The following is a 72,089-nucleotide window of genomic DNA, read 5'->3' on the forward strand; positions in this document are numbered from 1 at the left end:
GGATGGTATGTTGCCTCCCTGGTGCAAGGGTCAAGGATGTCTCGGAGCGGGTGCAGGACATTCTGAAATGGGAGGGAGAACAGCCAGTTGTCATGGTGCACATTGGTACCAACGACATAGGTAAAAAAAAGGGATGAGGTCCTACGAAACGAATTTAAGGAGCTAGGAGCTAAATTAAAAAGTAGGACCTCAAAAGTAGTAATCTCGGGATTGCTACCAGTGCCACGTGCTAGTCAGAGTAGGAATCGCAGGATAGCGCAGATGAATACGTGGCTTGAGCAGTGGTGCAGCAGGGAGGGATTCAAATTCCTGGGATATTGGAACCGGTTCTGGGGGAGGTGGGACCAGTACAAACCGGACGGTCTGCACCTGGGCAGTACCGGAACCAATGTCCTAGGGGGAGTGTTTGCTAGTGCTGTTGGGGAGGAGTTAAACTAATATGGCAGGGGGATGGGAACCAATGCAGGGAGACAGAGGGAGACAAAAAGGAGGCAAAAGCAAAAGACAGAAAGGAGATGAGGAAAAGTGGAGGGCAGAGAAACCCAAGGCAAAGAACAAAAAGGGCCACTGTACAGCAACATTCTAAAAGGACAAAGAGTGTTAAAAAAACAAGCCTGAAGGCTTTGTGTCTTAATGCAAGGAGTATCCGCAATAAGGTGGATGAATTAACTGTGCAAATAGATGTTAACAAATATGATGTGATTGGGATTACGGAGATGTGGCTCCAGGGTGATCAGGGCTGGGAACTCAACATCCAGGGGTATTCAACATTCAGGAAGGATAGAATAAAAGGAAAAGGAGGTGGGGTAGCATTGCTGGTTAAAGAGGAGATTAATGCAATAGTTAGGAAAGACATTAGTTTGGATGATGTGGAATCTATATGGGTAGAGCTGCAGAACACCAAAGGACAAAAAACATTAGTGGGAGTTGTGTACAGACCTCCAAACAGTAGGAGTGATGTTGGGGAGGGCATCAAATAGGAAATTAGGGGTGCATGCAATAAAGGTGCAGCAGTTATAATGGGTGACTTTAATATGCACATAGATTGGGCTAGCCAAACTGGAAGCAATACGGTGGAGGAGGATTTCCTGGAGTGCATAAGGGATGTTTTTCTAGACCAATATGTTGAGGAACCAACTAGCGGGGAGGCCATCTTAGACTGGGTGTTGTGTAATGAGAGAGGATTAATTAGCAATCTCGTTGTGCGAGGCCCCTTGGGGAAGAGTGACCATAATATGGTGGAATTCTGCATTAGGATGGAGAATGATACAGTTAATTCAGAGACCATGGTCCAGAACTTAAAGAAGGGTAACTTTGAAGGTATGAGGCGTGAATTGGCTAGGATAGATTGGCGAATGATACTTAAGGGTTTGACTGTGGATGGACAATGGCAGACATTTAGAGACCGCATGGATGAATTACAACAATTGTACATTCCTGTCTGGCGTAAAAATAAAAAAGGGAAGGTGGCTCAACCGTGGCTATCTAGGGAAATCAGGGATAGTATTAAAGCCAAGGAAGTGGCATACAAATTGGCCAGAAATAGCAGCGAACCTGGGGACTGGGAGAAATTTAGAACTCAGCAGAGGAGGACAAAGGGTTTGATTAGGGCAGGGAAAATGGAGTACGAGAAGAAGCTTGCAGGGAACATTAAGGCGGATTGCAAAAGTTTCTATAGGTATGTAAAGAGAAAAAGGTTAGTAAAGACAAATGTAGGTCCCCTGCAGTCAGAATCAGGGGAAGTCATAACGGGGAACAAACAAATGGCAGACCAATTGAACAAGTACTTTGGTTCAGTATTCACTAAGGAGGACACAAACAACCTTCCGGATATAAAAGGGGTCAGAGGGTCTAGTAAGGAGGAGGAACTGAGGGAATTCTTTATTAGTCGGGAAATTGTGTTGGGGAAATTGATGGGATTGAAGGCCGATAAATCCCCAGGGCCTGATGGACTGCATCCCAGAGTACTTAAGAAGGTGGCCTTGGAAATAGTGGATGCATTGACAGTCATTTTCCAACATTCCATTGACTCTGGATCAGTTCCTATGGAGTGGAGGGTAGCCAATGTAACCCCACTTTTTAAAAAAGGAGGGAGAGAGAAAACAGGGAATTATAGACCGGTCAGCCTGACCTCAGTAGTGGGTAAAATGATGGAATCAATTATTAAGGATGTCATAGCAGCGCATTTGGAAAATGGTGACATGATAGGTCCAAGTCAGCATGGATTTGTGAAGGGGAAATCATGCTTGACAAATCTTCTGGAATTTTTTGAGGATGTTTCCAGTAAAGTGGACAAAGGAGAACCAGTTGATGTGGTATATTTGGACTTTCAGAAGGTTTTCGACAAGGTCCCACACAAGAGATTAATGTGCAAAGTTAAAGCACATGGGATTGGGGGTAGTGTGCTGACATGGATTGAGAACTGGTTGTCAGACAGGAAGCAAAGAGTAGGAGTAAATGGGTGCTTTTCAGAATGGCAGGCAGTGTCTAGTGGGGTACCGCAAGGTTCTGTGCTGGGGCCCCAGCTGTTTACATTGTACATTAATGATTTAGACGAGGGAATTAAATGTAGTACCTCCAAATTTGCGGATGACACTAAGTTGGGTGGCAGTGTGAGCTGCGAGGAGGATGCTATGAGGCTGCAGAGTGACTTGGATAGGTTAGGTGAGTGGGCAAATGCATGGCAGATAAAGTATAATGTGGATAAATGTGAGGTTATCCACTTTGGTGCTAAAAACAGAGAGACAGACTATTATCTGAATGGTGACAGATTAGGAAAAGGGAAGGTGCAACGAGACCTGGGTGTCATGGTACATCAGTCATTGAAGGTTGGCATGCAGGTACAGCAGGCGGTTAAGAAAGCAAATGGCATGTTGGCCTTCATAGCGAGGGGATTTGAGTACAGGGGCAGGGAGGTGTTGCTACAGTTGTACAGGGCCTTGGTGAGGCCACACCTGGAGTATTGTGTACAATTTTGGTCTCCTAACTTGAAGAAGGACATTCTTGCTATTGAGGGAGTGCAGCGAAGATTCACCAGACTTATTCCCGGGATGGTGGGACTGACCTATCAAGAAAGACTGGATCAACTGGGCTTGTATTCACTGGAGTTCAGATGAATGAGAGGGGACCTCATAGAAATGTTTAAAATTCTGACGCGTTTAGACAGATTAGATGCAGGAAGAATGTTCCCAATGTTGGGGAAGTCCAGAACCAGGGGTCACAGTCTAAGGATAAGGGGTAAGCCATTTAGGACCGAGATGAGGAGAGACTACTTCACCCAGAGAGTGGTGAACCTGTGGAATACTCTGCCACAGAAAGTGGTTGGGGCCAATTCACTAAATATATTCAAAAGGGAGTTAGATGAAGTCCTTACTACTCGGGGATCAAGGGGTATGGCGAGAAAGCAGGAAGGGGGTACTGAAGTTTCATGTTCAGCCATGAACTCATTGAATGGCGGTGCAGGCTAGAAGGGCTGAATGGCCTGCTCCTGCACCTATTTTCTATGTTTCTATGTTTCTATCTTTACTCCTAGTGGATCTCATAAAGTTTCAGTTTGCATTTAATCAACTTTTCAATTTCCAATATATCAGTGCTGGTTCAGGAAGGAAGTGGGGTGGGGCGGTATACTCATAACTAACCTTGCAGTCAGCTATCACTCAGTACCTGTATCTCTTATCAGTATCAACATTACCAAGATAAAAAAAAGTCAGATTTATGTATACGAGTGGCTGTTCAGTTGCATTGCTAACTGTAAGTCAGATGATACTCTGGTATATTGGGTTTATTTTATACATAACATTGTATGGAATGCATTTTTTTGCTGCTCTGATGAAACTGCATTCCCTCAAAGTCACAATACCTAATTGTTATTAAGTAAACATGAGGTGAGTACAGAGATTAATTGCTGTTCAGATGGCAGGTCAAATAAACAGACCCTTTTTTAAGCTTGACTGGTAACATCAGTCAGAAGTTACAGATATTCTGTCTCCTGTGTCAAATGCCTTTGTTTCATTGAATTACATCGAAATTACCACATGGAAACAGGCCGCTCAGCCCAACCAGTCTGTGTTGGTGTTTATTGCCCAACATGAGCCCTTATCCCCCATGCCCGTCCTGTGCCCATATCCCTCTATTCCATTTCCTTCAACCACCCATCTAACCTGTTCTTAAATGTTGACATGACTTCTGCTTCAATCATTAACTCTGATAGTGTATTCCACAGCCTCACAGCACTCTGCTCGCTGCCGTCTCTCTAACACGGACTGATTCCCAGGCCCATATTTGCAGCTGAGGTTCTGTCTCGGTTGAGCTACCTGTGGATATAGTTGGTGGGCCTTTCACATACGTCGATGTGTGGGGGAAATGAGACCAGTGATTTCACCGGGTATCTTTCTCTGTATATCACCTTCTCCCTACTGTTATCCATGTGACTAATGACATTTGATACACTGGGTGATATCAGGTATCATTCTCTGTATATCACCTTCTCCCTACTGTTATCCATGTGACTAATGACGTTTGATACACTGGGTGATATCAGGTATCATTCTCTGTATGTGGTATGAGTTAATGTGGAAAAAGCAGAAATAATTATGTCCTGTACATATTATGGCAAAAGGACCAGGGGAAAATGTGGAGAATTTTTTTTAATGTATTTTTATGATCTGGGATGCGCTGCATGAAAGGGTGATGGAAGTAGATTCAATCGTAACTTTCAAAAGTGAATTGGATAAATACTTGAAAAGGAAAAAGTTGCAGGCTATGGGGAAAGAGCAGGGGAGAGTGGGACAATCGGATAGCTCTTTCAAAGAGCCCACACAGCGATGGTGAGCTGAACGGCTTCCTTCTGTGTGGTAAGATTCTCTGATTATCTTACTGCAGGCTGCATTATAGAGGATGTTAATCAACATCAAAAAGTGAAGTGCAGCATTCATGTACCATTTGGTGCACCTTATGCCTAAAGAAATAAATAACTTGTATTTATATAGTGCCTTTCGTGGCTTCAGAATGTCGCAATGTGCTTTACATTCAGTGGAGTACTTTTGAAATGTAGACACTGTTATAATGCAGTAAATGTGGCAGCCAATTTGCACACAGACATGTAACGTGATATTTAGTGATGTTGATGACGGGCTAAATGTTGGCCAGGACACTCGGGAGAAATTCCATGTTCTTCTTTGAAATAGTCCCACGGGATTTTTGACTGTCCACCTGAGAGGGCAGATGGGCCCTTGGTTTAACATCTCATGTGAAAGACAGAACCTCTGACAGTGCAGTGCTCCCTCAGTACTGCACCGGAGTGTCAGCCTAGATTTTGTGCTCAAGTCTCTGGAGTGGGACTTGAATCCACAACTTTCTGACTCAGACACAAGGGTGCTACCCACTGAGCCACAGCCAGCCCTGATTACTCCTGGAGTCCCACCTCACAGTGCAGTTGGGTGGGAATTTGACCAACGTGTGGACCCCATTCCATATCCCAGGGATGGGGATCATTACCATACAAGGTTGGGGAGAGTGAGGGGGCACAGGTGCCCACACATATTTACAGGGCTCGGCCATCGACCCGACAGAGTGACATGAATTTTGGATCAACTCCGTCAGTCACTGCTGTTGAAAGGTCAACGGGTGAAAGTTCAATTTCAGCATGAGGCAGAGGGGAATGCAGGCGTCTAACTCTAACAAAATATTTTCAATAGTTAATTTTTAAAATTATATCTAACCTTAACAGAATGTGTAAAATTTAAAGAATGAATTGTTTCAAGCCCTAACCCATAACCTTAATCCCGAACCCTAACTTCTAACCACTGACCAACAGCTATCACTCTATAATCCCAAACTCTACCCACTAACCCTAACCACTATCCCTAATCCCTAAATTGGTCATGGTGCCGATGATCATTGTGACATAATCAATTATCATTATGACGTCATCAACGATCAGCGTAACATCGCTGCCACATAAACTTGAGGTGATCCAAAACTCGGCAGCTCGTGTCCTAACTCGCACCAAGTCACGTTCACCCATCACCCCTATGCTCGCTGACCTACATTGGCTCCTGGTTGAGTAATTTCAAAATTCTCATCCTTGTTTTCAAATCCCTCCATGGCCTCAACCCGAGCCCTAACTCTGTAATCTCCTCCAGCACCACAACCCCCAGAGATATCTGCACTCCTCAAATTCTGCCATCTTGTGCATCCCCAATTATAACCACTCAACCATCGGTGGCCGTGCCTTCAGCTGCCGAGGCCCTAAGCTCTGGAACTCCCTCTCCAAACTGCTCCGCGTCTCTACCTCTTTCCTCCTTTAAAACCCTCCTTAAAACCTACCTCTCTGACCAAGCTTTTGGTCACCTGCCCTAATTTCTTATGTGGCTCGGTGTCAAACTTTTGTCTTATAACACTCCCCTGAAGCACCTTGGGACGTTTTACTAGGTTAAAGACACTCTATAAATACAAGTTGTTGTTGTAGTATCAGTGTGATGTCATCAATGATCGGCATGGTGTCATCAATGATCAGTGTGATGTAATCAATGATCAGCGTGATGTCATCCATGATCAGTGTGACACCATCAGCGTGGCATCATCGGTGATCAATGTGACGTCATTGATGATGCTGATTAGCCACATTATGAATAGTTGCTCCGACTAATACCAACACTACATCTGATAACTGGAGTCTAAACGGGGCTGCTTTTCCAGCACGTAATTTATTTTAATTGAATAAAAGTGTAATTAATACATTTTGGTTGAATAAATAGTTCTAAAGTCTTTTTTTAACTTTACTTTACAGTTCTTTATAAACAGTTAAGTTGAAACATTGAAACATAGAAAATATGTGCAGGACTAGACAATTCGGCCCTTTGAGCCTGCACCACTATTCAATATGATCATGGCTGATCATGCACTTCAGTACCCCATTCCTGCTGAAACCGTCATGTCCGCACCAGTTCCCACTCCAACTCCAGCAACTGTTCCAGTTCCAGCTTCTGCTCCTGCTCCAGATCCCGCTCCATCCTATGATCCTGCTCCAGCTCTTGCTGCAGTTCCTGCTCCACCTCCAGCTCTTGCTCCAGCTCCAGCTCCAGCTCCAGCAGCTGGGCCAGCTCCAACTCCAGCTGCAGGTCCTGCTCCTGCTCCTGCTCCTGCTCCCGCTGCTGCTCCCACTCCAGTTCCAGCTCCAGCTCCAGCTCCAGCTCCCGCTCAGGCTCAGGCTAACTAATGGCGATTGTCCAACAGCGGGTGCCCAAATCCTGTCTCCACGTGACATCAATGTGCAGCCAGGAGCTGCGTCACTAATTGGCTGTGACCCACATCACAAAAGCTGCCAGGAGCTATGTCATAAAGCAGCCAAGGGTCCCTCCCACTCAAGGCATTGCACCCTCTCCACCGCCCTTTCCTCAATGGTAACCTTCCTCTAAACACACCACTTGAACCAAACTTTTAGTTACCCCTCTTAATATCTCCATTCTCACTCAATGTAATACTTATCTGATTACACTTCTGCAAAATGTCTTGGGACATTTTACAAGATTGAAGTAAACAGGGGAGACATACATCATTGTCTGTAAACAGGGCACATATACCACAGTCTGTAAACAGGGCACATACACTACGGTCTGTAAACAGGGCACATACACCATGGTCTGTAAACAGGACACATACACCACGGTCTGTAAACAGGATACATACACCACTGTCTTTAAACAGGGCACATACACCACGGTCTGTAAACAGGGCACATACACCACGGTCTGTAAACAGGATACATACACCACTGTCTGTAAACAGGGCACATACACCACGGTCTGTAAACAGGGCACATACACCATGGTCTGTAAACAGAGCACATACACCATGGTCTGTATACAGGACACATACACCACTGTCTGTAAAGAGGATACATACACCACGGTCTGTACACAGGGCACATAAACTACGGTCTGTAAACAGGACACATACACCACAGACTGTAAACAGGAGATATACATCATGGGCTGTAAACAGAGCAGATACACCGCGTGCTGTAAACAGGAAACATACACCACGGGCTATAAACAGGGCAGATACACCACGGTCTGTAAATAGAGTATGAACTCATTGGCTGAGAGCTAGTGGTCACTGATTAAAGATTTTTTTAATTTGTTCGGGGATATGGGTGTCACTGGCAAGGCCAGCATTTGTTGCCTATCCCTAATTGCCCTTGCGAAGGTGGTGGTGAGGCGCCTTCTTGAACTGCTGCAGTCCGTGTGGTGAAGGCACCAAGCTTATGGTCTAGAGGGCTGTAATGATACCCGCCCTCCTGTATGGCTCAGAGACGTGGATCATTTTACAAGATTGAAGTAAACTGGAGACAGACACCATGGTATACAGTAGACACCTCAAATCACTGGAAAAGTACCACCAATGATACCTCCGCAAGATCTTGCAAATCCCCTGGGAGGACAGACGCACCAATGTCAGTGTTCTCGATCAGACGAACATCCCCAGCACGAAGCACTGACCACACTCGACCAGCTCCGTTGGGCAGGCCATATTGTCCGCATGCCGGACACAAGACTCCCAAAGCAAGCGTTCTACTCGGAACTCCTATGTGGCAAGCGAGCCCCAGGTGGGCAGAGGAAACGTTTCAAGGACACCCTCAAAACCGCCTTGATAAAGTGCAACATCCTCACCGACAGCTGGGAGTCCCTGGCCAAAGACTGCCCTAAGTGGAGGAAGAGCATTGGCGAGAATTTCATTTACGAGAGCATGCAGAAAACAAGCGCAGGCAACGGAAAGAACGTGCGACCAACCAGACTCCCCACCCACCCTTTCCTCCAACGACTGTCTGTCCCGCCTGCGACGGAGACTGTAATTCCCGAATTGGACTGTTCAGTCACGTGAGAACTCACTTCTGGAGTGGAAGCAAGTCTTTCTCGATTTCGAGGCACTGCCTATGATGATGGTGATGGTGCTCCCACAGTGCTGTTAGGGAGGGAGTTCTAGAATTTTGACCCAGCGACAATGAAGGAACGTGATATGTTTCCAAGTCAGGATGCTGTGTGACTTGAAGGGGAACTCGGAGATGGTGATGCTCCCATGTGCCTGCTGCCCTTGGCCTTCCAGCTTATAGAGTCGGGGATTTGAGAGCTTTCCTTATTCTGGTAAATTGAATCATAGAAATTCACAGCACGGAAGGAGGCCATTCCGGCCCATTGTGTCCGCGCCGGCCAACCAAGAGTTATCCAGCCTAATCCCACTGCCCAGCTCTTGGTCCGTAGCCCTGTAGGTTAAGGTACATTCAAGTATTTTTTAAATGTGGTAAGGGTTTCTGCCTCTACCACCCTTTCAGGCAGTGTGTTCCAGACCCCCACTACACCCTGGGTGGAGAAATTTCCCCTCATATCTCCTCTAAACCTCCCCCAATTACTTTAAATCTATGTCCCCTGATTGTTGACCCCTCTGCCAAAGGAAACAAGATCTTCCTATCCAGGTTCCTCATAATTTTATACAGCTCAATCAGGTATCCTCTCAGCCTCCTCTCCTCCAAAAAAACCAGACCCAGCATCTCCAATCTTTCCTCATAGCCAAAATTCTCCAGTCCAGGCAACATTCTTGTAAATCTTCTCTGCACCAATCTTTCCTCATAGCCAAAATTCTCCAGTCCAGGCAACATTCTTGTAAATCTTCTCTGCACCCTTTCCAGTGCAATCGCATCTTTCCTGTAATGTGGTGACTAGAACTGCACACAGTACTCCAATTGCGGCCTAACCAGTGTTTCATACAGTTGAAGCATAACCTCCTTGCTCTTGTATTCCATGCCTCGGCTAATAAAGGCAAGTATTCCATATGCCTTCTTAACCACCTTATTTACCTGGCTAAATAGAGGAGAGTGAGAGTTCACCATTAGATCTGAGTCTGATCTTTAGTGAAGTCACTACAACACCATAGACCGTTCGGTGAAAGGATGATGAGAACTGAAGTGGCTGGAAATACACGGCATGTCTGCGAAAAAGGAGAAAAGATGTGTTAATCCTTCACGCCGCAGTCCTGGGGATGATTTTCTTGTCCCTAAAGTCCCCTGGGTCCCAGTTTCAGAAAGGTCAGGAAAAGGAAAAGGTGGCAAAGACCTATCATACCAGGTCTAACTGTCAGTTGCACATGAGTTCATAGAATCAAAGATTGATACAGCACAGAGCGAGACTAGTTGGCCCATCGTCCCTGTGCCGGCTCTTTGAAAGAGCTGTCCAATTCATCCCATGCCCCTCCCCTTTCCTCCTAGCCCTGCAAATTTTCCTCAAATATTATTCCAATTCCCTTTTAAAAGTTATTATTGAATCTGCTTTTTCAGGCAGTGAAAAGTGAAAAGTTCTCCTCATCGTGCCTCTCGTTAATTTGCCAATTATTTTAAATCTGTGGCCTCTGGTTGTCGATCCACTCGCCAGTGGAAACAGTTGCTCCTAGTTACTCTATCAAAACCCTTCATGATTTTGAACACTTCTATCAAAACCTTCTCTGCTCTGAGGAGAACAAACCCAGCTTCTCCAGTCTCTCCATGTAACTGAAGTCCCTCACCCCTGGTATCACTCCAGTGAATCCCCTCTGTAGTACCCTCTGCAAGGCCTTGACATCCTTTGTAAAGTGCACTGACCAGAATTGGACACAATACCCCAGCTGGGGCCTAACCAGTGTTTTATAAAGGTTGGGCCTATCTCCCTTGCTTTTGTACTCTTTGCCTCTGCTTATAAAGCTTTTTTTAACAACCTTCTTGTCCTGCTACCTTCAAAGGTGTATGTTCAAACAGGGACGGAACAGGACGGAAACATTGCACCTAAAACCAACCGTGGGATGTGGAAATGAGCTGGACATGCCCTCTGTGTCATCTTCCTCACTTGACGTTAGTGTTTCTTCAATTCTTGAGAAGCCACTTTTGTTGTTTAGAGACCACAATTGCACACTGGAACCCTCAGAGTTAAGCATGATTCAAGCAGCCTCATAAAAGAAAATAAGACTTGCATTTATATAGCGCCTTTCATGACCACCAGATGTCTCAAAGTGCTCTACAGCCAATGAAGTACTTTAAGTGTAGTCACTATTATAATGTGGGAAACGCAGCAGCCAACATGCACACAGCAAACTCCGACAAACAGCAATGTGATAATGACCAGATAATCTGTTTTGTTATGTTGATTGAGGGATAAATATTACCCAGGACACCTGGGATAACTCCTCTGCTCTTCTTCGAAATAGTGCCTTGGGATCCTTTACGTTCACCCGAGAAGGCAGATGGGGGCCTCGGTTTAAATCCTCATCCGAAAGATGGCACCTCCGACAGTGCAGTGCTCCCTCTGCACTGCACTGGAGCATCAGCCAAGATTTATGTGCTCACGTCCCTGGAGTGGAACCCACAACCTTCTGAGCCACAGCTGACCCTCAAGGGCAGATCTTAGCTGAATTGATATTCTTGGAATTGAAACCCCTCCTGGGCTCTCCCCCTACCCCGACTGCTGTGGAAAAAGCTTGAGGTAGTTGCCATGAATCCCACCCATGCTCACTGCCACACCATTAGCTGGGTGATGTATAACACAATTGACTCTCACTGAACTTTCTCACTATGTCCTTCTGTCTCTGCAACGGGCATCAACTTTTTCAGACCCTTTGAGCTGAGAGGGACGGGGGAGGGGGGAGGGGAGAGAAGCAGCATTTGGAAGGGGTGTGTAAGATTCTAAATTTGCTGGCAACAGCCCTGATTGCGATGGTCAAGAAGACTGGATTTTAAGCCTTTTTTGGGGATTGTCTCTGGCTACTTTTCTCTGGCCCCACCACAAACTCTGTATCCCTGTGACTGATTCCATGTCCCTCTCTGACCACTGTCTCAGATTGAACCAGATTGTTCGCAGCCTCTGTGTCCTAATTGACCATGAGCTGAGCTTCTCGTCCATAACCTCTCCATCACAAAGACTGCTTTCTTCCACTTCCATAACTCCATCCGCTTCCACCCCTACCTCAGCCTAACTCAGGTTGAAACACTCTTGTATGCCTTTGTCACCTCCAAATTAAACTATTCTAAAGCTCTCCTAATTGGCCTTCTATCATCCACCCTGTGTAGACTTCAGATTATCCAAACCTCTGTGGCTGTATCCCACCCTGCACCAAGTTCCACTCACTTGGCACCAATGTCCTTGCTGACCTATCATGGCTCACTTTATGGTCTCACCCCATCCTATTTCTGTGACCCTCTGCCCCCATCCTAAACCTACATTCCTCTGAATCGAGCCTCTTTGAACCACCCCTGACCCCCATAATTGGTGGACATGACTTCAGCTGCCTAGGACCCACGCGTGATAATTTCCTCTGGCGCCCTGTACCACCCCTTCAGTCAGCAGTGCACCGAGGCTGGAGTATGTACAATCTACAGGAAGCACTGCAGGGTCTAACCAAGCTTACTTTAACAGCAATATATTTGGGCGACATTTTCTGGGACAGTGTGCCACCTCCGGGGCTTCACATGCAGCGGACATCTTGTTAAGAATGGTGGGAGCACTGCCTGTGATTTTCTATCCTCTCATCTTTTAATCAATAGGAAAATGTGACCAGGTCATCCATGAGTTTTCTGATAAGCCACCTGCTGTGGGCAAGACCCCATGGTCCTGGGCTTCGGATAACTCTGCCCATAGACTCGCTGAAAGACTTTAGGTCAATACTTTAGGATTTCCTTCAGTTCTTCCTTCTCGCTAGACCCTCTGTCCCCTGGTATTTCTGGAAGTTTATTTGTGTCTTCCTTAGTGAAGACAGAATCAAAGTATTTGTTCAATTGGTCTGCCATTTCTTTGTTCCCCATTAATAAATTCACCTGATTCTGACTGCAAGGGACCTACATTTGTCTTCACTAATCTTTTTCTCTTCACATATCTATCGAAGCTGTTGCAGTCAGTTTTTATGTTCCCTGCAAGCTTACTCTCATACTCTATTTTCCCCCTCCTAATTAAATGCTTTGTCCTCCTCTGCTGAATTCTAAATTTCTCCCAGTCCTCAGGTTTGCTGCTTTTTCTGGCCAATTTATATGCCTCTTCCTTGAATTTAATACTATCCCTAATTTCCCTTGTTAGCCACGGTTGAGCCACCTTCCCCATTTTATTTTTACGCCAGACAGGGATGTACAATTGTTGAAGTTCATACATGTGATCTTTAAGTGTCTGCCATTGCCTATCCACCGTCAACCCTTTAAGTATCATTCGCTAGGCTATCCTAGCCAATTCATGTCTCATACTATCAAAGTTACCTTTCTTTAAGTTCAGGATCCTAGTCTCTGAATTAACTGTGTCACTCTCCATCTTAATGAAGAATTCTACCATATTCTGGTCACTCTTCCCCAAGGGGCCTCGCACAACAAGATTGCTAATTAATCCTCTCTTATTTCACAACACCCAGTCTAGGATGGCCAGCTCTCTATTTGGTTCCTCGACATAGTGATCTAAAAAACCATCTCTTATACACTCCAGGAAATCCTGCTCCGCCGTATTGCTACCAGTTTGGTTAGCCCAATCTATATGTAGATTAAAGTCATCCATGATAACTGCTATACCTTTATTGCACGCATCCCTAATTTCCTGTTTGATGCCATCCCCAACCTCACTACGACTGTGTTGTGGTCTGTACACTACTCCCACTAGCGTTTTCTGCCCTTTGGTGTTCCGCAGCTCGACCCATATAGATTCCACATCATCCAAGCTAATGTCCTTCCTTACTATTGCGTTAATCTCCTCTTTAACCAGCGACACTACCCCACCTCCTTTTCCTTTCTGTCTATCCTTCCTGAATGTTGAATACCCCTGGATGTTGAGTTCCCAGCTGTGGTCACCTAGGAGCCATATCTCCGTAATCCCAATTACATCATATCCATTAAAACTATTTGCGCAGTTAATTCATCCACCTTATTACAAATGCTCCTCACATTGAGACACAGAGCCGTTAGGCTTGTTTTATTAACACTCTTTGTCCTTTTAGAATTATGTTGTAATGTGGCCCTTTTTGATTTTTGCCTTTGATTTCTCTGCCCTCCACTTTTCCTTATCCTTTCTACCTTTTGCTTCTGCCCCCATTTTACTTCCCTCTGTCTCCCTGCATAGATTCCCATCCCCCTGCCATATTAGTTTAAACCCTTCCCAACAACACCATGTCTGGGTTCAAAGATTCAAGTAGTCTTTATTCGCACTGGTGGGGAGACCGCCTGCTCTTTGTCTATAGCCAGGCTTCTCCGATGATACAAAGTTCCAAGCAATCTTTTATACACTTAATGATGCATGCCACCCTTCTGCACAATCCCCCATGCCGTTTAATTGGCCCAAAGCCCACATGTACAATTGCTGATTAACTAATTCCCTTTCACGTTACACAATCATTCAGCTATGTCTCATACCAGCTGGAGTTTCTCCAACGTGTTACTTCTGACCCCTTGCCCTGTTTAACTGCCTCTCTGGCCCTCTTGTGGTTCAACAGTTTGGCTATTTGTAATTGTCCTCTAGTTACACAGCTTGCAACAGTTAATCATTCTGACATGTTATTGTTAGTGTTAACTCTTCTGCCCATTAAGCAACTTGGAAAGCTGACCAATGCAAAAGTCTATTTAGCTCTTTTTAGTCCCGAGACCCATTCTTAACCCTTTAATTATTAGTAGGAGTCGAAAGCCCCACTTCACTCTTGTCCAACAGGTTCGAGGCTCTTACTCCCTGCGTGGAGGAGAGCAGGGACGATGAGCAAACTGACCAGAGCAAACCGGCCTGCTTATATACTGTACTCCCAAGGGATGCTGGGATCCCTTGGGACTCCCAAAAGGTAGGCCCTCTAGTGGACAGGTGTGATTCAGGTTACAAGGTTACAAGGGGTTAAATACATAACATCACTCCGCCGTGAAGTCAACATACACTGATTTACAAAGTGAGACAATCTGGGGCTTTGCGCTCCCTTGTCGATCGTCTCGGTACAAATATTGGTGTGGTTGGGTTGGTCAGTTCTTCATTGGGCTGTTGGGCTGCTGGCCTTGCCAGGCTGCTGGGGATGATGAGTTCTGTTTCGTGGTCAACTGTGATGTCAGTTGCCACTTGTGTGTGTGTTGGAAGGTCAAAGTTGATGGTGTCCTCTTCAGGTTCTGCGTAGCTGTTGGTGAACCACAGTTTAATTTGGTCCAAGTGTTTTCTGTGCGTTTGTCCATTGGTCAGTTTGACCTGAAACACCCTACTCCCCTCTTTGGCTGTGACCGTGCCAGCGAGCCATTTGGGACCATGTCCATAACTGAGCACAAACACATTGATTTCAATATCGCGTGACAAGTTTGCGAGGTCATGGTACACACTTTGTTGATGCCGCTTGTCCTCCACATGATCATGTAGATCAGGGCAGATCAGAGAGAGCCTTGTTTTAAGTGCCCTTTTCATGAGCAGTTCGGCTGGTGGGGGTGGAATCCCTGTGAGTGAGTGGGGTCTGGTGCGGTAGCTGAGCAGTACCTGGGATAACCGGGTCTGTAGGGAGCCTTTCGACATGCGTTTGCAGCTTTACTTGATGGCCTGGACTGCCTGTTCTGCCTGGCCGTTGGATGTGGGCTTGAACAGTGCAGATGTGACATGTTTGATCTCGTTGCAGGTCATGAACTCTTTGAATTCAGCACTTGTGAAACATGGCCCATTGTCGCTGACTAGGACATCAGGCAGGCCGTGCGTGGCAAACATATCTCTTAGACTTTCAATAGTGGCCATGGACATGATTCCAGCCATTATTGCACATTCAATCCACTTTGAGTAAGCATCCATGACAACCAAAAACATTTTGCCGAGGAATGGGCCCGCATAGACTACATGGATCCTCGATCACGGTTTGGATGGCCAGGACCATAGACTTAGTGGTGCCACTCTGGGTGCATTGCTTAACTGAGAGCAAGCTTTGCATTGGCCTACACATGACTCTAAATCTGAGTCGATGCCTGGCCACCACACGTGGGATCTGGCTATGGCTTTCATCATCACGATGCCTGGATGGGTGCTGTGTAGTTCCCCAATAAATGTTTCTCTGCCTTTCTTGGGCAAGACCACAGGATTGCCCCACAAGATAGTCCGCCTGCAGGGACAGCTCATCTTTGTGTCTGTGCAATGGCTTAATCGCTTCCTGCATCTCCACTAGGATATTGGACCAGCTCCCATGGAGGACACAGTTTTTTTTACCAGGGACAGGGTAAAGGATCCTGGCTGGTCCAGGTCCTGATCTGGCGGGCCGTAACGGGGGATTTCTCATTCTCAAATGCCTCCATGACCATAAGCAAGTCCGCTGGCTGTGCCATTTCCATCCCTGTGGTGGATAATGGTAGCCGACTGAGAGCATCTGCGCAGTTCTCTGAGCCTGGTCTGTGGCGAATTACATAGTTGTATGCCGACAGCATGAGTGCCCATCTTTGGATGCAGGCAGAGGCATTGGTATTGATCCCTTTGCTCTACGAGAATAGCGATATGAGTGGCTTGTGGTCTGTTTCAAGCTCGAACTTGGGGCCAAACAAGTACTGGTGCATTTTTTTTACCCCGTAAATGCACGCCAGAGCCTCTTTTTCAATCATGCTGTAGGCTCTTTCGGCCTTGGACAAACTCTTGAACGCATACGTAACTGGTTTCAAAATTCCCGATTTATTAGCCTGTTGTAATACATACCCGACCCCATATGACGACGTATTGCAAGCTAACACTAGTCGTTTACATGGGTTATACAGGACAAGCAGTTTATTAGAACACAGTAAATTTCTGACTTTCTTAAAGGCAGCCTCTTGTGAATTCCCCCATACCCAGTCGTCTCCCTTGCACAGTAGCGCATGCAGGGGTTCTGGCAGGGTGCTTAACCCAGGTAGGAAATTACCTAAGTAGTTAAGGAGTCCCAGAAACGACCACAGCTCCGTCACGTTCCGTGGTCGCGGCGCGTTCTTGGTGGTCTCCATCTTGGCGTCGGTGGGTCTGATGCCATCTGCTGCGATCCTCCTTCTTAAGAAGTCGACATCCTGTGCCAGCAAAGCACACTTCGAGCGTTTCAACCTGAGCCCCACACAATCCAACCGACTAAGAACCTCCTCCAGGTTCTTCAAGTGCTCCATGGTGTCCCGACCTGTAACCAATATGTCGTCCTGGAAGACCACTGTGCAAGGAACTGAATTTAGCAGGCTTTCCATGTTTCGCTGGAACTTCGCTGCAGCCGACCGAATCCCGAACGGGCACCGATTGTAGATAAACAGACCTTTGTGAGTGTTGATGCAGGTGAGGACTTTCGAAGACTCCTCCAGCTCCTGCGTCATGTAGGCCGAGGTCAGGTCCAGCTTGGTGAACATCTTCCCTCCAGCCAGGGTCGCAAATAGGTCATCTGCCTTGGGTAGCGGGTACTGATCCTGCAGCGAAAACCGGTTAATTGGTACTTTATAGTCACCGCAAATTCTATCTGTACCGTCCTCCTTGAGTACCGGAATAATTGGACTGGCCCAGTCTTTGAATTCCACTGGCACGATGATGCCCTTGCATTGCAGCCTGTCCAGCTCGATTTCTACTTTTACACGCATCATGTACGATACCGCCCGAGCCTTGTGGTGGATGGGTCGCGTACTAGGAACCAAATGGATGTGCACTTTCTCCCCCGAGAAACTTCCAATGCCTGGGCTTGAATAACGATGGGAACTTGCTTAGAACCTGGGTAAAAGCGGTGTCGTCAACTGAGCAAAGCGCTCGGACATCGTCCCAGTTCCAGCAGATTTTCCCGAGCCAGCTTCTGCCAAATAACATGGGGCCATCTCCTGGCACAATCCACAGTGAGAGTTCGTGTACTGCTCCATCATAGGAGACTTTGACTTCAGCACTGCCAATTACAGAGATTAGTTCCTTTGTATAAGTCTTTAGCTTCATGGGAATGGGGCTAGCTTGGGCCTGTGTGATTTCTTCCCCCACAGCCTATTGAAGGCCGTTTTACTCATTATGGACTGACTTGCCCCCGTGTCCAGCTCCCTAGACACTGGAATACCGTTCAGTTCAACTTTCAACTTTATTGGTGGGCATTTTGTTGTGTACCCCGTACACCTCTGCCTCCTCCGTATGAGTTTCCAATTCCGTCTGATCCACTGTGGATCGATCTTCCTCTGCAACGTGGTGGTTTGCAGGGTTTGCAGCTCGCCTGCACATTCGTTGGAGGTGTCCCATTGTTCTGCAACCATTGCACGCATGATGCTTAAAGCGGCATTGATGAGGCCGATGATCACCCCCGCAGCGCCAACAGGGTGTTAACTGCCTCGCATTAACAGATGATCATTTGAGGTCGGGCCGCAGCAGCCGGTGTGTACATTCTGCCCTGTACATTTCTGCTCAAAAGCGACGTTACCTTATGCACATTACTGGCCGAAACTCCTTTGTTCTGCGAAATCTGCTTGGTGTTGTCGCTGGTGGACATAAATGCCTGGGCTATCGTTATGGCTTTACTCAGATTCGGGGTTTCTACAGTCAACAGTTTGCGAAGGATTGTCTCATGTCTGATGCCCAGTCCAAAAAAGTCTCTGAGCATTTGTTCTAGGAATCCATCAAACTCACAATGCCCTGCAAGGCGCCTTAGTTCGGCGACATAGCTCGCCACTTCCTGGCCCTCCGATCGTTGACATGTGTAGAACTGATATCTCGCCATCAAAACAGTTTCCTTAGGATTTCGGTGCTCCCGGACCAACGTACACAGTTCTCCGTAGAATTTCTCTGCTGGTTTAGCCGGGACCAGGAGATTCTTCATGAGGCCACAGGTAGTGGCCGCACAGACAGTTAGGAGGATCGCCCTTCGTTTGGTCGCGTTCTTGTCCCCTTACAGCTCGTTGGCTACGAAGTATTGGTCGAGTCTCTCCACGAAGGCCTCCGAATCGACCCCTCTGAGAACTTCTTCAGGATGTTGACTGTTCTTTGCACTTTTGCGCGGTTCGTTACCTCATCGCCAATTGTTATACTCATAATAACTGGTCAGACCGAGTACTGTGTGTAATGAGCAAGTGTGACCTTAGCTCCTTTATTGTAGATCCAGAGTGCCGGTACCTCGTGTGTGGCCTGCTTATACACTATACTCCCAAGGGATGCTGGGTCCCTTGGGACTCCAACAAGTAGGCCCTCTGGTGGACAGATGTGATGCAGGTTACATGGTTCCAGGGGGTTAAATACATAACACTTTCACTTTCCATTATGAAGCTATGTTCAGTTCCAAATTAGGACAAAGGAAGGAGAGAGAGAAACTTGCACTCTCGACGTTTCCACTTTGAACAACTTCGGGCACTCCCTAAGTAGACTTTAGCAGAACGCATAAGCTCCTCAATGACTGATGATCAACCTTTAGTTATTGTGGGTGCTCGAGTGAGTAGTTTGTGGTTCTGATTCCTGGTACAATGGCAATGGAGAAGGACATACTCAGTAAACTCAAAGACAGCTTGCCTGACATCAAGTCGGGCGCATTGAAAGTCTTTGGGAATGTTGTACTGTCTCTAATCCTTTACGGATTTGAAGAGCTAATGGAAAAGGAGATCCAATGTCCGTGTGCTCTGAAATCGAATGGCAAGTACATCTCATTCACCTTCATTATCCCTGCAATTTTATTGTTTTTAATCAGTCTACTGGCGCTAAAAGATTCCCAGATATGGTGCAAATTGTGTCAGTGCTATAAGCAGGAGGACAAGTACAAACGTTTACTCCTGTGTTTATTTATCCTGATGACGATGGTCAAAGCTTCAACTCCGGCAATGATATGGGTCGTCCTACTCTTCTTGGATGGTGATTACTACGCCTGTTCAAATTTAATGGGAAAAAATGAGACTGCCAGCGTGGAAGCGTGTGTGTCGACGTGCAACAAGAATTTCAGTGAAATTCCAGTTACTCTACAAAAGCTCTGCTTTACATCACAAGTAAGATGTCCCTTTTGATGTTCATTCTAATGTGTAATTGTAGGAACGTAAGAACAGGAGGAGACCGTTCAGCTCCTCGAGCCTGTTCCCCCATTCCATGAGATCATGGCTGATCTGCGACCTAACTCCGCCTTTTCCCACATATCGCTTAATACCTTTGGTTAACAAAACTCTATCAATCTCAAGATTTAAAATGAACAATTGATCTAGCATCAATTGCCATTTGTGGAAGAGAGTTCCAAACTTCTACCACACTTTGGGCCTGAATTTGGTCCCGGCTACAGCCGACCATTGTTCGGTGGCACCCAGGTGGGAGGTCCGTTTTTGTCACCCGCTACCGCCAGGTCCCATTGGGAGCCATTTTCGGCTCCGTTGTGTGGGCGGCAACGGGAGCGGCAGTCAGTGGGCGGGAGCAGGAATCGGCAGCCGACTTCACTATTGTGTATCAGTTGGAGGCCTCTCCATTTGGGGATCTTCAGAGGGCCTCCACTGCGCATGCGCGAGATTTTGGGTTTTGTTTTTTTTGCAGTTTTCTTGATCCGACGTGTAGTCCTTTCGTGGCCCTTGGAGGCTGATTGGGGAACTACACATGCGCACAAAAGGAGAGCACTTTATTCCACCTGTGAGTGTGAGAGGGGAGAGGAGAGAGTTAGGGGTTAGAGAGCAGAGAGGTGGCATTACAGAGGACAGAGTTGGAGGTTAGAGAGCAAAGAGGTGGCACTGGAGAGGGGGCAGTCTCAGTTGCAGAGGTGGCAGTGTGTGAAATTTAAACCCATAAACTCTTCAGCAGCCATTCCTCTCATCATTGAGGATGAGTGGCCAGAAATCTTCAATGAAGACTGCCAAAACCAGGCCCAGAGCTGTGTGGTTCAATGAACAGGAATTGGAGGAGCTAGTGATGGAGGTGGAGTGCAGGTACAACGAATTCACCCGGGATGATCGTGGCAAGCCTTCACCAGCCCAATACCGACGTCTTTGGATAGACATCGGTGAGATGGTGACTGCGATGGGCAACGTTGAGCGGGATGGGGACCGATGCCACAAACGGAACGATTTGCTGGCGTCAGCTAGAGTGAGTACAAACTTATTCGCCCCCTTCTCTCCAAGGCTAAAAAGGAGGAGCGTGCGTTGGCATTGATGGGTGACTGCCACCATGCAACCACAGACATTGATGCAGGTCCGGTGCTACCGCGTGGTAAGATTATATTCATCTCTGGTGTCAGCGGCGCTCATGGCATGAAAGTACATGCAACGTTAAGGCACTTGCGGTTGAACTCACACTTTGTCGAACATTATTGGTGTGGACATGGACAGATGGAATGCCTTGCTGGTATAATGTGAGATGGAACGGCTCACCTCTCAGCTTGACCACCACCGCCCCCGCCCCCCTCCCCCCCTCCCTCCGCCACAGACTGAAATGTTGTCCTCTACTTGCAGATGATGTGTCAGGCAGCACGGATCTGGAGAGACCATCGACCTTTGCCCTTCACAGAAGCCGTCAGACTCCAGCATCTTCCACCCCGATGTTCTCCACACCCGAAGACACGGGATCCTTCCTGCACTCGCTCCCCCCCCCGACCTCCCCCGCTCCCAGATCACCTATTTCTACCGCTGCCATCTTCGCCACCCACAGCCAGGAAGAACAGGAGAGAGACGAGGGAGAAGGGCCCATCTTTCTGCCCTTTGACCTGGAGGAGCAGGAAGCGGCTGACATCAGCCTCCTGCCATGTGAGCCAAGTGTCCGCAGAATCTCGGCGTCGGGCTCCGATTTCCTGGGCTTTCCAATGGACTCCACAGACGCAAGCTCAACCAAGCGCAGAGGCCATGGCTCGAAGGGAAGCAAGGGGCCTGAACCCAGCAGCAGCAAGCAACCATCTGCGGATGCATCATGGCTCTCTGTACTCAACCAGATGGTGCAGCTATCAAGCACCGGCGTGGAGATAGGTTGTGACATGCTGCAGACCATGGCTGGGAGAGCTGGCAGCATCGCCTCCTTCACCCAGCAGTATGATCAGAGGATGGACAGGCTCATTACAGTCTTGGAGCGCACCACGGAAAGCGTTGAGGCCATGAGGCAAGAGATTGCTTCTGCACGTGTGGTGCAAGCCCCCGACTCCACACCCTCAAGGCAGACAGATCCGGAGGAGCAGGAGATCCCTGCGCCTTCGGTCCCGCTCCCTACCTTTTCACCAAGACTCACACGGCTACAGGCATCCCACTGCCTTCTTGCGCAACCTCCTCAACCAGAGGCAGTGACGGGCAGGGGAGTGCCACACCATCCGTGTAGACGTGGGAAGAAAGAGGACATCGGGCATCGCTGCAAGTGGGGGCGTGGGAGAGGGGGGAGAAAGAGGTGCCGGGTAGAGGGGTGGGTGATGTTCTTGTAAATTTATGTAAATGTAATCATCTTATGTAACCTTTGTTATTGTGCACTTGTAAATACACTCACATTACTGACCCTCAGTTGGTGTGTGTGTCAGTTTAACGTCACGTGTGGTGCGTTGTGAGAAACACACATCTGTCCCTCAGGTCATTTGCTTCATCAGGAATATCTTCCCATCTACATCTGACTGCAGTGTATAATGGGTCCTGTCATCAGGCCATCGCAAGACGACAAGGAAGGGTCACCAATGCAGGAAGCCTGCCATTCAGTGCTCTCAGTTTACCTACTTGCAGGGCAGACCTTAAGACTTGCACTTCAACCCTATTTTTTTGAGACCAAACATGGAGGATTGCCACTCCTGAGCTGACATGGTCATCAGTTACATTGCAGTACATTGTGTGACACGATTAATGAATCAGCTTGGGTGTACAAAATGTGACATGCTGAACACTTTTCAGTTATTCATAATAATTTTCCCTTCGCCATTGGGCTTCCCAATGAAGGACTTTCAGCAAGGTCCAACAAAAAAAGCCTCCATCAGCTTAGATACATTTCAGTCGCTTTTATGACAACCAATTTGAACATCACCATCAGCAATAAAATAATGCAACATGCACCTAACTTTTCTCCAACAGTCCCAATCGTATGGTGCAGCATCCGCCCAACTGTCGTGATGTGATGGTCTCCAGCACTCCCTCCTACCCATTCTCCATGCTGCCTGACTGCCATCAGATTACCAGCCTCCCGTGCTACCCGACTGCCGACCACCCCTCCCTCCCTCTCACCGGATCTCACTGCTGGCTGAATGCCAATCTCCTCTCCCTCCCTTTCACGCAATCTCACTGCTGGCTGAATGCCAATCTCCTCTCCCTCCCTCTCACGCGATCTCACTGCTGGACAAATGCCATCCACCTCTCCCTCCCTCCCTCCCGATCTCACTGCTAGCCGAATGCAGTCCAGATCAGTTCGGTCGTTCTGGCAGACGGCAGGTCGACCGGAGGCAAGTATAACTGATCCAACATCCGGCATGGGCGGGCGGCACGATCTGATGTCGGTGGAACCCTTCCTCACCAATCTTCCACCAGGTGGAACATTGATGGCAGATGGGCGGTTCCGGAGGAATCGTCCAGAAAACTGACATTTGCAGCTGCACCTTGGCTGATGGGGGCGGATCATCGACCAATTTCAGCCCCTTTGTGTGTAGACGTTATTCCTAATTTAACTCCTGAAAGGCGTGGCTCTAATTTGTAGACTATGCCCCCTAGTCCTCGATTCCACAACCAGTGGAAATAGTTTTTCTCTATTTACCTTATCAGTTCCCCTTAATATCTTGAAACTTGCATCAAATCACAACTTAATCTTCTAAATTCTAGGGAATACAACCCTAGGTTGTGTAATCTCTCCTCATAATTTAACTTTTCGAGTCCAGATATCATTCTACTAAATCTACGCTGCACTCCCTCCAAGGCCAGAAACTGCAAAGTAGCTTGCAATAATGCGGCACCTTAAATGCAGCAAATCACCTAATACGCTTCACAATTGAAGATCAGCCTCGAGTTGGAATAGAAGGGAGACAGCTGAAAGTACTACCCAGGAAGTATGTCTAAAGAGGTTCTTTTGTAAGTGGGGAGACATATAGTAATATTGAGGGGTTTAGCATGGAGGCGAGATGGCTGAAAGCCCATCACTGATGGTAGAGCAGAGGGAATGAAAGGCACAGTGTACCACCTGAGTTGGAAGAGCAGAGAATGCAGGAGGGACATTGGGCTCAAAGAGATTAAAGAGATGAGGCGTGCAGGGATTTGAAAACAAGGACAAGGATTTCAAAATTTGTGTCACCCATCACAAAACGGACCTGTAAACCTCTAGAATGGAACAGTTCTGTTGAAGGTTAATTCTGGGCACCAAACTTTAGGAAGGAAGTCAAGGCAATGGTGAGGGTGCAGAGGAAATTTACCAGAATGGTACCAGGGATGAGGGACCAGTTATGTGGAGAGAGGAGAGAAGCTGGGATTGTTCTCCTTAGAGCAGGGAAGGTTAAGGGGAGATGTGACAGAGGTGTTAAAAGTCATGAATTGAGTAACTAAGGAGAAACTGTTTCCAGTGACAGAAGAGTCAGTAATCAGAGGACACAGATTTAAGATAATTGGCAAAAGAACCAGGAAAAATTTAATTTACACAGCTTGTTGCTTTGATCTGGAATGTGCTGCCTGAAAGGTGGTGGGAGCAGATTCAATAATAACTTTCAATAGCAATTTGGATAAATACTTAGAGGAGAAATGTGTAGGGCTATGGGGAAAGTGCAGGGTTGCGACGAACTGGATTTCTCTTTCAAAGTGCCAGCACAGGCATGATGGGCTGAATGGCCTCCTTCTGTGGTGTTTCATTCTAGGATTCTATAGATTATTGTTTAATTCAATTTCTTATCTCTCCACCCACAACTCAACAGCTCATCGGTGGCATTTTACTGGTCGGAATGCTGGCTGTGTTACTATTAATCTACTTTCTTCGTCAATATGCTCATGGCTGCGCAATGAAATCTTATGATGAGTTTGAACATGATTGCCTGCGTATTGAAGAGGAAGTAATGCTGATTAGGACAGCATTGAAAAACAGAGCGGTTAAAAAGGCGAAAGAAGGCTGTGCGACTAAGATATCAGAAATATTCCCCAGTAATAAGCAATCTCAAACTGGGACTCAATCCGGACCGGGCAATGAGGACATAGAATTGGATCCACTGGTAAGTGTTATGCAAGGGCAGACCCACCAAAGCTATCGGAGCTAATATGACAAGCTGTGTGCAGAGAAAATGTGTAAGGAGCACAGCTAAATTCAACCTGCAGAGTATTTAAACATATGGCGGCAGAAATTAATCTTGGCCGCCTGTTATATGTATCGCCCCATATTCAGCCCTGTAGCCAAGTACCTTTTCAATGTGATGAGTGTTTCTGCCTCTATCACCCTTTCTGGCAGTGAGTTCCAGACTTCCACCAAGCTCTGGGTGAAGGAATGTGTACCCATCTCCCCTCTAATCCTTCTAACAACTACTTTAAATCTACTCCCTGGTTATTGACCCCTCTGCACAATAGATGACAGCTGTAGCTCAGTGGGTAGCCCACATGCCTCTGGGTCAGAAGGTTGTGGGTTCAAGTCCTACTTCTGGGACTTGAGCACATAAATCTAGGCTGATTCTCCAGTGCAATACTCAGGGAATGCTGCACTGCCTGAGGACCGTCTTTTAGATGAGAGGTTAAACTGAGGCCGGTCTGCCCTCTCAGGTGGTCATAAAAGAACCCATGGCACTATTTTGAAGAAGAGCAAGGGAATTATCCCCTCGGTTTCCCAGCTCGGGATTGTTACAGCTCACGTTTCCCGATGTGTCTATGTTTTTCCCAACAGGGATCCCACTCAGGTCTTTTGGCTGATGAACAGATGGGAGAACCCGCAACACGGGTCAACCAACAGGCAGGATCTTAACACAAGGAACGTCAGGTCACAAGTGTGTCACAGGAGGTGGAGACAAAAGGAACGTGCGTCGCTTACACAGAACGTTGTTGAAAATTCAGCGCATGCTTTGAGCTTTGATGAATTACCGGCGGATATTTGTTTTTAATGCACTGTATTGTATCATCAGGAACAGACAAATAAAATTAAAAGGTCAATTTTCCCCTTCTGCCCTTTCTGGACTGGATGTGTGCAGTTTCACAATAGACACAAATGGGCTGGATTTTAACACCGATAAACAGGTGGGTTGGGGTTGGGTGAGAGGTAAAAAAAAAAATTTAAATCTCAAACCCGCAGCCAATCCGCCCACTCCCAAGTTTAATGGGGGAGTGTTGTAGGAAGTAGGCACCTGCAGAATATATCAAAACACTAGGCATTAGGCACCTGCTAAATATATCTGAACTCATATAATTTTAAAGTGGCCACACATAAAATGGCTGCCCAGGCATGATGGGAAATCAGGTAGTCCAGCTGTGAACTATTGACTGAGCAATAACCCTGTGAGGCCCACTACCAGGAATGCCTTGGATGCAGGTTAAGAATAATAAACCAATTAATTCCCCAGGAAGAAAGAGATAAGGAGAGAACCCATCTCCTGTAAACAAGGTCATAAACCAATTATTTCCCCAAGACGAAAGAGATAGGGAAAGAACCTATCTCCTGTAACAAGGTCATCAATCAGCCTGAGCTGACAATAACCGAACATGTAGTTCCTGAGGCACCAGGGGAATTCTACTGGGTTAAAAGAACCTATATGTAATCTATAATCGTTATGATTGGCTTGTGTCCAGCTGTGATGGGCTGTGTAACTGTAGTAAACTGTTGTAACCGTTGTAAAACATATAAAAGTCCATGTAACCCTTTGTTCTGTGGAGAGAAGCCTGGATACAGTCCTGAGACTTCCTCCCCGCTAAGCGTTAATAAAGGCTGCATCGGCATTGGAACTGACTCTGAGTGTTGAGTGATTCTTCTGAGAAAGCACTAACGCTAACAGTGGCGTAGTCGACGGGATCTCCCGGAGTCGCTGGACGCCCTTGGAAAAACCCGGGTGAGTATAAAAAAAAACGATTTTTAAGTATAAAGGGTGCGGAAGGTGGAAGCTGGTTGATCGACACAAGGAGACGGTCTAATATCTCAAATGCCTAGCCTGAGCCTGAATTAAGAGGACTTTTGTCCCACGTGACAACCAGGAACCAAGTAGGCGTAGGGAACACACTTAGACCGTGGGATCATGATACCGAGAGAAATCTTCCGGACCCAGTAGTGTAATTTGAAATACCCCGGGGTAGAACCAAGCGGTGTACAGCGGCTAACGGAATCCAAACCTGTGAACAGGGTCGGACCAACGGGCCGAGCGGTGGTAGGTAGTCGTTAAGGAGGCATAGAGCACTGCGGGAAATTGCTTAAACGGGTTTTAAGAATTGTATAAGTCTGTGTAAAGGCAGAACTTGTGACCTGACAGTAGCTAGGAGACAGTTTACTACAAGTTGTGCTAGGAAGGAAGCGGACCTCTGAGAGTAGATTCCTAACGGTACTAGTCCTACCCAGGAATGGCCATGAAAGCAAGTAACCTCGAGTGGGGATCAGAAGGGTCCATTACCCGCCATCTGGCGGAAAAACAAAAGAAGCTAATCGAAAAAATGATTAGCTCAGGGTGGAATCCTCAGGAACTACCAGCAAAGCAAAGGGAATGGTGGGTGAAGGAACGGAAAAACCAATGCCGGTAGTCCACTACAAAAGTTATGTGAGGAATTATTTAGATAAAACTACGAATTCCCTGAAAGGTCATGGATCCAAAAATAGAGCCAACCAAAACAAGAAGAGAGATTGTTGTAAATGTCTGATCGTTGAGTGAGAAGTGCCTGTGTGATTTTTGACTGCGGAATGAATTTTTTTATGTTTTCATGTTCCGAAATCCTGTTTGGAAGAGGAATGCAAGTGTCTGTTTATTTTAGAAACAGAGTGAAAGTCTTTTTAACCCTTTGTAGTGTTGTCCTGTATGTGGGAAGTTTTAAGACATTTTAAGTTAGAAACGCAGGTGTGGATTTATTCGGATGATAAGTTACAGAGCTAGGAAAGTAAACAAATGTATAAAGGATAGGTTTGTTGAGCAAAAGATTTATTTGACACGCTCACTTACTTGCTGAAAGAAATCATGCAATGATTGATTGGGTTGAAAGACATAAATTTAGTCTCGGAATGAGATAAAGAATGCTTTAAAAAAAAAAGAGCTTCTAGCAAAAAAAAAAAAGTTTTAAATAAAGATTGAAATTACAAAGTTTGAATTGGGATTTTGAGATTCAGAGAAGGCACAGAAAATACTGAGGTGGATTCAAAAAAAAAAAAATTATTAAATTAAATCTGATCAGGTCAAACTTCTGGGCGAGTGGCGAGCTATCTGCGAAGGTGTAAAAGGGACTTTTGGAAAATGTTAAAAACTGCAAGCTTTAGTAACGACTTTGAAACTGGAGCATTTTGAGATAACGAAAGGCAGCCCTCAAACTCTCAAAGCTGGACTCCATTCCAGTTATGGAGAAAAAGAAAAAGATAAAGACGCCACTTTGAAAGTAAACAAATGATTTTAAATTAACAACTTTATGGAGTTACGAACCCTCCGTGTAAAATACAAAACCTAATTTGAAGAAAGAAAAAAAAAATGTGTTTGTGATGGAAAAAGACATAACTTACTAAATACTAGTTGATGTTTGCTGTGAAAAAGATATTGGTTTAATTAGAAGGAAAAAAAAAATTGGAAGAGGTAAAAAACACTCTACATGGATTCGAATTTTAAATTATGAGAAAGTTTCAATGCAGTTTGAAAAGATTTCCAAAATGGACAGTGTTTATCAAGAAAAGTCCTGAACAGTCTAAACAAGCAGGAGGGTTTTGAAGATAACGAGGAGAAAGAGAGAAATTTAAAAAAAAAATTATTTGGCAAGTACTTGAATTAGAAGTTAAGAAAACATTGGAGTTTACTCTATTGATTTATGCTGTTTAACGGATTCCTAATTTCTAAGCAAGTTTTGAAGGCACAAAGACTTTTTTTTCAGATGATTACGTGAAGTCACGTAATGACATCAGGTCTTCTTACAAACCTGGAAAGGAGTTAACCCTTTCCATTGACAGCCGTTTAAGATACTGGACATTATTAGTTTGGATTTCTTAATAGAAAAAAAAGACTCACCTAACAGAGGAAACAAAAATAGAGCCAATGTACCCCACGGTGGGTAGGTGTAGTCCACAAACCCAACCTAACGGTAAAGCAGACAACGATGTTCGGAGGAATAGCTTTGGCCTTGGTCATTATAGGAGTTTGGGTAATATTTAAGTGGGTAAAGACACGGGCGCACGCCCTACAGATTCAACTCGAAATGGTTCGATTATAACCTTGTGCTTCTGATTTTTCAGGGTGACAGGGATATCCGTAGAGCAAAACCTAACCCCTGGTGACGACCAGGCCTTCTGTTTAAAATTACAGATAATACTTACCGGAATGGGAATACGAATGGCGCTACTTGTAATATGGATAGCCCTGCGACATGCACATACCCTGGGCAACACCGACGGACAGCAGAGCATGCTGGGAATAAACAACTACATGAACTATGGAGTCTTGTTTAATTTAACGGATGGAATGTGCATCCCAGCAGCCAAGGACTGGAGCAAGGACAGGACTTATTTTAATGCATGGTTACAAGTGAATCCTAATAAGAATCCTAATAAGAATAAGAGTATGCGTGCAGTGCTCCACGGGTATAAGGAGCAGTTGCATTAAACGGAGGGATGTCAAAGGGCCCGATGAATGCACTTTCGGCATAATTTGCGCGCCTCCGGGACAGTCCCAGCAATCAGTCATCCGCAAGAAGGGAATGGGACTGTGTGGGTATTACGAGGAGGTGGGGGCGGCTGCAATATCATTGTATGTATGTTTCTCACCCCCTCCGACACCGCGTCCCATAAGAACCACTACATTGCCCGAGGAACTGCCTTGTCCCATAACTACTAAGGGACCAGAAAATGGGATTGTAATGTACAACGAAAGGGAATTATTGTATGATAATGTTAAACATGAAATTGTGCCTGTCCTGATCAATATTTCAGGCATCCAGATGCCGGAATACTTATGGAACATTCAAGGAAAATGTACAATGTATTAAGTAAAGTTGTAATGCAGCAGGCTGGCAATGCAATGGGTGCCAGTAGATTCCGGGGACAGGGACAGGATGAAGAGGGATATAGTTAATGATGTTGCTACCGTTTTCAATACAGGGACCTCCGTAGTGAACTCGATAGACATACAAGGATTAAATGAGAGGGTGGAACAGCTTAGAGGGGTGATGAAGGGGTTATTGAAGAGGGTGGAGCAAAACCAGGAAGACCAAGCCAACCTAGGAAAGGAGGGTGCCGAAATCCAGTTGGATGGCATCTCAGTCCTGAAAGCTCACGCCAAAACCATCAATCACCTCATTGATAGAGAAAGAGAAGATACAGGAAAGCAAAGACAGAGGCAACTCTGTCACGCTTATGGTCTGTGGATGGTGGGACAGATCCGCCACAATCTTGACCAGATCCAACGCGGGGAAGTACCCGATTGGATAGACAGTTCACATCTGGCTCAGTTGGCTAACCAGAGGGGGACACTGGATAATTGTACTCTGAAGGGACTGACCCGAGTATACCCAGCAATTCCAGATTGTCAGATGGGTAGGACTACCGGGATAGGGATAGTCCTGATGATCCCCATAGCCACGCCGGACTCAGGGCCGTTCCCCCTATACCAACTAGAGAATATCGGAGTAATACGGGAAAATCCGTTACTATCTGACCACCACCTCTGCTGTTCGTCGAAACAACATACTTACCGGGATTTCCCTAGCAGATTGCAAGCAAAAGGGGGAAATCACAGTATGCCCTCACCCGGTGGGCCGAGGTGAGCTAGACGAGTGCGGGTTTAACCGAACCGACGGGTGTGTACTAGAAATAGTGCCTGCACACATGCACTTCGCAAGGGCAGGCTACGGAGGGAAGGGAAGATACTGCGTCTCTACCACAGAGCGTTCATACCAGTATAATGACCTGCAGTGCCCTATACCACAGCCGAACTTTTGCTTTACGCCACTACGACCTGTCACGATCGGGCAAGCGCATATCACCCAGGTTAGGCGCCGGAAGTCCGAAGTTATTGAGGTAACCGATCAGCTCCATGATCATTTACAGGATTATGACGAGCCAGATCAGGTCCCTATCCCACATCTAACTGAAGTATTACGAGAGTTGAGGCTCAGAGTGGGTCAATCCATAAAGCTCTATCACAACTGCAAACTAAAATCAAAGTACTGGAAGAAGATATCGATGTAGACTTACAAAGTCAGAGTTGGTGGAGAAAGGTCTGGGACTGGGGAATAAATGTGAACATCCATCCTTGGATTCGAATAATTTCACACATACTGGTCGGGATACAATTGATCTTAGCGATAACATGGGGCATAATGGCCTGCCAGGCATGCAGACACCACGCACAGTGAAGAGGGACAAATAACCGTTCCCCGGATACTAAACAAACCTGTTTGATAAGGGGGCAGGAGGATTTGGCCTTTGTCAATTTAATTTAAGCAACCGGGACTCCTGAAACCACGTGACTGGCCAGCACATTGAGGCAGGGAGTACCGGGCCGTGCACAAAAATCTAGTAAAGGTAGAATGGTCGGTTAAAAGGGGACTAGGACTAGTCCCTTTACCGAAAGGGGGAGTTGTTGTAGGAAGTAGGCACCTGCAGAATATATCAAAACACTAGGCATTAGGCACCTGCTAAATATATCTAAACTCATATAAGTTTAAAGTGGCCACACATAAAATGGCTGCCCAGGCATGATGGGAAATCAGATAGTCAAGCTGTGAACTATTGACTGAGCAATAACCCTGTGAGGCCCACTACCAGGAATGCCTTGGATGCAGGATAAGAATAATAAACCAATTAATTCCCCAGGAAGAAAGAGATAAGGAGAGAACCCATCTCCTGTAAACAAGGTCACAAACCAATTATTTCCCCAAGAAGAAAGAGATAGGGAAAGAACCTATCTCCTGTAACAAGGTCATCAATCAGCCCGAGCTGACAATAACCGAACATGTAGTTCCTGAGGCACCAGGGGAATTCTATTGGGTTAAAAGAACCTATATGTAATCTATAATCGTTATGATTGGCTTGTGTCCAGCCGTGATGGGCTGTGTAACTGTAGTAAACTGTTGTAACTGTTGTAAAACATATAAAAGTCCATGTAACCCTTTGTTCTGTGGAGAGAAGCCTGGATACAGTCCTGAGACTTCTTCCCCGCTAAGAGTTAATAAAGGCCGCATCGGCATTGGAACCGACTCTGAGTGTTGAGTGATTCTTCTGAGAAAACACTAACGCTAACAGGAAGGGACAAGGGGTGGGCAGTCAACCTGCTCCCAGGAGGCAGGTTGGCAATTTAAACATTTTAATGAGGCAGGCATCCTCTGACTTTACCTGTTTTGCAGCATTAACTGTGGCTGGCATTGGGAAACCTGGCAGCTGAAGGGAGGCTTCGGTTAGAAGGTAAGTGCCTTTGCAGCACTGCTTGCGGGCCAGGAAGAGCAGGATTGCATCCTCCCGGGCTCCAAGCTCTCCCCCCTCCCAAAGGCCCCTGGGGTTGGGGATCGGACTACCCACTGGGATCAGTCACTCCGCCCAGGGGTCGGGGTTCGAAACCCCTCTGGTATCGGACACACTCTCCCCGGAGTTGGGATCGGAATTCGCCCGGGGTGGTAAATCGGACCTACGTGGTCTTGAGGCCTGCTCTGGAGTTCTCCCTGCCCGAATCAGGCTGATTTGTGGTCAAGGAGAAGAGAACACACACTGTGGAGTTCAAAGAACCTACACAGGCCGAATGGCCTCCTTCTGTGCGGTAAGGTTCTATGAGCTAGAAATTGGGTCACGTGGCACTGCGCAACCTCCCAAGTCCCCAAAGTGATGGGTAGAAAGTGCATGCACACTTCCAACAAGTGTTCAGCAAAGTTAAAGAACATCATCAGCCTAGAGAATGGCAGATAAATTAATGCCATCCACGTAACTAATGATAGGCTATAAATACTGCCTTACTGATAATGACCACTTCCCAAGAATACAAACAAACAAATAGTGCTGGTGACATTCCTCTTCCTGATATTTTGTCACACCTGTAACACAAAATATTATTTGCAAAGATGCTGATAGAAGGTCCACACACACTGTCATTCATTTGTTTGCACTATGGCTGCGCGTCCTGGATTGCCCAGTATCAGTAAATACAGGGAGTTTGGTCGGGCTCCCTCACAGTCGTGTCTATTGTGTTCCTAACACAAATGAGACTGCACACAGGGAGGTTAAAGTAACAGTGACCTCAGTCTTTATTAAAACACTTCAGAGTGAGGAAGAAGTCTTAGGGGCCGGCTTATATACAGTGCTCCCAAGAGATGCTGGGATCCCTTGAGACTTCAGGGGATGCGCTCCCTGGTGGCGGAACATGGGAGTGCATGCTTTACAGATACACAACATCACTCCCCCGCAAAGTCAAAGTGAAAACTATTTACAAGGTGAGGCGGTCGGGAGCCTTTCTTTCCCTGGTGGACCGCCTCGGTACAAATGTCTGATCTGGTGTGTTGGCTGTGACCTCGCTGGACTGGCATCTTGTTGGCCCTGCAGGGCTGCTGGGTGAGCCTGGCCTTGCTGGGCTGTTGGGTGTGATGGGTTTGATTTCCTGGTCCGTGGTAGTGTCGTTGATCCTTTGGGTGTGTGTTGTGGGCTCGAAAAAAGTGGTGTCTGCTGTGGGTTGTTCAGGGCAGTCTGTGAACCGCAGCCTCGTTTGGTCCAGGTGCTTTCTGCAAATTTGTCCATTGTCTAGTTTGACTACAAACACCCTATTCCCTTCTTTAGCTATCACCGTGCCCGTGATCCACTTGGGACCATGTCCATAGTTTAGTTGGTTTAAACGGGGCCGAGGTGACATGTTTGATCCCATTGTGGGTCATGAATTCTTTAAATTCGGCACTGGTGAAACATGGCCCGTTGTCACTGACCAGTATGTCAGGCAGGCCATGGGTGGCAAACATGGCCCTCAGGCTTTCAGGCTTCCCGACATTATTTCACATTCAATCCATTTTGAAAAAGCATCCACCACCACCAGGAACATTTTACCGAGAAACGGGCCTGCATAGTGAATACTCGACCATGGTCTGGAGGGCCAGGACCACAACTTAGTGGTGACTCTCTGGGCGCGTTGCTCAACTGAACACACACGCTGCATTGCTGTACACAGGACTCTAAGTGAGAGTCGATACCGGGTCACCACACGTGGGATCTGGCTATCGCTTTCATCATTACTATACCTGGGTGTGTGCTGTGGAGATCCGAGATGAATGTCTCCCTGCCCTTTTTGGGTAGCACTACACGATTACTCCACAACAGGCAGTCTGCCTGAATGGACAGCTCATCCTTTCACCACTGGAATGGCTTGATTAGCTCTTGCATTTCAACAGAGATGCTGACCCAGCTCCCATGCAGTACACAGTTTTTTACTGGGGACAGCAGTGGATCTTGGCTGGTCCAAGTCCTAATCTGACAGGCCGTGACAGGTGATTTATCATTTTCAAACGCTTCCATGACCATCAACAAGTCTGCGGGCTGCGCCACCATGAACAAGTTTGCATGCTGCGCCATTTCCACCCCCGTGGTGGGCAATGGTAGCCGACTGAGAGCATCCGCACAGTTCTCGATTCCTGGTCTGTGGCGCATGGTATAGTTATACACTGATAACGTGAGTGCCCACCTTTGTATAGGGGCTGAGGCATTCGTAATTATCCTCTTGTTTTGAGCGAACAGGGATATGAGGGGCTTGTGATCGGTTTCCAGCTCAAAATTGAGGCCAAACATATACTGATGCATTTTCTTTACCCTGAACACACATGCTAATGCCTCTTTCTCAATCATGCTGAAGGCCCTCTCGGCCTTAGACAAGCTCCTCGAGGCATAGGCGACAGGTTGCAACTTTCTCGCAACGTTGGCTTGTTGTAATACACACCCGATTCCATATGACGATGCATCACATGCTAGCACACGTCTTTTACACGGGTTATACAATACAAGCAGCTTGTTGGAGCATAAAATGTTCCTGGCTTTCTCAAAAGCAATTACTTGTTTTTTTCCCCATATCCAGTTCTCACCTTTATGCAATAACACATGTAGGGGCTCTAAGAGGGTGCTTAATCCCGGTAGGAAGTTACCAAAATAGTCGAGGAGTCCCAGGAACGACCGCAGCTCCGTGACATTCTGTGGCCTGGGGGCATTCCTGATAGCCTCTGTCTTGGTGTCTGTGGGCCAAATGCCGTCTGTGGTGATCTTTCTCCCAAAAAACTCCTCTTCTGTTGCCACGAAGACGCATTTCGACCTCTTCAGCCGCAGCCCTACGCGATCCAGTCGCTGGAGGACCTCCTCCAGGTTTTGTAGGTTCTCGACGGTGTCCCAACCCGTGACCAGCATGTCATCCTGAAAAACCACCGTGCGTGGTACCGACTTGAGTCGGCTTTCCATGTTTCTTTGGAAGATCGCTGCAGCCAACCGAATTCCAAACGGGCATCTGTTGTAGATGAACAGTCCCTTGTGCGTGTTGATGCAGCTGAGGCCCTTCGAAAAGTCCTCAAGCTCCTGCGTCATGTAGGTCGAAATCAGGTCTAGCTTGGTGAACGTCTTGCCTCTTGCCAGCGTCGCAAATAGGTCGTCTGCCTTAGGTGGCGGGTATTGGTCCTGTAGAGAGAAACAATTAATAGTTACTTCATAATTGCCGCAAATCCTGACCGTGCCATCACTTTTGAGTACTGGAACAATCGGGCTGGCCCAATCACTGAATTCCACTGGGGAGTTGATGCCCTCACATTGCAGCCTGTCCAGCTCAATTTCTACTCTCTCCCTCATCATGTGAAATACCACTCGCGCCTTATGGTGAATGGGTCATGCCTCTGGGACCAAGTGGATCCACACCTTCGCCCCTGAAAAATTTCTAATGCCTGGCTCAAAAAGGATATTTGTTAAGAAGCTGGGTACATGAGGCCTCATCGACATGTGATAGCGCTCGGATGTCATCCCAGTTCCAGCGGATTTTGCCCAGCCAGCACTTTCCAAGCAGTGTGGGGCCATCGCCCGGGACAATCCACAGTGGCAGTTCATGCACCATGCCCTCGTAGGTGACCTTGACCATGGCGCTGCCCAGGACAGTGATAAGCTCTTTGGTGTACGTTCTCAGTTTCGTGTGAATGGGGCTCAGGGCTGGTCTGAATGCTTTGTTGCACCACAGTCTCTCAAACATCTTTTTACTAGCATCAGTGTCCAGTTCCATGGCTATGGGTAAGCCATTCAATTTTACATTTCGCATTATAGGTGGACATTTCGTCGAAAATGTGTGACCCCATGAACTTCAGCATCTGCCTCCTCTCTCTGAGGCTCAAAATTGCTTTGATCCACCATGGACCGATCTTCCTCTGCCACGTGGTGGTTAGCAGGTTTTACAGAGCTTGCAGCTTAGGTGCCCCATTGTTCCACAGCTCTTGCAAACATACCCTTTGAAGCAGCATGAATAGGCTGAATGAAAGCCTCCACAACGCCAACAAGGCGTGAATTGCCTTGCATTCATCCTTTGTCACTGAATCTGAGTCATCTGGGTCACCTGAGGCCTGCTGGCAGTTGCAGACTCGTGCTTTCTGCCCTGTACCTTTCTGTTCGCAAACACAGTTCCAGTTAATTTATGAACATTGCTAGCATTTGTATGCTGAGAGATTTGTTTGGTGTTATCATTGGTGGACATAAATGCCTGTGCTATCGCAATGGCCTTTCTGAGGGTCGGTGTCTCTACAGTCAAAAGTTTTCATAGGATCATCTCGTGGCCAATGCCCAGTATAAAAAAGTCTCTGAGTATTTGCTCCAGGTAGCCATCAAACTCACATTATCCTGCAAGTCATCTTAGCTCGGCGATGTAGCTCACTACTTCCTGACCTTCAGATCGCTGCCACGTGTAGAACCAATAGCTCGCCATCAGCACGTTCTCCCTCGGGTTAAGATGCTCCTGAACCATTGTACACAGCTCCTTATACGAGTTATCTGTGGGTTTCACTGGAGCCAGAAGATTCTTCATGAGGCTGTAGGTCGGCACCCCACAGACCGTGAGGAGGACCGCTCACCTTTTTGCAGCGCTTCCTTCTCCATCCAGCTCGTTGGCTACAAAGTATTGGTCTAGCCATTCAACATAGGCTTCCCAGTCCTCACCCTCCGAGAACTTCTCCAGGATTCCCACAATTTGCTGCATCTTTGCATTGGATTCGCATACTCATCGCCAGTTATTATGTTCCTAACACAGATGAGACTGCACACAGGGAGATTAAAGTAACAGTGACTTCAGTCTTTATTAAGACACTCCAGAATGAGGAACAGGCCTGAGGGGCCGGCTTATATACAGTGCTCCGAAGGGATGCTGGGGTCCCTTGGGGCTTCAGAGGATGCGCTCCCTGGTGGCAGAACAACAGTGCCCACCTCCCCATCTAAATTACTCTTATTGCAGGATGATCCACACCACTAAAATAACAAAGAGCCACCCTTCTCTGCAAGACCATGGACAGCAGGACATCCCAAGGCTGAGGCTAATTGATGCAGTTCTCACATAGCATATCTACCTCTAGACCACTGACCCCCACGGGAATGAGACAGAGAGACACGGGAGCGGGGGAGAGAGGGAGACACGGGGAGGGGAGAGAGACACTGGGGGGAGAGAGAGACATGGGGAGAGAGGGACACGAGGCGGGGAGAGAGAGAGACACGGGGAGGGGAGAGAGACACTGAAGGGAGAGAGAGACATGGGGAAAGAGAGTCGCGAGGTGGGGAGAGAGAGAGACATGGGAGGGGGGAGAGAGAGACCTGGGGGAGAGAGAGAGATACGGGGCAGGGGAGAGAGAGACACGGTTGGGGGAGAGAGAGACACAGGGGCGGAAGGGGGAGAGAGAGACACACACGGGGTGGGAGGGAGAGAGAGAGCCACGGGTGATGGGAGAGAGAGACAAGGGGTGGGGGGAAGAGAGAGACACGGGGGGGCAGAGAGAGACACGGGGGGGGCAGAGAGAGAGACACGGGGGGAGAGAGAGAGACACGGGTGGGGAGAGAGATGGGGGGGAGAGAGAGACAAGGGGGAGCAGAGACATGGGGGAAGAGAGACACAGGGGGAGAGAGAGACACTGGGGGGAGAGAGACACGAGGGGAGGGGAAGAGAGAGTGTCACAGGGAAGGGGCAGAGAGAGAGACATGGGGGAGGTGGAGAGAGAGAGACATGGGAAAGGGGGAGAGAGAGAGACACGTGGAGGAGAGAGAGAGACACGGCGGGGGGGAAGAGAGGGACATGGCGGGGGGAGAGAGAGAGAGAGACGGTGTGGCGGGGGTGAGAGATAGAGACAAGAGGGAAGGGGGAGAGAGAAAGACACTGGGGGGGAAGGGAGAGAGAGACATGGGGGGGAGAGAGACATGGGGGTGAGAGAGACACGGGGGGATAGAGAGACATGGGGGAGAGAGAGACATGGAGGGGGGAGGGAGACACGGAGGGAGAGAGAGACACGGGGGGAGAGAGAGACATGGAGGGGGGAGAGACACGGGGGAGAGAGAGACACGGTGGGGGGGAGGGGAGAGAGACATGGGTTGGGAGTGAGACAAGGAGGGGAGGGAGAAACACGGCGGGGGGGGGTGAGAGAGAGAGACATGGGGGGGTCGGAGAGAGAGTGACACGGGGGGGGGGAGAGAGATCCAGAGGGGGGAGAGAGAGACACGGGGCTGGGAGGGGGAGAGAGAGAGACAAGAGGGGAAGGGGAGAGAGAAAGACACTGGGGGGAGGGGAGAGAGAGACATGGAGGGGGGAGAGAGAGACGGGGGGTGCGGGTGTGAGAGAGAGAGAGACAAGAGGGGAAGGGGAGAGAGAAAGACACTGGGGGGAGGGGAAAGAGAGACATTGGGGGGAGAGAGACACGGGGGAGAGAGAGACATGAGGGGAGAGAGAGACACGGGGGGAGAGAGAGAGACACGGGGGGGGAGAAGAGAGAGACACAGGGGGAAGAGAGACACGGGGGAGAGAGAGAGACATGAGGGGAGAGAGAGACACGGGGGGAGAGAGAGACACAGGGGTGAGAGACACACGGGAGTGGGGAGAGAGAGACACGGGGGGAAGAGAGAGACACGGGGGTGAGAGAGACACGGGAATGGGGAGAGAGAGACACGGGGGGAGAGAGAGACACGGGGGGGCGGGGGGAGAGAGAGACACGGGGGGGAGGGAGGGAAAGACACGGGGCGGAGGGAGGGGGAGAGAGAGAGACACGGGTGAGGGGAGAGAGAGACAATGGGTGGGGGGAAGAGAGAGACACGGGGGGCAGAGAGAGACATGGGGGGAGAGAAGGGAGAGACATGGGGGGGGAGAGAGAGAATCATGGAGGGGGAGAGAGGGAAACACGGGGTGGGGAGAGAGAGACATGTGGGGAGAGAGAGACACAGGGGGAAAGAAAGAGACATGGGGGGAGAGAGAGAGACATGGGGGGGAGAAGAGAGAGACACGGGGGCAGAGAGAAACATGGGGGGGAGAAGAGAGAGACAAGGGGGGGAGAGGGAGACATGGGGAGCAGAGACATGGGGGGGAGAGAGACACGGGGGAGGGGAAGAGAGAGTGTCACAGGGAAGGGGGATAGAGAGAGACATGGGAGAGGGGGAGAGAGAGAGACATGGGGAGGAGAGGGAGAGACACGGCAGGGGGTGGGGGGGAAGCGAGAGACACATGTGGGGGGGGGAGAGAGACCGTGGGGGGGGGGGGGTAGAGCGAGGGGGGTGGAGAGAGAGAGACACGGGGGGAGAGAGAGACACGGGGGAGAGAGAGAGAGACACGATGGGGAGAGAGAGACACAGGGGTGAGAGAGACACGGGGGTGGGGGGAGGTGAAAGAGAGACACGGGAGGGGGGGAGAGAGACACAGAGGGGGGAGAGAGAGACACAGGGCCGGGAGGGGGAGAGAGAGAGACAAGAGGACCATTGTACAGCAAAATTCTAAAAGGACAGAGGGTGTTAAAAAAACAAGCCTAAAGGCTTTGTGTCTTAATGTAAGGAGTATCCGCAATAAGGTGGATGAATTAACTGTGCAAATAGATGTTAACAAATATGATGTGATTGGGATTACGGAGACGTGGCTCCAGGATGATCAGGGCTGGGAACTCAACATCCAGGGGTATTCAACATTCAAGAAGGATAGAATAAAAGGAAAAGGAGGTGGGGTAGCATTGCTGGTTAAGGAGAAGATTAAGGCAATAGTTAGGAAGGAAATTAGCTTGGATGATGTGGAATCTATATGGGTAGAGCTGCAGAACACCAAAGGGCAAAAAATGTTAGTGGGAGTTGTGTACAGACCTCCAAACAGTAGTAGTGATGTTGGGGAGGGCATCAAACAGGAAATTAGGGGTGCATGCAATAAAGGTGCAGCAGTTATAATGGGTGACTTTAATATGCACATAGATTGGGCGAACCAAACTGGAAGCAATACGGTGGAGGAGGATTTCCTGGAGTGCATAAGGGATGGTTTTTTAGACCAATATGTTGAGGAACCAACTAGGGGGGAGGCCATCTTAGACTGGGTGTTATGTAATGAGAGAGGATTAATTAGCAATCTCGTTGTGCGAGGCCCCTTGGGGAAGAGTGACCATAATATGGTGGAATTCTGCATTAGGATGGAGAATGAAACAGTTAATTCAGAGACCATGGTCCAGAACTTAAAGAAGGCTAACTTTGAAGGTATGAGGCGTGAATTGGCTGGGATGGATTGGTGAATGATTCTTAGGGGGTTGACTGTGGATGCGCAATGGCAGACATTTAGAGACCGCATGGATGAAGTACAACAATTGTACATTCCTGTCTGGCATAAAAATAAAAAAGGGAAGGTGGCTCAACCGTGGCTATCAAGGGAAATCAGGGATAGTATTAAAGCCAAGGAAGTGGCATACAAATTGGCCAGAAATAGCAGCGAACCTGGGGACTGGGAGAAATTTAGAACTCAGCAGAGGAGGACAAAGGGTTTGATTAGGGCAGGGAAAATGGAGTATGAGAAGAAGCTTGCAGGGAACATTAAGATGGATTGCAAAACTTTCTATAGATATGTAAAGAGAAAAAGGTTAGTAAAGACAAACGTAGGTCCCCTGCAGTCAGAATCAGGGGAAGTCATAACGGGGAACAAAGAAATGGCGGACCAATTGAACAAGTACTTTGGTTCGGTATTCACGAAGGAGGACACAAACAACCTTCCGGTTATAAAAGGGGTCGGGGGTTCTAGTAAGGAGGAGGAACTGAGGGAAATCCTTATTAGCCGGGATATTGTGTTGGGGAAATTGATGGGATTGAAGGCCGATAAATCCCCAGGGCCTGATGGACTACATTCCAGAGTACTTAAGGAGGTGGCCTTGGAAATAGTGGATGCATTGACAGTCATTTTCCAACATTCCATTGACTCTGGATCAGTTCCTATAGAGTGGAGGGTAGCCAATGTAACCCCACTTTTTAAAAAAGGAGGGAGAGAGAAAACAGGGAATTATAGACCGGTCAGCCTGACATCGGTAGTGGGTAAAATGATGGAATCAATTATTAAGGATGTCATAGCAGTGCATTTGGAAAGAGGTGACATGATAGGTCCAAGTCAGCATGGATTTGTGAAAGGGAAATCATGCTTGACAAATCTTCTGGAATTTTTTGAGGATGTTTCCAGTAGAGTGGACAAGGGAGAACCAGTTGATGTGGTATATTTGGACTTTCAGAAGGCGTTCGACAAGGTCCCACACAAGAGATTGATGTGCAAAGTTAGAGCACATGGGATTGGGGGTAGTGTGCTGACATGGATTGAGAACTGGTTGTCAGACAGGAAGCAAAGAGTAGGAGTAAATGGGTACTTTTCAGAATGGCAGGCAGTGACTAGTGGGGTACCGCAAGGTTCTGTGCTGGGGCCCCAGCTGTTTACACTGTACATTAATGATTTAGATGAGGGGATTAAATGTAGTATCTCCAAATTTGCGGATGACACTAAGTTGGGTGGCAGTGTGAGCTGCTAGGAGGATGTTGTGAGGCTGCAGAGCGACTTGGATAGGTTAGGTGAGTGGGCAAATGCATGGCAGATGAAGTATAATGTGGATAAATGTGAGGTTATCCACTTTGGTGGTAAAAACAGAGAGACAGACTATTATCTGAATGGTGACAGATTAGGAAAAGGGGAGGTGCAAAGAGACCTGGGTGTCATGGTACATCAGTCATTGAAGGTTGGCATGCAGGTGCAGCAGGCGGTTAAGAAAGCAAATGGCATTTTGTCCTTCATAGCAAGGGGATTTGAGTACAGGGGCAGGGAGGTGTTGCTACAGTTGTACAGGGCATTGGTGAGGCCACACCTGGAGTATTGTGTACAGTTTTGGTCTCCTAACCTGAGGAAGGACATTCTTGCTATTGAGGGAGTGCAGCGAAGGTTCACCAGACTGATTCCCGGGATGGCGGGACTGACCTATCAAGAAAGACTGGATCAACTGGGCTTGTATTCACTGGAGTTCAGAAGAATGAGAGGTGACCTCATAGAAACATTTAAAATTCTGACGGGGTTAGACAGGTTAGATGCAGGAAGAATGTTCCCAATGTTGGGGAAGTCCAGAACCAGAGGTCACAGTCTAAGGATAAGGGGTAAGCCATTTAGGACCGAGATGCGGAGGAACTTCTTCACCCAGAGAGTGGTGAACCTGTGGAATTCTCTACCACAGAAAGTTGTTGAGACCAATTCACTAAATATATTCAAAAAGGAGTTAGATCAGTTCCTATGGAGTGGAGGGTAGCCAATGTAACCCCACTTTTTAAAAAAGGAGGGAGAGAGAAAACAGGGAATTATAGACCGGTCAGCCTGACCTCAGTAGTGAGTAAAATGATGGAATCAATTATTAAGGATGTCATAGCAGTGCATCTGGAAAATGGTGACATGATAGGTCCAAGTCAGCATGGATTTGTGAAAGGGAAATCATGCTTGACAAATCTTCTGGAATTTTTTGAGGATGTTTCCAGTAAAGTGGACAAAGGAGAACCAGTTGATGTGGTATATTTGGACTTTCAGAAGGCTTTCGACAAGGTCCCACACAAGAGATTAATGTGCAAAGTTAAAGCACATGGGATTGGGGGTAGTGTGCTGACGTGGATTGAGAACTGGTTGTCAGACAGGAAGAAAAGAGTAGGAGTAAACGGGTACTTTTCAGAATGGCAGGCAGTGACTAGTGGAGTGCCGCAAGGTTCTGTGCTGGGGCCCCAGCTGTTTACATTGTACATTAATGATTTAGACGAGGGGATTAAATGCAGTATCTCCAAATTTGCGGATGATACTAAGTTGGGTGGCAGTGTGAGCTGCGAGGAGGATGCTATTAGGCTGCAGAGTGACTTGGATAGGTTAGGTGAGTGGACAAATGCATGGCAGATGAAGTATAATGTGGATAAATGTGAGGTTATCCACTTTGGTGGTAAAAACAGAGAGACAGACTATTATCTGAATGGTGACAGATTAGGAAAAGGGAAGGTGCAACGAGACCTGGGTGTCATGGTACATCAGTCATTGAAGGTTGGCATGCAGGTACAGCAGGCGGTTAAGAAAGCAAATGGCATGTTGGCCTTCATAGCGAGGGGATTTGAATACAGGGGCAGGGAGGTGTTGCTACAGTTGTACAGGGCCTTGGTGAGGCCACACCTGGAGTATTGTGTACAGTTTTGGTCTCCTAACTTGAGGAAGGACATTCTTGCTATTGAGGGAGTGCAGCGAAGGTTCACCAGACTGATTCCCGGGATGGCGGGACTGACCTATCAAGAAAGATTGGATCAATTGGGCTTGTATTCACTGGAGTTCAGAAGAATGAGAGGGGACCTCATAGAAACGTTTAAAATTCTGACGGGTTTAGACAGGTTAGATGCAGAAAGAATGTTCCCAATGTTGGGGAAGTCCAGAACCAGGGGTCACAGTCTGAGGATAAGGGGTAAGCCATTTAGGACCGAGATGAGGAGAAACTTCTTCACCCAGAGAGTGGTGAACCTGTGGAATTCTCTACCACAGAAAGTAGTTGAGGCCAATTCACTAAATATATTCAAAAGGGAGTTAGATGAAGTCCTTACTACTCGAGGGATCAAGGGTTATGGCGAGAAAGCAGGAAGGGGGTACTGAAGTTTCATGTTCAGCCATGAACTCATTGAATGGCGGTGCAGGCTAGAAGGGCTGAATGGCCTGCTCCTGCACCTATTTTCTATGTTTCTATGTTTCTATGTTTCTATGTTTCTATGTTTCTATGAGGTCCTTACTACTAGGGGGATCAAGGGGTATGGCGAGAAAGCAGGAATGGGGTACTGAAGTTGAATGTTCAGCCATGAACTCATTGAATGGCGGTGCAGGCTAGAAGGGCCGAATGGCCTACTCCTGCACCTATTTTCTATGTTTCTATGTTTCTAGGGTAAGGGGAGAGAGAAAGACACTGGGGGGAGGGGAGAGAGAGACATGGAGCAGGGGGAGCAGAGAAAGAGATATGTGGATGAGAGAGAGAGAGACATGTGGTGGGGGGGGGGTGCAGAGAGAGACATTGGGGGACAGGGAGAGAGAGACATGGGGGGTGGGGGTGGGTGGGGAGAGAGACATGGAGGGATGGGGAGAGAGAGACATGGGGATGGTGGGAGAGAGAGGGATACAGGGGTTCGAGAGAAACATGAGAGGAGGAGGAGAGAGACATGGAGGGAGGGTGAGAGAGACACAGTGGGGAAGAGAGAAACATGGGATGGGGGAGGGAGACATGGGTCAGGAATGAGAGAGACATGGGGTGTGGGGAGAGAGACATGGGTGGGAGAGAGAGACACAGAGAGGGGGAAAGAGAGACACATAGGGAGAGAGAGATACACAAAGGGAGGGGAGAGAGAGACATGGGGAAGGGGTAAAGAGATACAAGGGGAAGAGTGAGATGGGGGAGTGGGAGAGGGAGACACGTGGGCGGGGGGGGGGGGGGTGTGTGCGAGAGAGAGAGACACGGAGTGTGGAGAGAAAAAAAAACGTGGAGGAGGGGGAGAGAGAGACACACACAGAGAGGGGGGGCAGAGAGAGAGACACGGTGGGGCAGAGAGACACAGAGGAGGTGGGAGAGAGAGAGACACAAGGGAGGGGAGAGAGAGGGAGATGGGGAGGTGGGGGAGAGAGAGATAGAGACGGGGGCGGGGAGAGAGACATGGAGGTGGAGCGAGACACAGGGAAGGGGAGAGAGAGACATGGGGGGAGTGGAAGAGGGAGAGATACGGGAGACTGGGGGAGAGAGAGAGAGAGACGGAGGGGTGAGAGAGAGAGATACAGGTGGGGGGTGGAGAGAGAGACACAGGGGTGGAGAGAGACACATGGAGGTGGGAGAGAGAGATACGGGGAGGGAGAAGTGAGACATGGGGGGAGTGGGAGAGAGAGAGACATGGGGGAGTGGGAGGGAGACAAGGGGGTGAGAGAGACATGGGAGTGGTTGAGAGAAAGACACGTGGGGGATGTTATGTCTTTAGATGCTCTGATAATGACTCCACGAGCCAATGTATTGTACTGTAGTGATCTTAGTCCATTTTATTTAACTCCAGAGTGAGTATCACACATGGTGGCCTGCCTTTTATACTAGGCCTGGCACACCTGTACAGGTAACCTACAAGTCTCCCATTGCAGTGCCCTCTGGTGGCACACCTTAGTGACCATACAGCTGGTGTACAAGTTTCCCATAGTTGTGCCTTCTGGTGGCACATTATGTGTCATAGTACAAGCAGTAAACATGTTTGGATACATGACATCACTCTCCCCCAAGTCCTTAGTGCAAATTGTCTTCATGCATTGACTGTGCTCTGGGCTTAGCTCTATCTGGTTGACCCTTGATGGGTTGTTTCAACCTTGGGTGAGTTGGTGATGTTTCGTTGGCAGTAGAGGTGCTGGTGGTTTCTGATTGTGCGTCCATGACCACTCCATTCTCTCCCCCCCACATATAGATTATCCCGGTGGCTCATTACATTCATATACATTCAAGTCCAGAAAAAAAAATTGCACTTACATCATTACATTTGTGGTACAGTTGTGAGGCAAGTACATTTGACTGGTGAGGTACACACTTGATACATACTTGGAATCAATACTGGTGCCAGCACCGGTGCATGAGGACAAACTAGTGCCAGAACTGCTGGATGGTGTCCAGGTAGTCTGGTGGCAGCGCAGTGCCCAGTGCTGGCAGTGGGAACCCGGTTTGCTCAAGTTGCCTGCTCTCGGGGCCTTTGCCGGTGCTCCTAGCATCGGGCAGGTTCACAGATGCCTGTGAACTCCCTGTCTTTTCCTTGCACCCTGGGTTGCTGCTGCTCCCTGAGGAGCAGTCGTCTAGCAGTGCGCAGGGAACTGCTGACTCGCTTGGGTGTTATTTGGTTTGGGATTGTGGCTCGTCCCGGTCTCATTTGGGAGAACCGTTGTGGGTGACCCTTCGTTCCCGGGTGTAGGCTTGGTGGCGATAGGGTCTGGGGGCTGCGCCTTCGGCTCATGGCGGTTGGTGCCATCGGGTGCCCGAGAGGTCAGGGGCAGGGTATCGATACCGATGCTGCTGCCCTCCTGAGATCGCTCGCTCTGCAGCTTTTCTATTTTAGCTGCTTGTGGCCACACTCCGTGGTGCATCACTCTGGTCCCAGGGATGCAGAGGCTACAGCATTGGGTAGCTCGCTTGACCTGTGTGCTCCCGATGGGAGTTTGCACGCTACATTAACTGAATGCAGTTGAAATCCTACATCACACAATGTCTCATTACTCATTGTGGATAAACTGTAGCTCTGATCGCAATCGCATGACTTTTCTTAGCTTATTACATGTATGAAACTCAATTACAAGCTTTACATTTAACTCACAGTTGCTATTACATTGATTGAGAATGTAGATCTGTCCCTTTAAGTGTGGTGGGTTCCTGGCCTCCTTTAAGAGAGCCTTTCTATCTTTACTCCAATCCTCTTCTTCGCTTGGTGCCACGTGTTGCTCCATCAGCGCTGCACCTCGTGGTCTGGCCACCGCCATCTTTTTCTTCAGCGCTTCACCTCGTGGTTTGGGCGCCATCTTTCTTCCATCCACGATGTCAACTGCGGTGATCCTCTTCTCCCCGTGTTCTGCCACCGAGGCTGGGAAGTCGCCTGTGGATCCGATTTTCTTCCTCCATAGTCCTGCCACTGGAGCCCGGAAGGTGTGTTTGGGTCGTCTCAGCTGAATCATCTCCACGCAGTCGTGCTGAGCGATCTGTGTCTCGGGTGCTGTGCTGGTCTGCTCTCTGGTGCCGGATCCAACCTCAGGTGAGGGCTTGCTTTGCCTCTGAGCGCAGGGGACGTCGATCGCTGGAGGGATGAAATCTTCCCAGCTCCAATGGATCTTCTCCATCCACCTTCTTCCGAGTAGCGTTGGTCCATCACCTGCAACAATCCACAGGGGTAACTTGTGCACCGCACCATCATGGAGTACCTTGACTGGGATAAGTTCATCGGTGTAGGTGTGCAGCTTTGCCTGAACCGGGACCAACTTGGGTCATTCAGCTTGATTGTCCCATAGCCTCTCAAAGGCTTCTTGATTCATTACTGACTGGCTCGCCCCCGTGATAATTTCCATGAAGACCGGAACGCCATTTATCTCAACTTCCATCCTCAGCGGGGAACACTCGGTGGTGCAGGTAAACATGCCATACACCTCATCGTGGGGCTGAGCTGCCTCTCTGACTATCGCTTCATAATCCACGCTGGATTCATGGCCATCTGCAGACTCTTCATCGACACAGTGAGTCATATTTCTCTTACACATTCACTGGAGGTGGCCCTTTGTGCTGCAGTCCTTGCATACATAGTCTTTAAAACGGCACTGGTGAGCACTGTGATTCCCTCCACAGCGCCAGCATGGAGCTACTCGATTAGCCCCCTTCGGCGGACTCTGAGTTAAGCCTGTTCCCTCTTCCCTGAGGAGATTCACATTCTACACTCCAGCCTTTAAAAGGCGCCATTCTGTGGACAGTCCTTGTCAGGTTTGAGTCCTGAGGATGAATCATCCGCCTAGAGCCGCAGGTCGAGGTCATGAATGCCTAGTTCATGGTGATGGCCTTCTGCAGTTTAACTGTGGTATCTGCAGATAGTAGCCTGTATTGAAGGCCCTCGTGGCCGATTCCAATGACAAAGATATTTCGCAGTGCTTCGGTGAGGTGGTCGACGAAATCACACGGTGCCGTCAGCCTCCTGAGGTCTGCAGCATATTTTGCGATTTCCTGGCCTTCGGGCCGTCGGTGGGTATAAAACCTATGTCTGGCTGTGAGGATGCTCTCTTTGGGCTTGAGTTGTTCTTGGACCAGACTTACAAGCCCCACGTACATCTTGGTCATTGTCTTTGCTGGTGCCAGCAAGTCCCTGACAAGACCATAGATGGCGGGCCCACAACTGGTTAGCAGGATAGCTCTGTGCTTATCAGCCAGTGTGGCCGAATTATCGCCTGCCAGGTCGTTTGCTGTGAAGAAATGTTCGAGCCTCTCCAAAAAGGCATCCCAATCATCACCATCGGTGAACTGCTGCATGGTGAATCATTTTCACGTGAAAGTCCGTAATCTCGTCACCAATTGTTATGTCTTTAGATGCTCTGATAATGATGCCATGAGGCAATGTTTTGTACTTGAACTGTAGTGACCTTAGTCCATTTAATGTAACTCCAGAGTGAATATCACACATGGTGGCCTGCCTTTTATACTAGACCTGTACACCTGCACACCTGTACAGGTAACCTACAAGTCTTCCACTGCAGTGCCTTCTGTTGGCACACCTTAGTGACCATACAGCTGGTGTACAAGTTTCCCAAAGTAGTGCCCTCGGATGGCACATCATGTGTAATAGTACAAGCAGTAAACATGGAGAGAGGCGGGAGTCCAGAGAGGCAGCGGCCTATAAAAGGCTCAGCAGTCCGGGGAGCGTCGAGAGAGGCGGGAGTCCAGAGAGGCGTAGCGGTGCAGCTCCAGCTGGGAGAGAAGGCAAAAAAGAAGTAGAAGGAAATCAAAAGGTGACGTCACAGCCAACGTGGTAAGTGATTGGCTGCTGATTGGTGAGTAGTTTTTCTTTTTCTTTATTAGTCAGTAACTTTTAACATGGTTGTCGGCAATTTAAGTGTATCTAAGGGTTAAGTCATGGCAGGACAGCTCGGTCACGTGATATGCTCCTCCTGTACCATGTGGGAACACGGGGACAACACCAGTGTCCCTGACGACTACATGTGCGGGAAGTGTGTCCACCTCCGGCTACTGACGGTCCGCGTTGCGGAGTTGGAGCTGAAGGTGGATTCACTCTGGAGCATCCACGATGCTGAGAATGACGTGAGTATCACGTGTAGCGAGTTGGTCTTACTGCAGGAGAAGGGTCCACAGCCAGCGAGGGAATGGAAGACCAGCAGGAAGAGTAGTGCAAGGAAGGTAGTGCAGGGGTCCCCTGTGGTCATCCCCCTGCAAAACAGATACACCGCTTTGAGTACTGTTGAGGGGGATGACTCATCAGGGGAGGGCAGCAGCAGCCAAGTTCATGGCACCGTGGCTGGCTCTGTTGCACAGGAGGGCAGGAAAAAGAGTGGAAGAGCGATAGTGATAGGGGATTCAATTGTAAGGGGAATAGATAGGCGTTTCTGCGGCCGCAACCGAGACTCCAGGATGGTATGTTGCCTCCCTGGTGCAAGGGTCAAGGATGTCTCGGAGCGGGTGGAGGACATTCTAAAAAGGGAGGGAGAACAGCCAGTTGTCGTGGTGCACGTTGGTACCAATGACATAGGTAAAAAAAGGGATGAGTTCGTACGAAATGAATTTAAGGAGCTAGGAGCTAAATTAAAAAGTAGGACCTCAAAAGTAGTAATCTCGGGATTGCTACCAGTGCCACGTGCTAGTCAGAGTAGGAATCGCAGGATAGCTCAGATGAATACGTGGCTTGAGCAATGGTGCAGCAGGGAGGGATTCAAATTCCTGGGGCATTGGAACCGGTTCTGGGGGAGGTGGGACCAGTACAATCCGGACGGTCTGCACCTGGGCAGAATCGGAACCAATGTCCTCTGGGGAGTGTTTGCTAGTGCTGTTGGGGAGGAGTTAAACTAATATGGCAGGGGGATGGGAACCAATGCAGGGAGATAGAGGGAAACAAAAAGGAGGCAAAAACAAAAGACAGAAAGGAGATGAGGAAAAGTGGAGGGCAGAGAAACCCAAGGCAAAGAACAAAAAGGGCCATTGTACAGCAAAATTCTAAAAGGACAGAGGGTGTTAAAAAAACAAGCCTAAAGGCTTTGTGTCTTAATGCAAGGAGTATCCGCAATAAGGTGGATGAATTAACTGTGCAAATAGATGTTAACAAATATGATGTGATTGGGATTACGGAGACGTGGCTCCAGGATGAGCAGGGCTGGGAACTCAACATCCAGGGGTATTCAACATTCAGGAAGGATAGAATAAAAGGAAAAGGAGGTGGGGTAGCATTGCTGGTTAAGGAGGAGATTAAGGCAATAGTTAGGAAGGACATTAGCTTGGATGATGTGGAATCTATATGGGTAGAGCTGCAGAACACCAAAGGGCAAAAAACGTTAGTGGGAGTTGTGTACAGACCTCCAAACAGTAGTAGTGATGTTGGGGAGGGCATCAAACAGGAAATTAGGGGTGCGTGCAATAAAGGTGCAGCAGTTATAATGGGTGACTTTAATATGCACATAGATTGGGCTAACCAAACTGGAAGCAATACGGTGGAGGAGGATTTTCTGGAGTGCATAAGGGATGGTTTTTTAGACCAATATGTCGAGGAACCAACTAGGGGGGAGGCCATCTTAGACTGGGTGTTATGTAATGAGAAAGGATTAATTAGCAATCTCGTTGTGCGAGGCCCCTTGGGGAAGAGTGACCATAATATGGTGGAATTCTGCATTAGGATGGAGAATGAAACAGTTAATTCAGAGACCATGGTCCAGAACTTAAAGAAGGGTAACTTTGAAGGTATGAGGCGTGAATTGGCTGAGATGGATTGGCGAATGATACTTAAGGGGTTGACTGTGGATGGGCAATGGCAGACATTTAGAGACCGCATGGATGAACTACAACAATTGTACATTCCTGTCTGGCATAGAAATAAAAAAGGGAAGGTGGCTCAACCGTGGCTATCAAGGGAAATCAGGGATAGTATTAAAGCCAAGGAAGTGGCATACAAATTGGCCAGAAATAGCAGCGAACCTGGGGACTGGGAGAAATTTAGAACTCAGCAGAGGAGGACAAAGGGTTTGATTAGGGCAGGGAAAATGGAGTATGAGAAGAAGCTTGCAGGGAACATTAAGACGGATTGCAAAAGTTTCTATAGATATGTAAAGAGAAAAAGGTTAGTAAAGACAAATGTAGGTCCCCTGCAGTCAGAATCAGGGGAAGTCATAACGGGGAACAAAGAAATGGCGGACCAATTGAACAAGTACTTTGGTTCGGTATTCACAAAGGAGGACACGAACAACCTTCCGGTTATAAAAGGGGCCGGGGGGTCTAGTAAGGAGGAGGAACTGAGGGAAATCCTTATTAGCCGGGAAATTGTGTTGGGGAAATTGATGGGATTGAAGGCCGATAAATCCCCAGGGCCTGATGGACTGCATCCCAGAGTACTTAAGGAGGTGGCCTTGGAAATAGTGGATGCGTTGACAGTCATTTTCCAACATTCCATTGACTCTGGATCAGTTCCTATGGAGTGGAGGGTAGCCAATGTAACCCCACTTTTTAAAAAAGGAGGGAGAGAGAAAACAGGGAATTATAGACCGGTCAGCCTGACATCGGTAGTGGGTAAAATGATGGAATCAATTATTAAGGATGTCATAGCAGTGCATTTGGAAAGAGGTGACATGATAGGTCCAAGTCAGCATGGATTTGTGAAAGGGAAATCATGCTTGACAAATCTTCTGGAATTTTTTGAGGATGTTTCCAGTAGAGTGGATAAGGGAGAACCAGTTGATGTGGTATATTTGGACTTTCAGAAGGCGTTCGACAAGGTCCCACACAAGAGATTGATGTGCAAAGTTAGAGCACATGGGATTGGAGGTAGTGTACTGACATGGATTGAGAACTGGTTGTCAGACAGGAAGCAAAGAGTAGGAGTAAATGGGTACTTTTCAGAATGGCAGGCAGTGACTAGTGGGGTACCGCAAGGTTCTGTGCTGGGGCCCCAGCTGTTTACACTGTACATTAATGATTTAGATGAGGGGATTAAATGTAGTATCTCCAAATTTGCGGATGACACTAAGTTGGGTGGCAGTGTGAGCTGCGAGGAGGATGCTGTGAGGCTGCAGAGCGACTTGGATAGGTTAGGTGAGTGGGCAAATGCATGGCAGATGAAGTATAATGTGGATAAATGTGAGGTTATCCACTTTGGTGGTAAAAACAGAGAGACAGACTATTATCTGAATGGTGACAGATTAGGAAAAGGGGAGGTGCAAAGAGACCTGGGTGTCATGGTACATCAGTCATTGAAGGTTGGCATGCAGGTGCAGCAGGCGGTTAAGAAAGCAAATGGCATGTTGGCCTTCATAGCAAGGGGATTTGAGTACAGGGGCAGGGAGGTGTTGCTACAGTTGTACAGGGCATTGGTGAGGCCACACCTGGAGTATTGTGTACAGTTTTGGTCTCCTAACCTGAGGAAGGACATTCTTGCTATTGAGGGAGTGCAGCGAAGGTTCACCAGACTGATTCCCGGGATGGCGGGACTGACCTATCAAGAAAGACTGGATCAACTGGGCTTGTATTCACTGGAGTTCAGAAGAATGAGAGGGGACCTCATAGAAACATATAAAATTCTGACGGGGTTAGACAGGTTAGATGCAGGAAGAATGTTCCCAATGTTGGGGAAGTCCAGAACCAGGGGTCACAGTCTAAGGATAAGGGGTAAGCCATTTAGGACCGAGATGCGGAGGAACTTCTTCACCCAGAGAGTGGTGAACCTGTGGAATTCTCTACCACAGAAAGTTGTTGAGGCCAATTCACTAAATATATTCAAAAAGGAGTTAGATGAGGTCCTTACTGCTAGGGGGATCAAGGGGTATGGCGAGAAAGCAGGAATGGGGTACTGAAGTTGAATGTTCAGCCATGAACTCATTGAATGGCGGTGCAGGCTAGAAGGGCCGAATGGCCTACTCCTGCACCTATTTTCTATGTTTCTATGTTTCTATGTCTATGTTTGGATACATGACAGGGGGTGGGGAGGGGGGGTTGGGGACAGAGACAAGGGGGAGAGAGAGACATGGGGGCAGGAGTGAGAGAGAGACACGGGGGCAGGAGTGAGAGAGAGACATGGGGGACGGGGAGAGAGAGAGAGAGACAGTGGGGGGGGGGAGAGAGAAGCGGGTGGGGGGAGAGTGACATGGGGGGCAGAGAGAGAGACACAGAGGAAAGAGAGAGAGACACGGGGACAGAGAGAGACACTGGGGGGGAGAGAAAGACACGGAGGAGAGAAAGACATGGGGGACAGAGAGACACGGGGGGCGGAGACATGGGGTGGGAGAGAGAGACACGACGGGGGCGGGGGGCGGGGAAGAGAGAGACACGGGAGGGATGGAGAGACAGAGACACGTGGAGGGAGAATGAGACACAGGGAGGGGAGGGAGAGAGTGAGAGACGGGTTGAGGGGGGAGAGAGAGAAACGGGGGGTGGGCGAGAGTGAAACGGCTGGGAGAGAGCGACATGGAGGGGGAGAGAGACACGAGGGGAAGAGAGAAACATGGGGTAGGGGAGAGAGACACGGGGGGAGGGGGTGGAGAGAGACACGGGTGGGAAGAGAGAGACACGGATGACGAGAGAGAGACATGGGTGGAGAGAGAGAGAAATAAGGGGGTTGGGGAGAGAGAGACACGGGTGGGGAGAGAGAGTCACAGGGAAGGGGGGAGAGAGACACAGGAAGGGGGAGAGAGACACGGGGGAGGGGGGAGAGAGAGACACGAGGGTGGGTAGGGAGAGAGAGACAGTGGGTGGGATGTGGGGGAGAGAGAGTCACGGAGGTGAGAAAGAGAGACACGGGTGAAGGGAGGAGACATGGGGGCAGGTGGAGAGAGAGAGAGACACGAGGGAGGGGAGGGAGAGAGACATGGGGGAGGCAGGGAGAGAGACATGGCAGGGTGGGGGGGGAATGAGAGAGAGACACGGGGGAAGGGGTAGAGAGATACAAGGGGGCGAGTGAGATGGGGGAGTGGGAGAGAGAGAGACAGGGGGGGAAGAAAGGCAAGGGGGAGGTGGAGAGAGAGACACGGGGGAAGGGGTAGAGAGATACAAAGGGGAGAGTGAGACCGGGGAGTGGTAGAGAGAGACACGTTGCGGGGGGAGGGGGAGAGAAAAGGGGGAGCGAGAGACACAGTGGGAGGGGAGAGAGAGAAAGACACGTTGGGGGGAGAGAGAAGACATGGGGGGGGGAGGGAGAGAGAGAAAGAGAGACATGGAGGGGGGAGAAAGGGACACGGCGGGGCATAGAGACACGGAGGAGAGGGGAGAGAGAGAGATACGAGTGAGGGGAGAGAGACATGGGGGGGAGTGGGATCAAGAGAGACACAGGGGAGTGGGAGAGAGAGACAAGTAGGGGTGGGGAGAGAGACACGGGGGAGAGAGAGACATGGGGGAGGTGAGAGAGAGAGACTCGGGGAGGGGAGAGTGAGGCAAGGGGGAGTGGGAGAGAGAGAGAGAAACAGTGGGAGGAGGGGTAGAGAGAGAGAGAGACATGGAGGAAAGAGAGAGAGACACGGGGGCAGACAGAGACATTGGGGAGGAGGGAGAGAAAGACACGGCGGGAGAGAGAGACATAGGGAGGGCAGAGAGACACAGTGCTGTGAGAGAGACCCGGGGGGGTGGGGGGGGGAGAGAGATACACAGGGGAGAGAGAGCGACACGGGGTGTGTAAGATATAAATTGTAGCAGGTAAAAGAGCAGACAGATAGATCGGTCAGAACACAATGCTGAAGGTGGTGAACAAATCAGCATTAGGTCTGAGGAATTACCTATGTATGTAACACTTGCTTATGTAGGTATAGCACACTTATAACGCATTAAAACTGTATCCTTAACCTTACTAACACATAACAAGTCAGTAGTTACAATTTTGATTAGAAGACTCTGAGGAAGAGATAAGGAAGCCAGTAATTTTAAAACAGTTACTTTTGGTGACATACAGACTGTGGCAAAGTGCAAATGATGCAACAACACAATGATGGGAGATGAACAATTGCATGTACCACTCAGAGCCAGTCTGATAAGAGTCGATAAATCAATGTAACTTCGCTGATAGCAATAGACCTATCGATGATTTTGTAGGAGGGTAGCACCTCTCCAAAACTCGAAACCTCTTGTATTTTGAAGGTTCCACGATTGAACCTTCCCTTCCATTGCTCGAAATAAAGCTGGTTGAATCTAAGGTTTCATTTTTTTACTTTCATGGTCGTTATACGGAGGGCAACGGGCGAGGTATCAATTACCTATATCAGGTAGTCCGCCCCGTGGAAGAGAAGCCTTCCTTTTATCCCAACAATTGGCGTCATGAACAGGACCTTTTCAAAATGGATGGTGCTTATCAAGGAAAAATCCTGAACAGTCTAAACAAGCAGGGGGTTTTGAAAATGATGAGATGAAAACATCTAAGCTATGCAAACTCAGAAGAGGCGAAAAAAAACTGGGAATTAGAAAATGTTGCAAAAAATAAAACACAAAATTTGCTCAGTGAATGGGACCTTAAAAAACGGTCCTATTCACTGAGCATTGCGTGTGCGAAAATGTAAAAAGTGTGGCAGTTTCCCTGATCGTTTTGACTGATTTACAGAGCTAAGAAAAATAAGCCACAGTTGCCAGCACTATTCTAAATTGGATTTCAGTAAAGAAAATAGCTATTAAAAATGTGTGGTCTTGTTTTAAATCAATTAAAAAAATCTTTCGCAAGTATTTGAATTGGAAGTTTAGAAACAATTGGAGTTTAATCTAAAATGCTGTATTTCCAGATGAGAATGGTTTAGTTAAAGCTAATTATGACAGCTTTACTAATGATTTCTGCTGTTTTAATGGATTCCTAATTTCTAAGCAAGTTTTGAAGGCACAAAGACTTGGGAAAAAAATGTTGATATCGGGAAATGATTAAAAAATTACGCGAAGTCATGTAATGATGTCAGGCCATCTTACAAACTTGCAAAGGAGTTAACCCTTTCCATTGACAGCTGTTTTATACTGGACATTATTAATTTGGGTTTCTTAATAAAGAAATGAAAAAGCAAGGATGGCAGCCAGAAAACTCACCTGACAGACAGACATGGTGGGATAGTCAAACTAAAGATAAAACAGCTCGCCTGCTACAGAGGACAGATAAAATAAATAGATACTCAAACAAAACAAATTCAAGAGTTAGAAACTAAGATAAATAAACTGGAAGGGATAAAAGATGGGACCAGACGGATAGTGCAGTGCGCAGCCATAGCACCATCATCGATGGCAATAGAGCCGATGTACCCCACGGCGTATAAGTTTAGTCCACAAACCCAACCTAACAGTAAACCAGACTGTGTTAATGAGTGCGGAATAGAGTGGCCCTCAGCACTTGATAATGGCTAGCTATCAGCGGCACCGATACGCACTACGACAATTCCCACGGACATAGAACAGCTCACATTACCATACAGGAGGTAACCCTCAGCCCACAGGAGAGATAAATTCTATTGAATGAGTTACCAACCCCTAAAGCAAATAGTAGGAATACAGAATTCTGGCAAAATGTGGAAGAAATGCTAGACGCCCATAACCTAACCTTAGCAGACAATTACAATCTGGTAAAAGCCAAAACGGGTCCGATAAATTGGCACAAAGTGACACCAGAGGTACAAAATGGGGAATGGCAGAATAAGGGAAGAGCAGATCTAGCAAAAATGCAAAAGATTGGAATTCCTCAAGCACGGGATGTTTAAAAGACGAGCTAGGAGAAGCCCACCAAAAGATAATTAAGTTGGGATTTAAAGTGGGACATGATTACGATGAAACTTTGCCGTGGGCAGAACACATAGAGGAGTTAAAGTCAGGACAATGGGAGAAGATAGCAGCAGAGACGAAGGGGGAGGAGACACCCCCCCGTGCAGCTCCCCTGATATGTTTTAGCTGCAATAAGGGAGGAGGCGCAGGAAGGCGAGGCCCCCAACTGGAATTCTTTGAGGCTATAATGAGCATGGTGGATAGAGGTGTACCGATGGATGCGGTGTATTTAGATTTCCAAAAGGCATTCGATAAGATGTCACACAAAAGGTTACTGCAGAAGATAAATGTACGTGGATTCAGAGGAAATGTATTAGCATGGATAGAGAATTGGCTGGCTAACAGAAAGCAGAGAGTCGGGATAAATGGGTCCTTTTCGGGTTGGAAATCGGTGGTTAGTGGTGTGCCACAGGGATCGGTGCTGGGACCACAACTGTTTACAATATACATAGATGACCTGGAAGAGGGGACAGAGTGTAGTGTAACAAAATTTGCAGATGACACAAAGATTAGTGGGAAAGCGGGTTGTGTAAAGAAAACAGAGAGGCTGCAAAGAGATTTAGATAGGTTAAGCGAATGGGCTAAGGTTTGGCAGATGGAATACAATGTCGGAAAATGTGAGGTCATCCACCTTGAAAAAAAAAACAGTAAAAGGGAATATTATTTGAATGGGGAGAAATTACAACATGCTGCGGTGCAGAGGGACCTGGAGGTCCTTGTGCACGAATCCTAAAATGTTAGCTTGCAGGTGCAGCAGGTAATCAGGAAGGCGAATGGAATGTTGGCCTTCATTGCGAGAGGGATGGAGTACAAAATCAGGGAGGTCCTGCTTCAACTGTATAAGGTATCGGTGAGGCCGCACCTGGAGTACTGCATGCAGTTTTGGTCACCTTACTTAAGGAAGGATATACTAGCTTTAGAGGGGGTGCAGAGATGATTCACTAGGCTGATTCCGGAGATGAGAGGGTTACCTTATAATGATAGATTGACTAGATTGGGTCTTTACTCGTTGGAGTTCAGAAGGATGAGGGGTGATCTTATAGAAACATTTAAAATAATGAAAGGGATAGACAAGATAGAGGCAGAGAGGTTGTTTCCACTGGTCGGGGAGACTAGAACTAGGGGGCACAGCCTCAAAATACGGGGGAGCCAATTTAAAACTGAGTTGAGAAGGAATTTCTTCTCCCAGAGGGTTGTGAATCTGTGGAATTCTCTGCCCAAGGAAGCAGTTGAGGCTAGCTCATTAAATGTATTCAAATCACAGATAGATAGCCCACTCGCGTGCGGTACCATGACAATCCAGAAATGTAACTGAAGAGAACAACAGTACTAAGAGTGTCAGCATAGATAATTGTTATAAAAGTAACCAAGTTGCTTTATGTCGAGATCCATTATGAATGATCAAAGATATGACCAAGTGGACGGGTGCACCTAGCACAAAAAAATTATCGCTATTCCACGAGGAAATGGAGATTGATGTGTGAGCACCACGTGAACTGAAATGAAGAAAGGAACACCTCATGCACCATTATGGATACAGACTTCTGGTTTACTCCGCTTGACGTGACAGATCCAAAATTGGCTCAGTGGCAGGAAGAAAAGGGTAGTGGTTCATGGAAGCGTTTGTGACTGGATGGTGGTTTCCAGTGAGGTTCCACAGGACTCAGTACTCTGTCCCTTACTTTTTGTAGTATATATTAATGAGTTAGACTTAAATGTAAGGGGCATGATAAAGAAATTCGCAGATGATACAAAAATTGGCCGTGCGGTTGACAGTGAGGAGGAAAGCTCCAGGCTGCAGGAAGATACCAATGAACTGGTCAGTTGGGCAAAAAAGTGGCAAATGGAATTCAATCCGGAAAAGTGTGAAGTAATGCTTTTTTGGACCAGCAGCAAGGCATCGGAATACACAATATGACAAGCCCTTACTATACAGTATAAATGCACATGAGGCCCATGCTCGGGAGAAGGTCACTCTGTGACCAGTAACCTTTATTCCAGCACTCAAGTAATGAAGGTGGGTGGAGCTTCCCCTTTTATACCTGAAAGACCAGGTTAGGAGTGTCTCCTACAAGTTCACCAACTAGTGGTCAATGTTCTCACAGTGTACAACTAGTCAGTTTATACATGGGTTACAATGACAGTTAAATACATGACATCACCTCCCCCCCAAAGTCTTATTGGGATCACAGGTTGAGTCTCTCTGGTGGTTTACGCTCCCTTGTAGAGCACCTGAGTTGGGGCCCCGGTTGTTGGGCGCTGGCCTGAGTGTCTGCGGTGCCTCAGGCCTGTCCGGACTGCCCACAGTGACTGGGCTCTCCTCCACTTGGTTCCGGTGTTTGGTCACCTGTGGTGGAATGAACTCTACATCGTGTTCTTCCTCTGCTTCTTCTATGGGGTTGCTGAACCTCCTTTTTGTTTGATCCACGTGTTTGCGGCAGATTTGTCCATTGGTAAGTTTAACTACCAGAATCCTATTCCCCTCTTTGGCAATCACAGTGCCTGCGAGCCATTTGGGCCCTGCAGCGTAGTTGAGGACAAAGACAGGGTCATTGACATCGATACCTCGCGCCCTCGCATTCCTGTCATGGTTGACATTGTGACTGACGCCTGCTCTCGACAATTTCTTTCATGGTGGGATGTATAAGGGATAACTTGGTTTTGAGCATCCTTTTCATTAGCAGCTCTGCGGGTAGAACCCCTTTGAGCGAGTGTGGTCGGGATCTATTGGCCAACAGGAGGCATGATAAGCGGCTTTGTAGGGAACCCCCTTGGATTCTAAGCATCCCCTGTTTGATTATCTGCACTGCTCGTTCTGCCTGGCTGTTTGAGGCTGGCTTGAACGGTGCCGTTCTGACATGGTTAATTCCATTGCCTGCCTTGAAGTCCTGGAATTCAGTGCTTGTGAAGCATGGGCCATTGTCACTGACCAAAACATCTGGTAGACCATGGGCGGCGGACATTGCCTGTAGATTTTCTACCATGGCAGAGGATGTGCTTGAATTTAAAATGTCACACTCGATCTATTTGGAGTAGGCGTCTACTACAACCAAAAACATTTTTCCCATGAAAGGACCTGCGTAGTCCACATGGATGCGTGACCATGGCTTGGCGGGCCAGGACCAGGGGCTAAGGGGGGCTTCCCTGGGCGCATTGTCCAGCTGGGCACATGTGTTGCACCTGCGAACACAAAGTTCCAGGTCTGCATCTATCCCTGGCCACCAAACGTGTGACCTGGCAATTGCCTTCATCATGACAATGCCCGGGTGCTCATTGTGGAGTTCTCTTATGAGCACCTCTCTGCCCACCTGGGTCATGACTACACAGTTTCCCCACAGTAGGCAATCGACCTGAATCGAGAGTTCATCCCTGCACCTGTGAAATGGTTTAAATTCCTCAGGACCCGTACGTGGCTGCCCAGTCCCCATTCAGGACACATTTCTTGACTAAAGACAGTAGCGGGTCTCTATTTGTCCAGACTTTAATCTGACGGGCTGTCACGGGTGAGCCTTTGCTTTCAAAAGCTTCAACAGCTATGACCATCTCAGCAGCCTGCTCAGTAGCCCCCTCAATGGTGGCTAGTGGGAGCCTGCTGAGTGCATCGGCGCAGTTTTCGGTGCCCGGTCTGTGCCGAATTGTATAGTCATAGACGGCTAACGTGAGTGCCCACCTCTGTATGCGGGCCGATGCGTTTACATTTATGGCCTTGTTGTCAGCCAAAAGGGACGTTAGGAGTTTGTGATCTGTCTCCAGCTCAAATTTCCTGCCAAACAGGTGCTGAGTGCATTTTCTTTACTGCATAAACACATGCAAGCGCCTCCTTTTCTTCCATCCCGTAGCCCCTTTCTACCTGGGACAGACTTCTGGAGGCATAAGCTACCGGCTGTAACTGACCCTTGGTATTAACATGCTGCAACACACACCCGACACCATAGGACGATGCATCACATGTTAACACAAGTTTCTTACATGGGTCATATAGCGTTAACAGAGCATAACAAATTGCGTGCTCTATCAAAGGCCCTTTCCTGGCTCTCCCCCCAGACCCATTCATGACCTTTGCGTAGGAGCACGTGTAGCGGCTCTAGCAGCATGCTCAATTTGGGAAGAAAGTTACCAAAATAGTTCAGGAGCCCCAGGAACGAACGCAGCTCTGTCGTGTTATGGGGTCTGGGTGCTCTCTGGATCGCTTCCGTCTTGGACGCAGTAGGTCTGATCCCGTCTGCTGCTACCCTCATCCCCAGGAATTCTACCTCTGGAGCTAGGAAGACGTGCTTCGCATTTTTCAGTCGCAGACCTACCCGGTCCAGTCTGCGTAGCACCTCCTCCAGGTTGCGGAGGTGTTCTTCAGTATCGCGACCCGTGATGAGGTTGTCGTCTTTAAAAACCACCACCCCTGGAATCGACTTGAGGAGGCTTTCCATATTTCATTGAAAGGTCGCGGCGGCCGAACGAATTCTGAACGGACATCTGTTGTACTCAAACAACCCCTTGTGTGTCGTGATGGTGGTCAGCTTCTTCGACTCACTCGCCAGTTCCTGGGTCATGTAAGCTGAGGTAGGTCCAATTTTGAAATACGTTTGCCACCGGATAGCGTCGCAAAGAGGTCCTCCGCTCTCGGTAGCGGGTACTGGTCTTGGAGTGACACCCGATTGATGGTGGCCATTAATCGTCCACATATCCTGACCGACCCATCCGCCTTGAGCACCGACACAATCGGGCTCACCCAGTCACTGAATTCGACAGGCGAGATGATGCCTTCCATCAGCAGGCATTCCAATTCGCCTTCTCTCTTTTCCCGTATCACGTATGGCAGTGCTCTGGCCTTGTGGTGTACTGGCCTGGCGTCTGCGTTTCGGTGAATCACTACCTTGGTCCCCATGAAAGTGCCAATGCCGGGTTGAAATAGTGAGTCAAATTTGTCCAAGATCTGTGAGCATGATATTCACTCCACAGAAGAAATTGCATTGACATCGCCTCATTTCCAGTTCATGACAGCAAGTCAACTCCTCCCCAGTAGTGCGGTACCGTCCCCCGAGACAATGCAGAGTGGCATCCTGTTCTCCGAATCTTTGTGGGTCACGACTACCGTGGCTCTGCCTAACACTGGAATGATCTCCTTTGTGTATGTCTGTAGCTGTGCGTCAATCGCCGATAATTTTGGCCTCCTGGCCTTGGACACCTACAGCTTTTCGAACTGTTTGATACTCATTAGGGACTGGCTGGTCCCCGTGTCTAGCTCCATTGATACTGGGATGCCATTGAGGAGCACTTTCATCCTGGTGTATGAACTGTATATGTGCTCCACATGAACTCGCTGAACTTCAACTTCCAACGATTTCCCCCAGTGTTCATTTGGCCTCGTAGAGCTTACATTGGGCCTGTCCTCCTCATACATCAGCCTGGCTGCAGGCTTCCAGCATATACACGCCAAGTGACCGCTGACGTTGCAATTTCTGCAGGTATATTGCTGATACCTGCAAACTCTGGCTGGGTGTGTGCCTCCACACCTCCAACATGAGCCATTGTTGGAAACAAAAGGTCCATTACCAGTTGATCTCCTCTGACTGTCTCTGTGACTGCCCTTAAGTGCACCATTAACAGGTATTGATGGCCCAATTACTGGCCACATTGTCCCTTGTGATGGCATGAATCGCCGTTCAGCTAGCCATTGTCTCTGTTGAATTCCCCCTCTGGGTTCGACTACATGTTGGGGCATGTCTGCCTGGAGAACTGTGTGCCGCTTTAACAATGTTGACTCCCTGTCCATTTGCTGCATTTGAGCCCAGATTTTTGTTAAACATGATTCTGGTCTCTTCCTCCCCTGAGATAAAAGTCTGGGCCATCAAGGCTGCCGTTTCCAGGGTCAAGTCTTTGGTTTCAATCAGTTTCCTGAAAACCCCAGCATGCCCGATGCCCTCAGTAAAAAAAGTCTCGCAGCATCTCCGCTCTACATGCATCTGGGAACTTACATAGGCTCGCCAGGCGGCAGAGATCTGCCGCGAAGTCTGGAACGCTTTGCCCTTCTCGCCGCCAGTGCATATAAAATCGGTGTCTCGCTATGTGCATGCTGCTCGCCAGTTTAAGGTGTTCCCCGATTAACTGACTGAACTCTTCAAACGTCTTGTCCGCCGGCTTCTCTGGCGCTAGAAGATCCTTCATCAGGGAGTACGTCCTGGATCCACAAACCGTCAGGAGATGAGCCCTGCATTTGTCGGCTGACTTCTGTCCCAACCATTCCTTAGTGACAAAACTTTGCTGTAGTCTCTCAATAAAATCGTCCCAATCATCCCCAACACAGTACCTCTCGTCTGTACTGCTAGTGGCCATGCTCGCGTGGTTTAAATCCCAGTTTCTTGTCGCCAATGATAAATCCTTACTATACAGTATAAATGTACACGAGGCCCATGCTTTAGAGAAGGTCACTCTGTGACCAGTAACCTTTATTCGCTGGCACTCAAGTGATGAAAATGGGTGGAGCTTCCACTGTTATACCTGAAAGACCAGGTTAGTAGTGTCTCCCTCAAGTTCACCACCTAGTGGTCAATGTTCTCACAGTGTACAACAAGTCAGTTTATAAATGGGTTACAATGACAGTTAAATACATAACACAATAAATAGGAGGAGACTGAGAGGTGTGGAGGAACAGAGGGACCTTGGGATTATATGTCCACAGATCCTTAAAGGTAGCGGGACAGGTTGATAAGGTAGTTAAAAAGGCATACGGAATGCTTTCCTTTATTAGCCCAGGCATAGAATACAAGATCAAGTTATGTTAGAACTGTATACAACATGAGTTAGGCCACAGCTTGAGTACTGCGTGCATTTCTGGTCACTACATTACAGGAAGAATATGATTGCACTTGAAAGGGCGCAGAGGAGATTTACGAGCATGTTGCCAGGATTGAATACTTTAGCTATGAGGAAAGATTGGATAGGCTGGGGTTGTTTTCCTTGCACCAGAGGAGGCTGAAGGGAGATTTAATTGAGGTGTATAACACTATGACAGGCCTAGATAGAGTGGATAGGAAGAACCTATTTTCCTTAGCAGAGGGGTCAATAACCACAGGGCATAGATTTTTAAAGTAATTGGTAGAAGGACTAGAGGGCAGATGAGCAAACATTTCTTTACCCAGATGGTGATGGGAGTCTGGAACTCATGCCTGAAAGAGTGATACAGGCAGAAACACTCATCACATTTAAAAGGTACTTGGATGTGCACTAAAGGAGCCATAAACCTACAGGGCTACGGACCTGGAAGGAGAAATTAGACTCGATAGCTCTTTTTCGACCGGCTCAAACACGATGGCCTGAATGGCCTCCTGTGTCGTAATTTTCTACGACTCTGTGATTGTAAGACATGGAGAGTTCTCCCAGTGTCCTGGCCAATATTGATCCCTCAACCTACATCACCAAAACAGATAATCTGCTCAGTGCTCAAATTGACTGCTGCGTTTCCTACATTAAACATAGAAACATAGAAACATAGAAAATAGGTGCAGGAGTAGGCCATTCGGCCCTTCTAACCTGCACTGCCATTCAATGAGTTCATGGCTGAACATGCAACTTCAGTACCCCATTCCTGCTTTCTCACCATACCCCTTGATCCCCCTAGTAGTAAGGACTTCATCTAACTCCTTTTTGAATATATTTAGTGAATTGGCCTCAACACTTTCTGGGGTAGAGAATTCCACAGGTTCACCACTCTCTGGGTGAAGAGGTTTCTCCTCATCTTGGTCCTAAATGGCTTACCCCTTATCCTTAGACTGTGACCCCTGGTTCTGGACTTCCCCAACATTGGGAACATTCTTCCTGCATCTAACCTGTCTAAACCCATCAGAATTTTAAACGTTTCTATGAGGTCCCCTCTCATTCTTCTGAACTCCAGTGAATACAAGCCCAGTTGATCCAATCTTTCTTGATAGGTCAGTCCCGCCATCTCGGGAATCAGTCTGGTGAACCTTCGCTGCACTCCCTCAATAGCAAGAATGTCCTTCCTCAGGTTAGGAGACCAAAACTGTACACAATGCTCCAGGTGTGGCCTCACCAAGGCCCTGTAGAACTGTAGCAACACCTCCCTGCCGCTGTACTCAAATCCCCTCGCTATGAAGGCCAACATGCCATTTGCTTTCTTAACTGCCTGCTGTACCTGCATGCCAACCTTCAATGACTGATGTACCATGACACCCAGGTCTCGTTGCACCTCCCCTTTTCCTAATCTGTCATCATTCAGATAATAGTCTGTCTCTCTGTTTTTACCACCAAAGTGGATAACCTCACATTTATCCACGACTACACTTCGGTATAGGGTATTGGTAAGGCCGCACCTGGAGCACTGCGTGCAGATTTGGTCACCTTACTTAAGGAAGGATATACTAGCTTTGCAGGGGGTACAGAGATGATTCACTAGGCTGATTCCGGAGATGAGGGAGTTACCTTATGATGATAGATTGAGTAGACTGGGTCTTTATTCGTTGGAGTTCAGAAGGATGAGGGGTGATCTTATAGAAACATTTAAAATAATGAAAGGGATAGACAAGATAGAGGCGGAGAGGTTGTTTCCACTGGTCAGAGAGACTAGAACTAGGGGGCACGGCCTCAAAATATAGGGGAGCAAATTTAAAACCGAGTTGAGAAGGAATTTCTTCTCCCGGAGGGTTGTGAATCTGTGGAATTCTCTGCCCAAGGAAGCAGTTGAGGCTAGCCCATTGAATGTATTCAAGTCACAGCTAGATAGATTTTTAACCAATAAGGGAATTAAGGGTTACGGGGAGCGGGCGGGTAAGTGGAGCTGAGTCCACGGCCAGATCAGCCATGATCTTATTGAATGGCGGAGCAGGCTCGAGGGGCTAGATGGCCTACTCCTGTTCCTAATTCTTATGTTCTTATGTTCTTATTATGTTCAAACAAAAGGACTTCATTGACTGTAAAGCATGTTGGGACATCCGGAGGACATGAAAGATACCATATAAATTCAAGTTCTATTATTTTCTCCGCTCCTCTCCTGATGCGTGTGGCCAGGTCTGATACTTCGGTAACTAGCACTGACCAGTGCCTCACCCAAGTGAGCCCAGACAGTGCATGGCAGGTTATTCTGCACAACCGAGCACAAACTTGTCCTCATCCAACATCCACTCCCTCACTGTACAATAGGTGGGGAGGGATCACTTGATATCGATCAGGAGTAGGCACCTGAATTTGTGCCTCCCTAGCCACAAGGTCCTCAGGTCAACGATACTGCCCTCATTGCTTGCCGTGCTCGAGATTAGCTAGATCAGCACAGACCAATGTTTGAACACGGCTGAGGTCGGGTGGTGGGGGAGTTACATGGGAGCAGGTCATGTTTTGGATGGCTCAGTACCACAGTAGATGGTACTTGTCCCAACATTGAGCTACTGGAGGAAGTCAAGTACGTCGTCCTGCTGGTCAGCGTCCTGAGGCCATCCTAGTGAAATGCACATCCAACGTCCAGACCATATCAACCAGATCCTGAATCCATGGCCAATGTTTTTACAGACAGGAGTTACATTTTATTGACCTGATCATTTTCCAAGATTGCAAAGTGGCCACTTTAAACTGAGATTCGAAACAGTCTGCCTGCCCCAGCATGCACCATAGCAAGCAATGGCTAGGCTATCCCAGAATGCTGTTGAGGTACAACCAGGCTATCCTAGCATGCAGTGCAGTAAAGTACTGCCAGGCTAACCCAGCATGCACTGCAGTAAGTGGGGAGAGCATTAACCTTACGCGATCACTCCTGGACACCATCGGTGGGGTGGGTGATGAGGTTTCGAGACTGTCGTGAGAAGTAACAACACTCATCAGAAATGGGAACACTGTCCGGGCACATTAGGAATGGAATGTCGCAGGTAGCTGATGTATTGTTGGTGAACATTAGGGAGGGAATGTCACACTGTTGGTGCACATATCAGCTACCTGTGACATTCTCTCCCTAATGTTCACCGACAGTACATCAGCTACCTGCAACATTCCGTCCCTCATGTTCGCCGTCAATGTCGCAGGTAGCTGATACACTATTGGGGCACATGAGGGAGGGAATGTCGGAGGTAGATGCTGCAATAAGGGAACACGCCCAGACTCCGCGGCCATTGACAAAATCAACAGCCACTCCCACTCCAATCCCCAGACCAACCTTTGAAGAGGCCCAAGCTGGGCCTTGCACATTGCAGCCTGCCCACGCCCCCCAACAAGAAGTGCGCATTACCTGAGATGCTCAAAAGAATAAGCTTGGTACAAACTAAGAAATACTGCGCCACCACCAGTGGGCAGGGGTGGAGTCACCAAGACCTAACTCAGCGGGCGGTCTTGGAATAAGTTGGAGGAGAGATGGGTGCAGCCTTTGTTTGCTGCTGTTACCATTGTAACTGTTCTCAAATTTAAAGTTTTTTCTAAGTGATATAAATTTACAAGTTTAAAAGTTTGTAAGTGATCTTAAACTTTAAGTGATCTTAACTAAATACTTTAAAGTTTGAATCGCGTTAACATTTTGAATAAAATATATATTTTAAATTATAATTGAATCATTTACATTATTTGTTCCATTATTAACACAACACAACATTATGGAACAAGTCCAAAGTTACATAAACATGGTTCATTTAGAATAGTTGCCGCTGAGCCTTCAGGCAGCAAAGCGTTCATGGATGAGCTGCTGGCGCAAGGCTCAAGCAATCGTTAAAGGGGCACGAAAGCTCGCCCTCCTCCACCGTCGTGCTCAGGTAGTTGCATGGCTTCCTCCTCCTCCACCTCCTCCTCTTCATCTGCATCTTCCTTCTTATCATCAGCCACTCTCACCTCAGGTGGATCTTCTATTACCAGCTGCTGTTGCCTCATGATGGTTAAGTTGTGCAGCATGCAGCAGACAATAGTGAACTGACCAACAACCTCAGAAGTATTGCAAGTAGCCTCCGGAATGGTCCAGGCATTGGAAACGCTGCTTCAAGATGCCAATGGTCCTCTTTATTATGCTGTGTGTCGCAATGTGCGGCATGTTGTATTCCCGCTCACCTTCCATCCAGGTTATGTGTAGGGGCGTTATGAGCCAGGTGGCGAGGCTGTACCCTTTGTCCCCCAGCAGCCAGCTCTGCCCTTCTGGCTGCTGCTGAAGCATGGCACATATAGCACTCTCGCATAGGATGAAAGAATCATGGCTACTGCCAGGGTACCTCGCATCAACTGCCATGATGTGATGCATATCATCATAGACGAGCTGCACGTTCATGGAGTGGAAGCCTTTTCTGTTCCTGTACATCTCGGAATCCTCAAAATGCTCGCAAGGCGAAGTGGGTACAATCAATGCAGCCCTGTACCTTGGGGAAGCCAGCAATCCTGGAGAAGCACACAGCCCTGTCACGCATTGCCTGGATGATCATGGGGAACTTTATGTAGTCATTCCTCCGGGCATATAGTGCAGCAGTCACCTGCCAAATGCAGATATGTGTTGCATGTTGAAAAATGGTGCAGATGCATAAAATGAAAGTGCAGCTGTAACTTTTACTTCAAGTGACAAAGCAGTCCTCCGGACACTTCTAGGATGCAGGTCTGCTTTTATTAACTCACAGATCTCGGTTACAACTTCTTTGTGGAAATGCAGCCTTCTCACACAGCCTGCCTCACTCAGGTGCAGGTATGAACGCCTGCTCGATATAACCGATATGGATAAGGCCTCCTGCCCATCACCCTACGAGCTCTGAGGTTCCTCAGGTGATGCTGTCTAATCAATCTTCTCCTCCACTGCACCATCATGCAGAAGACTTGTATGAGGTATGATATTGTCAATATTGCCCCCATAATTAAATTGTAGCAACAATCTCAAAACAACAGGACAAAGCACTGGCACCTTTTCTTCCCTCTCTTTCCAAGGTGGATGTCCTAGTATGGACCACACCCTGGTCTTTGCATGCACAATAGACTTGCCTAGAATGGGAAGCTAGGCATTCAATGAAGACATTTGGGACAACAAAGTGTAATGCAATTCTTGAATATGTGATTTTTTTCAAACTACTACCCCACCACCGAACCTTTTCTCGAACCTGGGCCCGAGGGCTGGAGCATCGGCTGGCAGAATCGCTCCCTCGCCCACACACGGGCTCGGGGCTCAGCTTCCGCCTCCCCACCCCCTCCCCCCTGGACTTCTTTTGGAGCTGAGTCCCTGTGTCCGGGAGTGATTCTGCCTGCCGACACTCTGACCCTCAAGCCCGGTGAGGAGAGGTTTGGTGATGGGGTGGCACTTTGAAAAAATCCAAGAATTACATTCCAATTTCTCCCCTTTGACTTTGAAAAAATTAAGATTTATGATGCATATTCTCTACCTTCTTCACTCCCTCCAAAACTTCGTCTAAAAACAATTATGTCTTTCTACGCCGAATTTGTAATGTGTACTCATTTTGGTTAAGTGCCCAGAAGGTTTTTTGGGAGTGGTCAGATACGCCATCCTAGGAAAAATGTAAGTTGGTCAAACTTGCTTCAATCTCAAAAACTGGCGCAGACATCAGGTTACGCAAAAAAATCGTTGCCCAAAAAAATCGTACCTAACTGAATTACGCTGCGCAGAAACTTTGTGGGAACTTGGAGATTTTTATTTACTCCAAAAAAAATGGTACACGCCAAAAAAACGGCGCAGATAATTGTGGAAAATTGAGCCCTATATAGAGAAGTACATTGTGCACACCCAACATTGCTTCAAAAAAAAGAGGACATGTCTTACGAATGTGATTTTTTTTTACAAAGTCACTAAGATGGTGGATGAGGGAAGCCCAGTAGACATTGTCTAATTAGACTTCCAAAAAGTTTTAATAACATTACCCAAGAGGCTTCTCTACAACATTGAAGCCTTTGGTATTATATTGGTAATATATTGAGAACTATGTTGGAAGGATGTTGGCAGAAAATAGTTATAGATGGATTTGGATCTGTTTGGAGACTGGTCACCAGTGGTGTCCTGCAGTGTTCAGTGTTGAGAGCGTTGCTCTTTACTATTTTTATTAATGATCCAGATGTCGGTGTTGGGGCACAATCTGCAAATTTGCCGGGATCTGTGCGAGTGTTGGGACTGTAGTCAATGCTCTGCTGCTTCAGGTGGATTTTGTTGATGTGTTGGAGGATTGGGCTCATGACTGGCAAATGATGTTTAATTTGGAGAAGTGCAGTGTTATGTGTGTAGACAGGGTGAATGCACAACATATATACACCGTTCAGGGAAAAGCATTGAAGGAGGTGGAGAAAGAAAGAGATCCGGGTGTTCTAGTGCATAGATCTCCAAAAGGTCTTGAGCAATGTGTGAAGCAATAATTAGAGCAAATTGGATGTTGGGGTGCAGACAGAGGACAATTGCTTATAAGACCAGGCATACTACTTTGCCCTTGTACAAGTCCTTGTTCAAGCCTCACTTGTAAAGCTGTGACCAGTTTTGATGATCTCGTATGGTGGTGATATTGAGGCTTTGGAAATGGTGCATGCAGGGCTGCAAGACTAATTCCCAGTTTAAACCACCGTCGTTATCAAGATAGGCCAGAAGAGCTGGGTCTCAACAGTTTAGAGAAGCGTGAATATTGGGGTGATTTGATCGATAATAATTTATAAGATAATAATTGTTCCAATTAAATATGTTAGGGAGGACCAGGGGGTCACAATTTTAAGTTGTATAAGGCCAAATCCAGATTAGATGTTTGGAGGTGGTGCTTTTACCAGAAAGTAGTGGACCTCTGGAACAGACTGTTATTTCCTGTGTTGGACACCGGTTCACTGACTTCTTTCAAAAGCTGGACCTGTTTCTGGCGGTGGAGATCATTTCTTACAACAGGTAGGTACTGCAACGAATTATGGGCCAGAGTGAACTCCTGGACTAGTTTCGATTGCTTAGGCTGGGTCGGAGAGGAATTTCCAGATTTTCAGGACCTCAAGAAAGAATGCAAAAGGCAGGAGGCAACAGAGCAGAGTAGCACTGGGGTAAGTGTAAACCACAAGGTGATAAGAAGGGACAATATGTATGAATATAAAGGGGCTGCGGGAGGGGTCAAAACTAAAAATCATGGTGTAAAAACTAGTATTAAAACACGCAACCTAAACGCACGCAGCATTCGAAATAAAGTAAATGAGTTGACGGCACAAATCATTACAAATGGGTATGATTTGGTGGCCATTACAGAAACGTGGTTGCAGGGTGGCCAAGACTGGGAATTAAACATACAGGGGTATCTGACAATTCAGAAGGATAGACAAGAAGGGAAAGGAGGTGGGGTAACTCTGTTAATAAAGGATGATATCAGGGCAGTTGTGAGAGATGATATTGGCTCTAATGAACAAAATGTTGAATCATTGTGGGTGGAGATTAGAGATAGTAAGGGGAAAAAGTCACTGGTGGGCGTAGTTTATAGGCCCCCAAATAATAACTTCACAGTGGGGCGGACAATAATCAAGGGAATAATGGAGGCATGTGAAAAAGGAACGGCAGTAATCATGGGGGATTTTAACCTACATATCGATTGGTCAAATCAAATCGCATGGGGTAGCCTTGAGGAGGAATTCATAGAATGCATACGGGATTGTTTCTTAGAGCAGTATGTTACAGAACCTACAATGGAGTAAGCTATCTTAGATCTGGTCCTGTGTAATGAGACAGGAATAATAAATGATCTCCTAGTAAAAGATCCTCTCGGATTGAGTGATCACAGTATGGTTGAATTTGTAATACAGATTGAGGGTGAGGAAGTAGTGTCTTAAACGAGCATACTATGCTTAAACAAAGGGGACTCCAGTGGGATGAGGGCAGAGTTGGCTAAAGTAGAGTGGGAACACAGACTAAAGGGTGGCACAATTGAGGAACAGTGGAGGACTTTTAAGGAGCTCTTTCATAGTGCTCAAAAAAAGTATATTCCAGTGAAAAAGAAGGGCGGTAAGAGAAGGGATAACCAGCCGTGGATAACCAAGGAAGTAAAGGAGAGTATCAAATTAAAAACCAATGCGTATAAGGTGGCCAAGATTAGTGGGAAACTAGAAGTTTGGGAAAATTTTAAACAACAGCAAAGAATGACTAAGAAAGCAATAACGAAAGGAAAGATATATTACGAAAGTAAACTTGCGCAAAACATAAAAACAGACAGTAAAAGCTTTTACTGATACAGAAAACGGAAGAGAGTGA

The 72,089-nt window shown here is 47.7% G+C and overlaps 1 protein-coding gene across 2 annotated transcripts; it reads left to right on the top strand.

The window, feature by feature from the left end:
- Positions 1–19,234: 19,234 nt before the first annotated feature.
- LOC139229806 (calcium homeostasis modulator protein 6-like) lies at positions 19,235–26,750 on the top strand. Of its 2 annotated transcripts, XM_070861398.1 has the most exons (3): positions 19,235–19,915; positions 24,748–25,038; positions 25,698–26,750. In XM_070861398.1, exons 1-3 carry the CDS (start codon positions 19,403–19,405, stop codon positions 25,773–25,775), a joined length of 882 nt encoding a protein of 293 aa, XP_070717499.1. In that variant the 5' UTR covers positions 19,235–19,402; the 3' UTR covers positions 25,776–26,750. The 2 variants fall into 2 exon arrangements, with proteins under 2 accessions (XP_070717499.1, XP_070717498.1); XM_070861397.1 differs by lacking the exons at positions 24,748–25,038; positions 25,698–26,750 and adding an exon at positions 21,353–22,235.
- The last annotated feature ends 45,339 nt before the right edge of the window (positions 26,751–72,089 follow it).

This window comes from Pristiophorus japonicus, chromosome 19 (assembly GCF_044704955.1).
Source record: "Pristiophorus japonicus isolate sPriJap1 chromosome 19, sPriJap1.hap1, whole genome shotgun sequence".
Taxonomy (NCBI): domain Eukaryota; kingdom Metazoa; phylum Chordata; class Chondrichthyes; family Pristiophoridae; genus Pristiophorus; species Pristiophorus japonicus.

Coding starts and splice junctions, on each gene's coding strand:
- LOC139229806 (XM_070861397.1), top strand. CDS start 19,403: ATGGCAATGGAGAAGGACATACTCAGTAAACTCAAAGACAGCTTGCCT. Junction 19,916..21,352: donor AGCTCTGCTTTACATCACAA/GTAAGATGTCCC, acceptor CTCTACTTGCAG/ATGATGTGTCAGGCAGCACG.